This window comes from Choloepus didactylus, chromosome 9, assembly GCF_015220235.1.
Source record: "Choloepus didactylus isolate mChoDid1 chromosome 9, mChoDid1.pri, whole genome shotgun sequence".
Classification (NCBI taxonomy): domain Eukaryota; kingdom Metazoa; phylum Chordata; class Mammalia; order Pilosa; family Megalonychidae; genus Choloepus; species Choloepus didactylus.
Window position 1 is genome coordinate 66,433,751 of NC_051315.1, and position 72,089 is coordinate 66,505,839.

General features: G+C 38.4%; 3 pseudogenes; 2 read left to right on the top strand and 1 right to left on the bottom strand.

Annotated features, from left to right (window-relative positions):
* Positions 1-5,259: 5,259 nt before the first annotated feature.
* Positions 5,260-5,795, top strand: LOC119544613 (annotated as a pseudogene).
* A 19,704-nt stretch (positions 5,796-25,499) lies between these two features.
* Positions 25,500-27,568, top strand: LOC119544612 (annotated as a pseudogene).
* Positions 27,569-29,911: 2,343 nt separating this feature from the next.
* On the bottom strand, positions 29,912-43,612 carry LOC119543757 (annotated as a pseudogene).
* Between the last annotated feature and the right edge of the window lie 28,477 nt (positions 43,613-72,089).

Sequence of the window (72,089 nt, forward strand, 5' to 3'; positions counted from 1 at the left end):
TAGCAACAATAAATTACGGTAGGTATCATTTTAGAGTTGAGCACATTTTACCATAATTTGAAAAATTAGTAATCTGATTATTGTATACATGTTAGTGGTTTTTTAGTACTGTTGAGGATTCATCAAGCATCCAAGTAACAAAGCTTGAGCTGTTTGGCAAAGTGGTCAGGGGTGTATCTGGCAAGTCTGATAGACTTGGTTTGGAATCCCAGTTCTGCTTCCTGTTAGTCGTGTGACCTTGAGCAGGCGATTGCCTCATTTTCCTCATCTGTACCATACGGCATACCCTGTAGGGCTGTCATGAGGATAGATCACATAGGCAGGACATTAAGCACAAAGCCAGCCACAAGATACACTCTCCAAAGAGCAACTGATAAAGTATTTTAGGCTTAACTGACTATTATAGAAGATGAGAAAACATCTGTTCATGTGTACAGTTAAGGAACAGCTAAGAAAAACATCCTCTCATGGGCTTGACACAAGGAGGCTCCCCCTGAATTAAACAGATCATCAAAAAATAAATGCTCTGACCTTAATTGTAAAATAAGTAAAAAACATCTGTTACTCTGAGCAAGAGGATAAGTTTCTCTCTTCATATTGGGCTAAAGAAAGCAGCTTTCCATATAACCAAGTGCTTTATGATCAGTTAAAAAAAATAGGAAAGGAATGGCCAGCCCCAAATTTGCCTCGAGTTGCCAAGGTCACTGCAGCCTTTGAGGAGGAAAATATGTGGGGCGCAGAGTGGGGCCAGGTCAGGGCTATGGATTCAGGTCCAAAGAACCACGCACGGAAGACACAACTACCTCCTCCTCTCGCTTCAGGCTGTTAAGTGAGCAGAAATGTGAGAACCACTGTCATCGTAGCTTTTCACTAGCTTGTTTATTTACCCATCAAGAACCATAAGGACCTTTACTGCATTAAATGCCAAGTGTGGTGGTAATTGACATCAAACGATCCATGTCTACCAACAAGTAAAAGACTAAAGTAATAAAATAGAGAGATGAGTGTTTAATGACCTTCAACAAATTTTTATTGTGAGATCCATAACAGTTAACTATATACACTGACATCTCTGGCCTGGAGCAGTCTGTTTTCAAAGTCAGAGGAAGAGGCCCAAACCCTGTCTTGCAACAGTGGCTCATGAAAACTGGCTTGAGTGGATCAGCCTGGCATAGGCTATTCAAAATTGTGAGGCCCCTCCACTCCAACTCCATAAAATTAAAATTTCCCTACCCTTGAATACCTCTCCCTCCGTTGCCTCTCCACACCCATCCCCCCTCCTTTAACTCATTCCATAGCTAGAGAAAACACAATGGTCAGCAGATATTTTAGACTATATCTACCCAAAACCAACACATCCAGATGAAGCATAATAAATACCATCATTCAAGATGCTCATGGATTTCCATAATTCCCAACCACTGGCCTTAACTTTGTCCTATAAACACCTGGCTATCACCTGAATTGAAGGGTCATTTTGGCAGGGTTAAGAGGCAACCTCAGAAGGTCTCCTTGTATATAGATTTTTATCTGTAAACAGAACATAAATAAAGACAGGAAAAAGCAACAATCACCCCTCGGTTGAACATGATAGGTTAGGAAATCACAATGGCACAAAGGTAGAGAGATGGCATAAATGGATCAATTTTCTTTTAGGTCCACTGCTTAGTTTTCTTTAGACACCCTAGGAAGCAGTTTTGAGCACTCACCCAGGCCCTCAGATTAACAGGGATCCTAAAGCAAGGAGGCTGCTTCTCATCAGGACCAACAGCAGATCTCTGCCCTGAGACAGACCGGTTATATATTATAGTAGAAGGCTCTGAGGAAAGAGACAGCTTGTTATTAGATTTGGTGTCATCTAAGCCACACCCTAAGTACTCAATAAACATTCACTAAATTCAAGTTTGTGATGAATGCCTGGGAGGACTAAACAGAAAAAAAATGATGATGGTTTTTATTTTCTTCATGGTTTCCAAGTTATTAGATTATAATTAAAAAAAAGATTTTCAGAGTTATGAATTCAGTTGACAATAGCAGCAAGGATCGGCAGAGCGGTATCAATATAGAGCAGAAGACAAAGGTATTTCTGCCACCCCCAAATCTCCAGGGCCACTCTTATAATAACATAGGCTTAGGCATGACAAAATGACTTGTGGTTCACAAGCTCCCGTAACTCAAGGAATGATCTCTCCAAAAGCTGAATAAAACTTACTGTAGGTACTTAAGGTCATGGACATCCATTTTTTTGTCTGCCCAGAACAAAACACTTCTCTAAGAAATGCTCCTTCTGATATGTGTTTCAAAAAGGAGTGGTCTTCCCTTTTTATTAACATTGGTCTAGGGCCATTACCCAAACAAATCTGGGTCCATCATCAAGAGAATCCCTCTGGCCTTTGTATCACATCCACAAAAATAGTCGAGATGGCACTTGAACCAAATGTGGTCAATCAGAGTCCTTTCTGGGTTTTTAAATCATGATATTAGAAAGCAAGTTTTGGTAGCTCTGTGCTCTCTGGCAGTGAAATTAAAGGTGTGAGTCTAAGGTTTGTTGTCCACATGTCTCAACCATGTAAAGAGACTGTATTGACATGCAGAGAGAAGCAGAGCAGGACAAAGAATGGAGATGGAAGCGCTGGTGGCATCTAGTCTCTGGTTCCAGTTGTCTTCCTCCCTGTGATTTGATTATTTTACACAGATGCAATAGACATAACAACTCCAAGAGCATAGAGAACAGTAAAATGAAGTAAAATAATCAGGAAGAGATGGACTTTGTGCATTTATTACCTTTGTTCTTAAGGCAATTTATTTCATTTCAGGTCTATATAACTTTATTTTTTAATGATGGTTAAACAACGAGCTCGCAAAATTCCTGGAAATTTAACCATCATGTCTGGTAAGAGACAGATGATACCAGTATGGCCATGGAACCTGGTACCCTTACGTGGGTTTGTTTTTATACTAAGGTTTTAAATTTTTATGTAGTTAGGTCTATTCAAACCTTTGTGGTTTCTGTCTTTGCTATTATGTTAAGAAGATCTCTTCTTATTAGGAAGATCTGTTAAAATATTCATTTTTCTTCCAGAACTTTCATAATATTAAATTTACATGAAATCTTTAGTTTGTCTGCAATTTATGTGAGTGAAGAATCTAAACTTTTCCCCCCAAATGTTAGCCTGTTTTCTTAATGTCTTCTATTGGAATAAACCTCCTTCAACTTTACCTTTAGGATATATACTAAACTCTGATGAATGCTTGGATCTGTTCTGAGGATCTCTATTCTGGCCCATTGATTTATCTCTGTATTTTATGGACAGTATGAAACTGTTCTAATTAGTGAATCTTCAAATACATTTTGATCTCTTTAGAGCAGCTTTCCCATTACTCTTCTTTTAAATTTTTTTCTGGACTACCTTTTGTATATAGATGTAAAATGTATATTTTGTGTGTTGAATTACATAATCATTTTTCAAAGAAGACCACTGGGATTTTGATTACATTTGCATTAATTTTTTTACCTCCTCATAATATTGAGTCCTTCTCCAAAACAACAGTATTTATGTCTATCTATAATCATATCTCCATTTACTCAAGTCTTCTTTTATTTCTTGCAGTTAGGTTTTATTTTATTTAATTTAGGTCCTGCACTTTTCTTTTTATTTCTACAAATTTTCTATTATGCTGCTATTATTAGTGAAATTTTTCATTCCGTTGAACCAGAAACAACAGGGCACATTAAAAAAAAAAGGTTACTTTGTACATTTACAGCAGCCACTTTTCTGGCTCTCTTACTGATTCTAATAGTCTTTTATTTAATTCTTCTCTGCAAATAAAAATGTGTTTATCTCCAGTATTTATGCCTCCTATTTCCTTTCCTTGTCTGATTGCTTTGGCTAGGACTGCCAAACAATATTGAAGAATAATGGTAAAAGTGGGCATCTTTGCCTTGTTTCTTCTTCTCATCCTTCTTTTCCTTCTCCTTCTTCCCCTTCTTTTTGCAAATTCCTCTAGCTTTTGTAGTCAGATAGATAATTTTTATCATTTTAAAGAAGTATCTTAATAATCTATATAGTAAGATTTTTTATTAAGGTTGAATGTTGACTTTCATCAAATGCTTTTCTGCCTATAAGATTTTAAAGGGCTTTTCCCTTTATTCCATTCATAGGTTTTCTAATATTGACCTATCCTTGTATTCCTTAAGTATGTCCTACCCTTACATAGTTCATTTGATATTAAAGTTGATTGTAGCATGATGTCTTTCACAGAGCAGGTATAAAAATATTGATCAATTACTGATTAATTAATTGGAAAATGAAAATGAAAGTCACTGATACTCTCTGTCATTAGGAGGTGAAATTGCCATTAATATTTTGTCCTTCTTAGGATAATTAAGAAAACAAGGACTCAAATTAATTAGCTCCAGGAATGATAAATGCCAAGGATGAAATTCTCCTGGGACTAAGTCTCAATTCCTGGGAGAAGGTAGTTACTAGCTTCTAAGTAGATTTTTACATCCCATGACTTGATAAATGTTAATGTGAACATAAAAAGGCTACAGTCAGAAAGCTGCCTAATTCAACTGCTGCTATACTAGGCAGAAATGTTGGTTAAGTTAACATCTGAGAAACAGATCTGCTGTGGGAACCCTGAGGAGATATTCCCTATGTCTGAGAAAGTTTAACTAGGATAACAGCTTTCAAAGTGAAGATTTCCTGTGGTGCAGACCCTGTCTGCCAGACACATCTTTACAGTGTGCCAGTGTGCTTTGTTTTGCATTCTATCCAAGGTGAGTGATTTTTCTTGCTACGTCCATGCTTCAGCCATGGAACCTGAGCCCAGAAGGAGAACCACATCTCCCTTTCCCAAGCCCCCCACTTCCAAGTAGAGTCGAATTTACCCAGCCCCAACCCAATACTCTATATTCAAAATCTGTAAAGAAAGGTGTCAGCCTTGAACCTGGAAGACTATTTCCAATTTTTCAGTCTTCTCGGTAAAAACAAACAAACAAACAAAACAAAAAACCCTTCCTAACATCCAGCCTCAATTCCTCATACTCTTTTTCTTATAATTAGAATTTTAAAACTACTCTTCTTAAAATTCTCCCAAAATTGCCCCCCCTCCCCACGCCCCCCCGCTCTTGCTCCTGCCAGGAGTCCTACGTTGAAGTTGCTAGCTGACGAGGCTTCCAAGGAGGCTCGACAGGAGTCGCTGCCTGCGCCTGTCTGTGAGGATCGCATCTCAAGGGCGGGCAGGGGCTTCATCATGGGTGGCTTTTACTCACGCATTTTTTCCAGTCTGTTTGGAACCCGGGAAATGAGAATTTTAATTTGTGGATTAGATGGAGCAGAAAAAAAGCACAATTTTGTACGGGTTACAGGCTGGAGAAGACGTTACTACTATTTCTACTATTGGATTTAATGTTGGGATGGTAACATACAAAAACCTTCAATTCCAAGGCTGGGATTTAGGAGGACAGACAAGTATCAGGGCCGTACTGGCGATGTTATTATTCAAACACAGATGCAATAGACATTTGTGATGCAGACTGAATTGGCATTTCCAAATCAGAGTTAGTTGCCATGTTGGAGGAAGAAGAGCTGAGAAAAGCCATTTTAATGGTGTTTGCAAATAACCAAGACATGGAACAGGTCATGACTCACTCAGAAACGGCGAACTCACTTGGGTTACCTGCCTTGGAGGTCTGAAAATGGCAAATATTTAAAACTTCATCAACCAAAGGCACTGGCCTTGATGAGGCAATGGAATGGCTAGTTGAAACATCAAAGAGCATACAGTAATTCACCCACTTCTGCTCCTATGAAATGAAGGTTACATCACATATCCCTTTGGAAACAGTCACGTGTGATTTACACAACTAAATGTTGCAACTATCTGATTGTTGGCAAATATGGGACTGACCACAACATTTGTAATAAATATGAAAATATGAGTATTTGGTTGGAGGGGTAACTCATCTTGTTGAACCGGCTGAATATCTTTTCTGTAGAATATAAAATATTCCTTCCTTGCTTTCTTCTGTTAAGGTATATATTCTATTTGTATGGAATTCTTATTCAAATGCAGTGCTACTGAAGAATGTACTCTTGCTGGGGGAAAAAGCCCTCTTACTTTTGAATTAGTGGTTGCAGCTTTTTTGTATAAACACTAATAAATATCTTAACTCAGATTTTTCCCCCTAACATGAATTTAGTCTTTCCAAATATTAGACTTAGTACAACAGACTAGGATCCCAGTGTATGTAAAGTTTTCATTTATTCAATGATTACTTTATATTAAATTGTTCCATTTAAAAACTTTGATTACAGGAATGAATTTGAAATCATTATTTTGGTGGTTAACTTCACTGACTTATCTGTAGTTGCCATTTTACAGTAGTTCATAGTTTTCAAAAAAATTTTAACACATACTGACCTAGTTGATCTGTACAGGAAACCTGTATAGATAGGTAAATAGGACAAATTGCAACATCTTCATTTAATTGACATGGACCCATGGTTCTGAGGATTGGCTTGCCCAAAATCACATGCTGGTGAGGGGTGGAGGACAGGGCTCAAAGAGGAACCTCTGGGCTAGAAGCTTGTTCCATATAGTGCCCTATATATTCCTGAAAATGCCAACACTGGCAACATAAACAACTTAAATGAAATTGTGCTAATCGAAATAGTCACAGTACATTTGAAGTCATGTCTATAAACTTATCTGTTCAATATAGTAGAGGTGATCAATGGCATAAATAGTAAAAATAATACAATATGATTATGTTTGATGGAATTCACAATACATTAAAGAAAAACATTCACATAAAAAAAAAAGACCTACCTTAACAGGCATTGTAAAAAAAAAACAAAAAACAAATTATCCCAAAATAGTTTTCACTCTTCTTGGCAACCTCCCTCATTAAAAATGAAGCTAACTGAGAAATCTCCACACAAAATCCAATTCTCACTGCTTCCATTTCTTTAGCAAGGTTTTACTGAGCATCAACTATGTACCAAATGCTAGAGAAGATGCTTGTATTGGGGAACGGGGAGTGGAGATGAGGAAATCTTTAAAATAAAGACAGGTTTCCCACCCTTGAAAACTTGTGGGTCACCTGAGGAGAAAACACTAGAAACATAAAAATTTTCCCTAAGGGTACTTTCCATGGGTTATGATTTTAAAATGAGACTATCACACATATGGGAGAATATTACCCACAAACACACAGTACAAAGATTTTCGTGCTACTTGATGTTTATATAGATCATTTTCCAAGAAAACAGAAGTGATTTATACATGTTCCCTTAATATTTACACATACACCAAGGTCCCTGCTTCCCTTCACCACTCCATACACACATAGGGTTTTTATTGACTTCAAAGGGAGTTTGATGCACAAAGGGAAAGATCCACAGAGGCTGACATGGGACACTGCTATTAATCTCAGAACACTTCTCCGAGCTGGGGAGGCAGGAAGTGCTATTACAGCTATTTAAAGACAAAGGAACTGGATGAAGAGGTTGAGCAACTTTCTCTGAGCCAAAATGGTTCCTGAAAGTTGAATAGGGTGGTGAAATGCTTGAAGTCTGAAGATTAAGGGGATTTGAATCCCAGCCCCAACCACTAATACCAGCATGACCTCAAGCAATTTACTTAACCTCTCTGTGGCTGACTCTTCAGTAAGATGAGGATAAAAATAATACTTACAACCTAAGGTTGTTTTGAGGATTGTATGAGTCAATACATGCAAAAGATCAGAACACTGTTTATGACATTAATTATTCAATATATGTCTACAAAGTGTATATAGTGCAAATGAGCTCCCAGTCTTCCGCATAAGTATCAGATTTAGATCAGTGCCAAACCAGCAACTGAAACTTTGAAGCTAGAGGTCACCTCTAAACCATCCCACAGAATTAGAAATACCAGCACTAGGTCCAAGCTAGTTCAGTAAACCTTAGACAAAATCAAACTCCTCCTCCCCCTTGTAAAGCCTTTCTTTTCATTACCTGAGTATCCAAAACCAAAATCTGCTGCAGCTGAAATTATAAATTTCCATTGCAATATTTCTTCCTTTTTTACGGCAGGTTCACAAAGATGACATAGGGTCTGGAAGGTTCATTTTGTTCCTGTAAGATTACCTAGCTATTCCAAAGAGACATGGCATACAAGTCTTGAGGAAGGAAAGAACATCTCATTCTTATGGCCAAGCTGTAAAAACTTTTTTATACCTAAATCAAATTGTCACATCATTCTTCATTTCCATCTAGTTTCATATGCGACATGTTATTATATGGTCACGATTACAAGCTATGCTTCAAATATGCCCTCACACAAAACAAAACTGATATTAAAAACCTTGGTTTGTAAAAACGTCTCCCAATTCCAGCCAAGTAGTCATCCAAAGGGAATCTGTATCATAAATTTATTGTGACGGAATAGAAGCAAGTGTAGTTAACAATCCTAAAAGTGCAAACCCCCTTTCCTCAACCCTAGATTAGTCTGTATTAACTGGTGGCTTAAGCAAATTTATAAATTCACCCTCTATTTGAATCATTTATCTTGCTCTTTTATGTGGTTACTGACATGCACTACTGGTCCCAGCTTTCCTCTTGCAGGTTATAGATTGAACTCAACTGGTGTTGAACGCAGGTCCTTGCTCAAGGCCCATTGCATCAGACAACTTATGAATTCAGATGACTTAACTAAAGTCACTCAGATAGTTTTAGCATTAGACCTACATGTATCTTCTCCCTTAAGAACATTTTAAACAACATCATCCATTATTACTACTGGATAAAATGACTTAAGACACATACCCAATCAATAATGCATTAGACATCAGTGACATCATGTGAAGAACCCAGAAGTTATGTTGTTCATCTTTTCAATTTGTTTCAATGTAGAAGAGACCTTTTGAAATACTTGCTCAGACCACAGTGACACTCCTACTCCCCAACCCCTGCCCCTTATCTGGGAGTTGCCTAGTCCTCCAGAGCAAACCCTGTATCATCTCTCATCAAAAAAGGGAGGACACTGGCCCAATTTGGGCTAATCAGACTTTCTCTCCAGAGAATTTTGGATTGACTCAGACCCTCAGTTTGAGCTGGAAGAGATGGGAATAGAGAAGATGTGAAGAAGACTTTCTGGTCTCCCCTTGACAAGTTTGCAAATTGTATAAAAGGAACTAGAAAACTCAGGGGAACTGTACATTGTCATCCGAACCCAGGACAGCATCATCTTAAAGAGAATCATTGGTCACCCTTTACCAGACAACTGTGAGTACCTAGCCCTGACCAGATAAAGGAAGGCAATAGAGATGAGCAGCAGCTATCCTGCAGAAAACAATGGTCTGTGACTGGAAAGCTGGTGATGCCACAGGAAGGCATCCCTGAAAGTCAGCTGTCTATGTGGGACAGTTGAAAAACCAAGGCCTAGGCTGCTGGAACAGGAGGAGGATGCATCCAGCTCATGTGGGAGGATTAAGTCATTGTGCCAGTGATGTGGGGAACCTCCCTGGTTCCTTCCGTGGCACCACTTCCTGCACCCTCCAGGTATCAGCTCCTCACACTTTCCGGGCTCATGTTCATTTATAGCAAGTGGTGAGTTCATGCCCTTTAAAGGATTTCATATAAATAATCTAAAATGTTATACCTTTAAAAGGTATTTATATTTCTATAGACATTACTACTGCCATTATTCCACTAGTAGTAGAAATAATGATGATTACTGACAATCAGGAGACTTCTCCTAAGCTGTTGCAGGCCCCACCATCCCCTATAGGCTCTGCTAGATCCCTCAAGTTACTCTCTCCACCACAAAACAGACTCCCAAAGTCCTGATGAAATCTGCCTCAGTGGCCTTCTGCCTTAGATTAACTCCTTTGTTGACTGTATTCAAATGTCTCAAACCCTAAAGGGGAGATTAACAGAGTGGGATACAGGTCTGGGCGTCATTGGCTGGCGAATGAAGCTCTGGGAATGGCCATGATACCTCTGAAAAAGAGTGTAGAGTGAGAATAGGGCCAAAAACTGATTTCAGGAACATAAGATGTGAAGAATGGTGGAGAAGAGCAGGAGTCAGAGAGGAAGAGAAAGAACAAATAAAAATGTCAGTGAAGCCAAGTGGGGGAGAAGCATTTAAGAATAGGGGATGGCTACAATGCCAGAGGTAGAAGAAGGATCAAAGAGGCTGAGAATAAGCAGTGGGGCCATCAGTTAGGAGATATTGCAGCCTTGACCTAATTCTTCTCAAGGCGGCCACAGAATGACCAGGCAAGCACCAGCTGGAAGGGGTGGTCAGGGTATGCCAAGGAGAAGACAGAACCCAGCAACAGGAGGTCAGTCACCATTTGGCTAAAACTAGTCTCAAGGACCGACAGATATTGAGGTTGCCAAATTGATAAAAATTAAGTCAAACAATGTTATATAGAAAATTCTTAGAGGTCTATTCATCAGTGCCTCCTCCTCCACCAAAACGCCAGTTTAGGAACTCTATACTGTCTCAGAAGAGTGCTACAATGTCTGGGGAAATTAATGATGACAGCATATTGAGTAGAAGAAAGCAAGTTATTAGGGCTCTTTAACCAGATTTTATTCCTCTGTCTTCCACTTCTTAAAAAGAGAGGAAAATTATGAAAAAACAAAAACAAACAAACAAAAAACAACCCAAGGATTTAGTCAACAAAAAAAAATATGGGGTTTGTACAGAGTCAGCCCAACCCCCTATACCTTTTCCAGCCATACAAAACAATAAGAACTAATATTGGGGCTATAACCCTGACATAAAAGATCTATGATCACTGAAGAAATAATTACTTATGCTCATATACTTTACTTAAAAATTTTATACTCTATAAAGCACAATTCCACTTAATCTTGACAACAACCCTATGAGGAAGATATTACTTCAATTAGGGTTTGTCAATAAAATTTTAACAGAGTAATCTTCTGTTATAGATAGCCTAACAGCTAATTATATTGGCCATAATGCAGAAAGGTTTGATATTCCTAGGTATTCCAGAAATCAAAAATTAAATCACTTATGAGGAAACAGGCTTCATGTGGTCTGAGAAAACACTTTTTAGAATATTCATTCCTTTTTGTAACTATAGAGATACAAAATGGAAAAAAAAGAATAGGTTTGGGATGCTTTCTTGAATTCCTCTAGGCTATTAAATAACTGATTTAATAGAGTTTTAAGTCTATAACTTGGGTGAAAGGGTCCTATTGAAAAATATCTGTATCCATAAAATATTTCACTGCATAAATCTATCATTAGGGCTTGATCTGAAGAGGCGAGAAAAGGTATCCCTCGTTTTCACATGAAGCTAATAAAATAAATACATTAAACTGGTAAATATAGAAGCCAAAATTAAAACTCATTTCTCTTGATTTCCTTTCCTTTCTTTTAATGTTATTTTACTATATTACTTTTCTATCCACTATACTCTTTCAACTTACTAGTAAAATTAATATGTTATGCTAATATTATATGTTGATCAATGAAACTGCATATTTCAAGACTGACTCAAATGTTTTTGTATATGATTAAGGATTACAGTAGCCAGGTAGAATGCATAGCACTCTCTCATATTCTCTCTCTCTCTGTGTCTCACACACACATACACCAGTCAGCCATTCGGACTAGAACGTCTTTGTGAAAGATTGTTGATTTTTTGACTGTTGACTGACAGCTCCCTCTAGATACCCAGTCATTTCTGACTCATTCTCCTTTTCCATTGGCCAAGCCATGTTGTCAGAGGAAAGATGGCCAGCTATGAGAAAAGAAATGCTCCAGGGAAGGGCATATGTGCAAAGGGCAGCTGTTTCCCTTCTCTCTCAGGATATCCAGGTGCCATTACTAAATTTCCTGCATGTTAGGGCTTGGAAAAGTTCATTGACCTCAGGTAGGGGTGAGGGTAGGGAACACTTTTTCATTTCACACTGTCTTTCTTTACTCATAATAACCAGAGGATCACCACTCACTAAGGTGTCTTATAAACTATTCCCTTAAGATTTATAGCCATTTCTGTGCTTCAAGTCAAACATTCTTTTAAGGCCAAACAGAGTAATTTACTGGATTTGTGTCCTTAAACAATCTTCTAAATAGTTGCTCTCTAGTTCAAGGTGAATAACAGTCAGTGGCAAGCTAGTATCAAATAGTACTGATCACAATTCAATTTTATTACCTTTGAGGATTCACCCTGAGGAACAGGGCAGACTGGTCAAAAATCTATAGGCTGATCATTGTGGGTCTGTGTTGGAAAATCCTTTCCAAGTAAATACCTCCTACCAGGGGTTTTGCCTCCTCCCTTCATTGATGATCATATATATTTTTTATTTCCCAGAGATGCCAAGATGACAGTGTTGCTAATCATACCTGCAGTTATGGCTGAGAAGGGCAATGCATGTTCTTTCCAGCCTATTTGCACATAAAGTCTGGCCCCTCCATTGTGGCTGCAAATGCTTGTTTGAACCTGGCACAACATAAACTCACACTCTCCCGGACACCATGGCAAATTGCAATAAACACAATGTTAATGCAATTACATCTTCACACTCTTGATCATTTCACCTTCTATTTAAAGCCCAAATGAGATGCTGGCAGATTTTCAGGAAACTAGATAATCTGACTGGGCAGATTTCTCTCTCACAGTTGTATGAATTTTGTGTTTAGGTTTGGCATAGAGTTTTATAACACATGGATACCATTTTTCTGCCTGTGAGTTTTGGTTTGGCATAGAGTTTTATAACACATGGATACCATTTTTCTGCCTGTGAGTTTTGGTTTGGCATAGAGTTTTATAACACATGGATACCATTTTTCTGCCTGTGAGTTTTGGTTTGGCATAGAGTTTAATAACACATTGATACCACTTTTCTGCCTAATATTCTATTAAAGGACACACAAACCCTTTAATTTTACAAGAAATATATAGAATATTCCAGAATGTGCTATTGGGCACAGCCAACAGGAAAACTGTGGTAAGGTAATGGGATAGTGTGAAGAATTCTAGAATATGAAACTTAATTCCAGTGGTGCTTTTAGCTTTAGGGAACATAACAAAGGCAAACTAAGCTTGCATATGTTTCTGTTTTCCTTTCATGTCCTTAAAACCTAGAGATTATTTACACAAAGTAAAAATTTAACTTTTTGTCAAAGGTTCCTTTCTCTCATGTCTCAGTTTTCAAATCTGAAGCACTTCAGCCTTCAGCCCTTCTCAAAGCCAAACTCTGAATTCAGCAAACAAGAGCTTGCCAAATAAATGTGTATGCTGTCTTAGTATCCAGATTCCAAGGGAAAATCAAAGGTGAGGAACAGGAAATGAAGTGCAAATAGAATTGTAATGTCTCTGTTTTTGGTGTGAAAGAGGAACCAAGTCATTACTGGGGGGTGCAAAGGTTTATGCTAATATAATGACTAGGTAAACTTTATTAAAACTACCTTTCAGATTCCAAAAGAATGTTACTGCATTAAGGTAGCTAGCTCCCTTCATGTTCATCCTGTTGTATTGCTGGTTGCTATGGCAATATTCTCCTAGGTATTTGTAAGGTCACAAAAGGAAGAGCTAACCCTCTTACTCCTGGAATAACTAATGTGGTTCTGTTGCTTCCTTGATGTAAATGGTCTCAAGTGACAGCAAACTGTACACATAGTCAATTACAACTGCTCAAAGGAAATGATTTGTTGTAACAGCCGCTGTTCAACCTCTGTGACATCAATGTTTCTATGGAAACAGTTGCCTATTGCACTGCTTTGAATTGAGTATTGATCAAACTAGGGCCAACACTATTTCAGAGACTTGCTACTTCACTATGTGGCAATTTACGATAGGAACTCATAACATCACTGTATATTTCAAGCCCCAAGGAACCAATTTAGCAGACAGTTACAGTAGAATATTAACAGAGGTCAATAATGGAAGTCTGATTATGGTCCTAGGACAATTATTCAATGCTTTTGTTGTCTGCCCTTTCAACATTCTAGCAGCTATTACAGTATTCAAATAATATATTCACGCCTGAAGAAAGTGCTATGTTCATTCTTCTTCTATTTTAAACTTTATTTTTCATTGTTATGTTATCTATCAATAAAATTATTTGGCTGTATTAACCAAACTGTGACCCCTCAGAAGTAAATAACTATTGATCAAGGAGTAAAGATCTACTGGTGCACACACTGTTTTCCATTATTGATCTTATTGGCCCAGGTGATAAGATGGTTCTTCCAAACAACTAAAGATACAAAAGCAAATAACAGCATAGGTCTAATTTCCATAGAACATAGTTAGGGTTCAATCCCCCATCTCTGTTGAAAATTGGATTCTCCAACCTCAGTTGAAGGGGTGGTGAAAATGAAAAGAATGCCAAGCAGAATCCTTCTATAAGCCCTTCATTCTATATAATATTCATTGTCCATGGGTGTTTTATTCAATCTTCCTTGGAAGCAACATACATAACAGTCTAGCCTAATCCTCTCCTTTTACAGATGAGGAAGCAAGGATCCAAAAAGGTGAAGTGGCTTGTCTTCACAAACTAAAGGTGAAGTGGTGTCTCTTATAAAATAAATGTTTTCCCTATAAATAAATATGTGAAAATGTTATGCTGGAAAAACTTCATGATTTACAAATTTGTCACTCATCTGAATGAAAATGCATGCCAATTATCTCTATTAGATTGACTTGTCAAAAAAAACCTTAGTCAGTCAATTCTATAAAATTATTTTTCTTCCTCTCCCAAATACGAAACAGAATTTAAGGCAGAGTCAACCAGTTCATTGCTGTGACATTGACTACAGCTCAGCCATTTTGTACAGTGAAAATTAATTTTTTGCAGCTGAAGTTATAAAACTTCACTAAGCACTTGAATAAAATGGCTACATGCCAAAGAAATGGAGGTCTCTATGAATGAAATCTGTTTCAATACATGGATAGGAGCACTAACTTTTTATTACCATAATTGAAAAATTATGGCTTGGGGAATGATTCTTGTCAGGTAATAACAAATTCATCCACCTGCTTGAAAGAAGCTCCTCCTAATATAAGGAAAAAAAGATATTCTGCTAGCTTAGCTATTGATTTTTAAAATCTTATCTAGATAGCTTAAAAATAACAGTCAGTTAAAAAATCATTGTGGGTAAAGTCCAAAATAGTACTTAAATCAGTCTGGATCTCACCAGACTGTTTTTTTAAAAATAACTAAGACTTTAAGTTAGTCTTCTTGATGATAAATACTGTCTTTGTTAGGAGGTGAACTTTCCTTGTTCATATAGCAGATATTTATTGAGCACCCACTAAATGCAAAGTACCATTCGGAAAAGTGGGAATACAGAGGTCAACAAGACAAGCAGCTGGTCCTGGTAGAACTGATATTCTAGTAATGGTAGGAGTCATTTGCTGTGTGGAATGGAAAGTTCAAGAAAGAGGTGGTCTCTGATCCCACACTTAGACCTTCTCCCCTGGTTACTTTTACTATGTTTTACAACCAGTGTTGCTTATTTATATATTCATATTCTGCTTTGTTGCTATAAGGATTTAAAGCACCTTACAAAAATACGGAAGGCAACAAATTGTGGCAGATCCAAACTAAAAATAGGAAACATTGACTAAAGCCAAAAATGAATGCAGTAAGTAAGAGGTATGCCAGAAGATCCAATATACCCACTATAAGTACACCAGTAAACCATAACTTTGGTTCAGAGCTTCCTAGGAGTCACTGCAAAAAGGAAACATGATCTGCTACACAATTCAGTGCCTGGGAGCTTAAAAGAAAGCAACACAAAAAAGAGGTGTGCAGAAGAAGCACAATGGACTCTGGTATTGAGACCAGAAAGAATTCTTCCCAGGTCCTGAGAACAAGACTGTGATAATGTGCTGATCAACATTTCCTTAAAACTCTGCCTGTAAATGCACCAGTGTGTTTCACCAGGCTAGAACTGTAAGGTTTTTCAAATTAAGTCCATGACCACACATTAAAGTACAATTTAATAAACAGAATTCTACAGGAAAACCAACCAATGCCTTTCCTGAAATATTTGCTTTCTCTCAACTATAGATATTGAGGACCCAAATCAAAAATAAAACTACCTCACTAAACCACATATACAACACCTAACTTGGAATAATGCAGACTCCTAACTTACTTTTTAAGATCACAAATTTACACCCACATTAATAGATGAATTGGCTTACTCTCAAATCTATCTCTGTCTGTATTTGTCTGTATCTATCTGTCTATCTATATCTATCTGTATAAATACATATACATGTATGTATATAGACAGAGAGTAAAGAGAGAGAGTTTTTATCTCTATAAATGGGGTAATGTGGAAGGGCTTTTACCAAAATGACAACTCTGATTGTAGACTACAGACCTCAAACTTTTTTGGTTTTGGCCATTCCTAGCTATCCAACTAGGTCATCTGTACTTAAAAACAAACAAACAAACAAAAAAGGTAAAGGGGGAGAAAGAATATGATGAGGTTATTGTGGATCTGGCTAATCCAAAGGTGGTATCAAGTTATTTAAAAACATATTAAATAGGAAGGGGTTAGGACACATTCATGCTATACCCCCATTGGGACCATCAAAAGGCCCTAAACTGAACTCATGTTGCTCAATCCATAGCTAGAATCAGATAAAAAGAAGGGCTCAACAAAATCCCACAACAAACTTCTGTGTTTTCCAACAAATGACCCTGTAGAGTAGTGAAGGTCCTACCAGAGTTAGTAGAGGTACAGCCATTAAAGCCCACTTGCTGCTTGTGTCCAGCATTAGCCTGAGAGGCCAAGCTTGCAAATTTTCAGAAGGTGTTCTAGTTTGCTAATGCTGCTGGAATGCAAAACACCAAAAATGGATTGGCTTCTATAAAAGGGGGTTTATTTGGCTACACAGTTACAGTCTTAAGGCCATAAAATGTCCAAGGTAACACATCAACAATCAGGTACCTTCACTGGAGGATGGCCAATGGCGTCTGGAAAACCTCTGTTAGCTGGGAAGGCACGTGGCTGGCATCTGCTCCAGAGTTCTGTTTTCAAAATGGCTTTCTCCCAGGACGTTCCCCTCTAGGCTTCAGCTCCTTTCCAAACATGTCACTCTCAGTTGCTCTTGGGGCATTTGTCTTCTCTTAGCTTTTCTGGAGCAAAAGTCTGCTTTCAAAAGCCATCTCCAAAGTGTCTCTCTAAATTGCAGTTCCTCTCTCAGCTCCTGTGCATTCTTCAAAGCATTCCTCTTGCTGTAGCAAGTTTGCTCCTTCTGTCTGAGTTTATATAGTGCTCCAGTAAACTAATCAAGGACAATGCTGAATGGGTGGGTCCATACTTCCATGGGAACTATCCAGTTAGAGTCATCACCCACAGTTGGGTGGGGTGCATCTCCATGGAAACACTCAAACAATTACAATCTAATCAACACTGATACATCTGCCCACACAAGATTACTTCAAAGATTATGGTGTTTTGGAAGACATAATACATTCAAACCAGCACAAAAGGGAACCAACTTGCTTATAAATTTAGCTTATAAATTTTTAAGTCTATAGTCAGGAGGAATTCCAGGGTCAAAGCAGCTTAATAGCTACAAAGTTCAAGCTGGTTAAATAGGGAGGAGAGAGTTTTTTAGATGCTAACAGAAACTGGGCTTCACTAACCTCATTCCCCAAACCATATACACCTCAAGTAATTATGTTCCAGAATCTTCTCTCATTGTTGGACCAACCAACCAAACGTAGTCCCACCCTGAGTCCCTCCCCAACCAATGGATATATACCTGAAGTTTTCATAATAATTTTTAAGTTTGATAAGATTTGGAGTGACCTCTTCCAATTTGCTTTCACAGCAAACTAACCTTGTCAAGTTTGCTTCTTCATTTTGTCCAAAAATACACTTTACCAAGACAAGTCTCCCATTTGCCAAAACATAACATGGATGTCAATGAGTTTTAACTGATTCACAATCCATTCATGAATAATGCCAGGGACAGTGGGGTTATGTCCAGAAGATCCACAGAAAACAAAATATCCACTACAGAATCTATAAGCCTTCAGGCCCATTTTACACTTTTTAGCTCCCATTCCAACATGAGGAGACAAAGGCCAAGGGTTAAAATTAGAGTGTTTATCATCTGTAGAGTAACAATGCCTACTCTCTTTTTCTGCTTCCTTATGGTATGGTGCTGGCCAAGACCAAGATTCCTCTAGGAGACAATCAGTATAATCTAACTTTTCAAGAAAAAATATAGAACCAAATAACAAATGTTTTCTTTTAGCTAGCTAGGTAATAAACAAAGTCAAGATGGGCCTGGGCTTCATTCTATATGTCCATATCAGTCAAACAAAAGACTTAAATACAATCCCTTTCCAGAAGATAAGTACCCTCTTTTAGGATGAGTTGTAACTACTCATCTTAAACTATTTCTGTGTATCTAATTAACTCTTAGCAGTACTAAGGTACCATGCTTCATATCAATCATTTTACCTCTTTTAGAACTGTACATTTTTTCACTATTCTGAAATTAACTGCTCTATAGATAAAAGGAAGATGGGTTAAGTGTCTTCACAAGTCATATATGTGAAAACAGAACACACTATTACATAAGAACAAAAAGCCCATTTCAGAGGCCACCATGAAAACTCCTTATGGTCATTGTGTTCAGCCCCTTCTGTTTTGCCTGTATTCCTTCTTTCTCCCAGTGAAGCAAACAGTTTTAGAAAGTTGGTCTTAGGACAACTTGGGCCTCTACACACTCTAATGTGTAAAGAAAGCTTATGCCACTGTATACAATGTCCCAGACTCACCACCAGGAAAAGGATGTGGCTCATAGTGAGCCAGGGCTGGGGTGGTAGAAAAGTAGAGCAGCTAAGTTAGCAGCTACCTTCCAAATGGTCAGACAGTGGTTTGTTAGAATCATGAGGAGTGTTTAAAAATCCTGATGCCCAGGTCACACCCCAGACTTACTAGATCAGATTCTCTAGATATGGACCCATACATTGGTAGTCTTTAAAAGCTCCTCAGGTGATTCCAAAGTGCAGCCAAAATTGAGAATGATAAAGAAATGTGCCCACCTGGAAGTGCACATAATTTCTACTTCTAAATAGAATATGGATATTCTACTTCTAAATAGAATATGGATATTCTTCATTCTTGGGGTTCAACCTTTCTTACTGGGACCAGAGCAAGTGTAAAGAGCATTCCCTTAATAAGGGAAATATAAAGACTTTAAAGGATACAGTAAGTGCCAATTGTGCCAAATATTTTACTAGTCATGGGTATGGCACAGCTTTTTCAAAAGAAGCCATAATCTAATGGGGAAAGTGATATTTCTGAACTTGATTATTGTTGAATTTATAAGACATGGACCCTGGAAACTAGCTGGGACCTCCTTGGCACCAGGCCTGCAATACAAATAGTGCCACCTAATGGATATCATCAAATCTCACAAACTAAAGCATTTCATTAGGCCTGAAGGACTGGATATTTTTAAAGATCAGGTTGCTTAGATACTTCCAGGGAAGATGGCAGAATAGGGCGCTCCAGGACTCAGTCCTTCCACCAGAACAACTATTAAATAGATAAGAACTATCTGAAATAACTCTTTTGAAACCCCAGAGGCTAGAAGGAAACTGTGTAACATCCAGTAAAGAGCTGGAGGAAGAGTGGTAAATTACAATAAAGAACTGTAAATTACACTCACTATGGTGGCTACTGGCACTCATCCCCCACCTTCAAAGCAGGCTGCCGCAGGGTCCAGTCCCTGGCTAGCTTGCTGGTAAGAGAAAAAGACATAAAAATCCTCTTCCCCAAGACAAAAGCCAAGCACAATCATGGCTTTTGGTTGGCAAATTCAGATCAATAGGTCCCAGTTCTGAGGGCAGCTATTGTTTCAACCTACCCTGGACAAAGGCACATTATTTGTTACAACTCTTCCTAGACAGGGGTGGAGGCAGTGGAGATTTAAAGACAGAGCACTTCCTCAGGGCTATTGGGGACAGTAAGCTGAAGGGCTGCATTTGCTGGGCAGGCCAGAAGAGCTCAGCTTTGGGGAGCTATCAGAAAAGATTTTGGTCCTCTTTCTGATCCATCCCCAGGGCACTTTGGAGCCAGTCTGTGCCTCCTTCATGGGTGTTTGGTCCTATGTTGGCTAGGAAAGACCAACTTGGGGAAGTCCTGTCCACTGTGACCTTCCTCTCAGAATTTGCCCTCCAGGCAAAAGAACCTGAGACAACAAAAGGAATGTAAAAACTACAGAGGCAGAAAATCTGGGACAAAGTCCTGCTGGCTTCAAACACCTGAGAGAGGGAAGTCTGTCTCCTGGAAAGCAGAGGGGATAACCAAACTCCTGCAAACACATAAACTTAAAAACAACAAACAAGCAAAAGCCCAGGACCAGACAGTGGCATAGAAAGAAAGAGAAAACCCTGTACACTGCATTTGCCTTGGGCACACCTTCCTGATAGGAGGGCTGACACTCAAGAAAATCTCTGTCTTATCATCAGATACCCCAGGGAGTAAATTCCAAAGTAAACATTTTAAAATATTAAAATGTACAGCATGTGGCAAAAGAGTACAAGACAAACAAAGAAACAGGAAATGATGGCCCATCCAAAGGAAGAGGATAAAGACACAGAAAGCACCAACAAAGAAGACAAGAAAGTGAACATACAGAACACAAAGCCTTTTTAAAAAATGATCTTAAAAACGCTCAAAGAGATGAAGGAAAGAAAGAACCAAAGGATATAAGGGAAAAAATGAGCAATATGAGAAATTAGGTAAACAAATAGAAATTTTAGAAAGGAACCCAACAGACCTACTAGAGTTGAAGACCACAATCACTGAAATGAAAACTGCCCAGGTGGATTTCAAGAGCAGACTGGAGCAGACAAAAGAAAGAATCAGTGAACTTGAAATGAGTCAGGCTGAGGAATACAAAGAAAAAAGAATTATTAAAAGTGAAAATAGCCTAAGACAGCTATAAGACACCATCAAGCCCACCAATATATACATTATAGGAGTCCCAAAGGAGAAGAAAGAGAGAAAGGGGCAGAAGGAATAGTCAAAGAAATTATGACAGAGAACTTCCCAAACTTAGCAAAAGAAGTGAATATGCACATCCAAGAAGCTCAGAGAACACCAAACAGGATAAACAGGAAGAAAAATATACTCCATCATATATTGATTGTGCTAACAAATGCAAAGGACAAGGAGAGAGTTCTGGAAGCTGCAAGAGAAAAGCAACATGTTACATACAACGAAGTCTCAATTAGACTGAGTGCAGATTCCTCATCAGAAACCATGGAGGCAAGAAGTCAGTGGGTTGAAATACTTAAAGGACAGAAGGTAAACAATTGCCAGCCAAGAATTTTATATCTGACAAGACTCTATTTCAAAAATGAGGAAGAGATTAAGACATTCTCAGATAAACAAAAGCTGAGGGAGTTCATCACCACTAGACCTGCCCTACAAGCAATGCTAAAGGGAGTTCTTCAGATTATAAGGAAAGGTCTCTAGACAGTGGTTCAAAGCAGCATAAAGAAATGAAGACCTGTAGTAAACAGAACTATTTGGGGAATTATAAATGCCAGTATTATTGTATTGTATTGTTTGGTATGTAACTCCACTTCTTACTTCCTACACATGCTAAAATGCAAATGCACAAAAAGTAATGATAAACTTAGTTTTTGGATACACAGTGTACAAAGATGTGTGTTCATAAGTACAAAAAAAATGGTGGGGATGGGGGAAAGAGGAAAAGTATATATGCATGCTATTGAAATTAAGTTAGTATCAAGCTAAATATAATAGCTATGTTTTCAGGATGTTAAATTTTAACATAACCACAAGGAAAACAGATGAAAAATATATCCAGATAGAAATGAGAAGGCACTCAACATGTTACAACACAAAAAAGCAAACAAATATAAAAGTAGACTTTAATGGAAGTGAGGGACAAAAAAGGTATAAGACTTACAAAGGCTAAGTAGCAAAATGGCAGAAGAAAGTTCTAGATTATCAGTAGTGATTTTAAATGTAAATGGATTAAACATTCCATTTGAAAGGCAGAAGCTGGCAGAATAGATTTTAAAAAAAAAAAAAGCATGACCCAACTGTATGCTGCCTGCAAGAGATTCACCTTAAAGTCAAAGATACAAGTAGGCTGAGGGTGAAAGGAAGAAAAATATATATACCATATAAATAGGAACAAAAAGAGAGCTGGGTAGCTATATTAATGTTGGATAAAACAGACGTTAAGTCAGAAACAGTTGAGGGACAGAGATGGTCATTATATACTGATAAAGAGGACAATTCAATAGGAAGATGTAACAATTACAAATATATATGCACCTAACAGCAGAGCCCCAAAATAAATGAAGCAAATACTGACAGATTTGAGGGGAGAAATTGATGGTTCTACATTAACAGTAGGAGACTTCAACACACCATTCTCAGTAATGGATAGAACATCTAGTCAGAAGATCAGTAAGGAAGTTCAGGACTTGAATGATATACTAAACCAACTAGACCTAACGGACATATATAGAACATGGCACCCAATGAAAACAGAATACACATTCTTCTCAAGTGTACATGGATCATTCTCCAGGATAGACAATATGGTGGGTCACAAAACAAGTCTCAATAAATTCAAACATATCAAAAGCATACAATGTATATTCTCTGATCACAACAGAATAAAGGTAGAAATCAATAACAGAGGGAGAAATGGAAAATTCACAAATATTCAGAAATTAAACAACATACTCTTAAACAACCAGTCGGTTAAAAAGGAAATCAGAAGTGAAATTAGGAAATAGGTGAATGAAAATGAAAATGAAAATGCAATATACCAAAACTTATGGGATGCAGTGAAGGCAGTGCTGAGAGGGAAATTATAGCTCTAAAGACATTAAAAAAGAAGAAAGACTTCAAATCAGAGATCTAAACTCAAAACTGGAAGAACTAGCAAAAGAAGAGCAAATGAAACCCAAAGAGAGAAGGAGGAAGGAAATAACAAAGATTAGAGTGGAGATAAATGAAATAAAAAACAAAACAAAACAAAAATAATAGAATCAACAAAACCAAGTTAGTTCTTTGAAAGGCTCAATAAAATTGACAAACTTTTAGCACTCTGATGAAGAAAAAAAGAGAGAGGATACATATAACAAAAATCAGAAATGAAAAGGGGGTCATTACTACCAACCCTGTTGAAATAAAAAGGACAATAAGAGGATACTATGAACAACTATATGCCAATAATTTAGATGACCTAGATCAAATGGACAAATTCTAAGAAACACACATACTACCTACACTGACTCAAGAAGAAATAGAAGCTCTCAACCAACCAATTACTAAGAAACTGTAATCAAAACCCTCCCAACAAATACAAGTCCAGGACAAAAGGCTTTATAGGAGAATTCTACCAAACATTCCAAAAGACTTAACTCCAATTCTGCTTAAACTCTTCCAAAAAATTGAAGAGGAAGAAATACTCCCTAACTCATTCCATGAGGCTAACATCATCCTAATAACAAATCTGGACAAAGATAGCACAAGAAAAGAAAACTATAGACCAATATCTCTTTTGAATATAGATGCAAAAACCCTAAACAAAATACTAGCAAACAGAACCCAACAGCATATTAAAAAAATTATACACCATGATCAAATGGAATTTATCCCTGGTATGCAAGGTTGGTTCAACATAGGAAAGTCAATTAATGTAATACACCACATTACTAGGATGAAGGAAAAAAACACATGATCATTTCAGTTAATGCAGAAAAGGCATTTGACAAAATACAGCACTACTTCTTGAAAAACACTTAGAACACTAGGAATAGAAGAGAACTTTCTCAATATGATAAAGGGCATATATGAAAAGCCCACAGCTAACATCCTACTTAATGATGAAAGACTGAAAGCTTTCCCCCTAATATCAGGAACAAGACGAGGATGTCCACTGTTACCATTGCTATTCAACATTGTACTGGAAGTTCTTGCCAGAGCAATTAGGCAATAAAAATAAATACAAGGTGTGCCAGTTTGAAACTGTTATGGACCCCAGAAGAGCCATGATCTTTTAATTCAATCTTCTTGGGTGCAACCTTTTGTTTCCATAGGGATGTGATTCACCCAACTGTGGGTGAGACCTTTGATTAAATTATTTCCATGTAGATGTGACCCTGTTCAATCCAGATGGATTGTAATTAGATTACTGGAGTCCTTTAAGGGAGCTCACAGAAACAAGAAGCTGAGAGAGACATTTTGGAGAGAAGGTAAGATACATAATCCAGTGCTTTCCCTAAGAGAAGTTAAGAGCCAACACAAGCCCAGATGCTTGGAGACATTTGGAGATGGTAAGTTAAGAGATGAAGCCCTGAGTTTGCCCCAGAGAAGCTAAGAGAGGACTCCCAGATGCTTAGAGAGAAACTCCCCAGGAGAACCAAGCAAAGAGAGACAGAAGCCCAAAGGTATTGTGGAGAAAGCCATCTTGAAATGCAACCCAGGAGTAAAGGACAAGCAGGCACCAGCCACGTGCCTCCCCAGCTGACAGAGGTGTTCCAGACACCACTGGCCTTTATTCAGTGAAGGTACCCTCTTGTTGATGCCTTGGTTTGGGCACTTTTATGGCCTTAGAACTGTAAATTTGTATTGTAACTTAATAAACCCCCTTTATAAAAGCCAATCCATTCCTGGTATTTTGTATAATGGCAGCTTTAGCAAACCGGAACACAAGGCATCCAAATTGGAAAGGAAGAAGTAAAACTTTCCCTATTTGGACTTGCTATGATCCTATATACAGAAAATCCTGAAAAATCCATAACAAAGCTCCTAGAGCCAATAATTGAGTTCTGCAAAGTGGTGCTGTACAAGATCAACACCTAAAAGTCAACAGTGTTTCTATACATAAGCAATGAACAATCAGAGAAAAACTTAAGAAAAAAAATTCTATTTGCAAAAGCAACTAAAAGAATCAAATATCTGGAATAAATCTAACCAAGGATGTACACAGAAAACTACAAAACATTCCTAAAAGAAATGAAAGAAGACCTAAATAAATGAAATGACATTCTGTGTTCATGGATTGGAAGACTAAATACTGTTAAGATGTCAGTATTACCCAGAACAATTTATAGATTAAAAGCATTTCCAATCAAAATTCCAACAATTTTCTTTGCAGAAATAGAGAATCCAATCATCAAATTTACATGGAAGGACAGGGTGCCTCAAATAGCTAAAGACACCTTGAAAAAGAAGAATGAAGTCGGAGGACTCACACTTTCCAATTTTAAAACTTAACACAGGGTGGAGGGCGGCCCGCGGGCAGCGAGAAGCTGGGCCGCGCGGCCCTCAGGGCGCCGAGCATGCGAGCCGAGCGCCCCCCGGCCCCGCCACTGCCGCTGCTGCTGCCGGCTCCGCAGCGCCCAGTGTCCAGTTGCCCTGGCCCGGGGCCGCTCCAGCCGAGGGGCCAGCGAGGGAGCAGCCAGCCGGACGGTGGCGGCAGCATGAAAGTGACCGTGTGTTTCCGAAGGACCCGGGTGGTCGTGCCGTGCAGAGACGGCAACATGAACGTTTTCAACCTCATCCAGCAAGCGGTGACATGCTACAGGAAAGCCATCGCCAAAGATCCAAACTACTGGATTCAGGGGCATCGTTTGGAACACGGAGATGGAGGAATTCTGGATCCTGATGACATTCTATGCAATGTAGCAGATGATACAGACAGACTGGTAGCAGTGTTTGATGAGCAAGAGCCACACTACGGAGGTGATGGCACCAGTGCCATCTCCACAGGCACCCAGAGTCCAGAGATATTTGTTAGTGAGCTTGGCACCAACATTTCAGCCTTTCAACTTTACCAAGCAACAAGTGAAACTGAGGTCACACCTTCTGTCCTTCGTGCAAATATGCTTCTTCATGTCCGACGAAGCAGTGACGCAGCTTTAATTGGCATCTCAGCTTCTGTCAGTGATAAATAATTTTTCCTCTGGAGAGCCTTCACGGAAAAGCCCCACACTCTGGTCCACAACAGCTGGCTTCCTCAAGCAACACTCCACTGGCAGCCCCAAAGCCTGAGATCAGAAGAAAGATGAAAACTACAGAACCCTCCCACGGAGGCCAATTTCAGAGGGACAGTGCTCGCTCATCCCTGAGCGCCAGTCATCCAATGGTGGACAAGTGGCTGGAGAAGCAAGAACAGGATGAGGACGGCACAGAAGAAGACAACAGCCATGTTGAACCAGTTTGACATGCTGACACTGGCTTAGAGAATATACCCAACTTTTCTCTGGAAACCCTGGGGTTATTAGTAAAATGATTGGAGAAAGGTGGTAAAGCTGAACAAGAAAACCTTTTTCATAAGAATGATTGCATTGTCAGGAGTAATGATGGTGACCTTCAAAACAGAAGATTTGAACAAGCACAACACATGTTTTGTCAAGCCATGCGAACACCCATAATTTGGTTCCACGTGGTTCCGGCAGCAAATAAAGAGCAGTATGAACAACGATCCCAGAGCAAGAAGAACAGTTACTACCCCAGCTGCTTCAGCCCTGACAGCCAGCACCTGGACAGCAGGAGCAACCAGCGCCGGACACCCGGCACTGCAGCGGGCACCCTGGCGGAGCAGCCCGCCGGATCAGCGGACTCCCATCCATGACTATCTCACAGCGCCCACCCCCCCAGAAAGCTACCGTCTGCCCTGGCCCCAGCCCTGAAGAATGTATTTAACACAAACATGAGCAGTGGTTATAACACCAAAAAGACAGGCAAGCGGATTAATATCCAGCTAAAGAAAGGTACAGAAGGTTTGGGATTTAGCATCACTTCCCCAGATGTAACAATAGGTGGTTCAGCTCCAATTTATGTCAAAAACATCCTCCCAAGAAGGGCTGCCATTCAAGATGGCAGGCTTAAGGCAGGGGATAGACTTGGAGAGGTAAATGGAGTAGATTTAGCAAGCAAATCCCAATCCCTGCTGAGAAGCACAAAGATGGAAGGAACCAGCCTTCCACCCGAGGGAACTGAATGCAGAGCCAAGCCAGATGAAGATTCCAAAAGAAACGAAAGCAGATGAGGATATTGTTCTCACACCAGATGGCACCAGGGAATTTCTGATGTTTGAAGTTCCACTTAATGATTCAGGATCAGCTGGTCTTGGTATCGGTGTCAAAGGTCAAAAGAGAACTATGCGGATTTGGGAATCTTTGTTAAGTCCATCATTAACGGAGGAGCAGCCTCTAAAGATGGAAGGCTTCGGGAGAATGATCAACTGACAGCAGTAAATGGAGAGTCCCTGTTGGGCAGGACAAACCAAGATGCCATGGAAACACTAAGAAGGTCTATGTCTACTGAAGGAAACAAACGAGGAATGATCCAGCTTATTGTAGTGAGGTGAATAAGCAAATGCAATGAGCTAAAGTTACCTGGGAGCCCCGTTGGACCTGAGCTGCCCATCGACACAGTGTTTGATGACAGGGAACAAAGAATTTCCCATTCCCTCTACAGTGGGATCGAGGGGCTTGATGACTCACCCATAAGAACTGCTGCACTCAGCAGGATAATGGGAACATAGGACTTGCCATACTGAATCAGACCATTGATCCACCAGATCCTGTAACCTATATCCTGCCTCCAATCCTTGATGCTTCAGAGGAAGGTGAAAACCTAAAACTAAAAACCACACAGACAAAACAACCCTAAAATCCACCTAGTGGCCTTTTGAAATGTTGAATATATGGGTTGAGGATTCCTTCACTTTCGTAATAGACTACTGCCCTGGATTTGTTAGCCAGGGGGGTCAGTAGTCCTCTTTAAGTTTGAGTTATAGTTGATGTGGTTTCTCCTTCTCTCTGCTAGAGATGTAATGAACTTTTAAAGCTCCAGATGCTTCCTCCACAGCAATAACTTGCCTCCCAGTTATGCGCTTTGTGGTGTGCTGTGTGTGCTGTTTCCTTTGGGCTAGGGGTGATAGACCAATTACTATTTGATATGGATCAAAGTGATGTCCAATGACTTGGATATTTTAAGACAATTTTTTATGTACTGTGTTGGAAACTAGGGATCCCTGATAGTGTTGAGAAATTTACATGTTTAATTTGACTCATTTTGCTTTTTGCAAATTTGGGGTTTCCTCAGTCTTTTTCAGTCCCTGTTCCAGTATCATGGACTCTAAGAGACAAATGTTGTTTATGAAGTTAGTTCTCACTTAAAATTAGATATCCTATAAATGTTTTTAACTTGCAACAGAAAATACCAAAACAGGGTAACAATTAATTATAAGGTATTAGAGCATCAAATTACCACTAGCCTAAATGCATAGCAGTTGTATTTATTGATTTCCACAGTATTTGGATGCAGGGCAATTTCTCAGATAGATGTTGTTTGGATAATGGTTGTCTTCTGTACTTTTAGAATGACTCCTGTATAGACAGTGGTGGAGGTGCTGGTATTTACCTCATGGTCTGCTATGATTAACAGAGAACTTTGTATTGAAATTCCCGCTGAATAAGTTAAGAACTGATTACTTTTATGCAAACAGAGAGAATTTTCACATGGAGTATGCCTTACATAGGACTCTACACCAAAAGGAACTCTGAGGCTTTCTAACCCACTTCTATGGGAACACATCCCAGAAGAGAGAAGCTTCTAAAAAACAGATTGAAAAGGGAGGAGATATTAGAATTGGAAGGATATTGTCACCCCAACTTTCCCACTTAACAGATAAAGGAACTAAGGCCCAGATCCCATGATGATTTTGTTTTATTTGTTTTATTTAGTTTGAGGCTATTTCCTATTTCTAAAAATAGCCCTTGAGAGGCGGGGCAAGATGGTGGAGTGGTGAGGAGCAGAGTTTTGTCTCTCCCCTAGAGCAGCTGGCAATTATCCAAGAACTATATGAAACAGTGTTTTCGGGGTCTCCAGTAACCAGTCACACATTGGACACAAGTTTGGAATTGGAGGAAAAGCTGAGATCGCAGCGAACATTGTAAGTTCCCCAGACCAGGGGTCTGGCGCCCCTCCCCACCCAGGCCTCACAGACTGTCTTGCTGCCGGCTCCCTGAAAGGGGGGGAAAAAAAACCCAAAAAACAGCAATCTGCTGAGGGCAAGAAGGGAGGCTCAACCCAGCCTCAACTGCAGAATTAATTAACAAAGTAATTAACTAACTTTGGGAGCTGGGGTGCTAAAGAAGGGCTGGGCTCCAAGAAGTGGGGGCACGTAAAAGCGGGCACCCATTCCCAGACTCTAAAAAAGCCATTTTTTTTTTCCCTTACATTTTGTCCCTTCTGGCTTCTCACTGATCCCTTATCTTTTTACATTTCAATAGCCCCCGGCAGGGGTGGAACTGAAGCGGTTGGAGAGTAATTATCAGACAATAGCCCAAAGCATATCTTTAAATGCTCTATTCTGACACTGACAAAACTTCCAGCCTGGGGAAAGACTTTTAAAAGAGACTCCTTTTTTTTTTTTTTTTCCTTTTTTCTTTTTCTTGATTTCTTTTCTACTTTTTTTTTTTATTTTATTTTTAAATCTAAAAGTAATATATGTGGTTATTTTCAATCGGAGGGCCCAGGTTGAGGGACTAGGCTGGGCTTGAGGGGAGACAGAGTACCCACAGTGTCTTTGAATTCCGTATTCACTACTGAAGGCCTCCAGCCCCCGTCTTTAATTGGCAACTCAGGCTGACCAAGGAATCTACCTGGAGAGGCCCCAAAGAGGAGAGAGGAGAAGGGAATAGTGCCCCTGAGAGACAACTGGAGTTCTGAGGATTGGGAGAGTGGAGGGAGGCCCAGCTCAACTGGTAGTCCTCCTTCTGGGAATTCAGACCCCAGGGGCTGGAATTCAGATTCCAGCTTCAGTCAGCCACGCCCCTGACAGGATCAGAGTCACCAGGAGAACTAAAGGCTCCATACCTCCTTACACTGGTGGGGGAGCCGCGGGCTGGCCAACACCACCTGCTGGACAGGAGAGGAAAAGCACCAATTCTAAAGGCCTCATAGGAGGGTCTCATTCTCAGGAAAACTCCATATCTTCCCAATGAGACCTGGGCCTCACTAGACTGGGAAAATCTGACTAGGGTCGACCATATCTGAGGAGACCCAATCACAAAAAGGTTACAGAGAGGCAGAGCAAGAAACAGAAAAAACAAGAGGGGAAAAATTCTGATCAACTAAATAGAACCTAAGTTAGAGGTCTAGAATAAGTTGAACTGAATAACAGAGGCCAGAAAACAAAGCCAACCAACAAGAAAACCACTAGGTAAAAGACAGAAAACAAGCTCCAAAATAAACTAATCAAGAGAATCAGATGCCTAGACAACTTAAGATAACAAGCCATACCAGGAAACACGAAAACATGGACCAGCCAAAGGAACAAACTAATAGCTCAGCTGAGACACAGGAGTGGAGGCAACTAATGCTAAATAAATTTGATGAAATGAAGGAAGATATAGCAAAAGAGCTGAAGGATATAAAGAAGACACTGGCTGACCATAAAGAAGAATTCATAAACTTAAAAAAACAAATGGCAGAACTCATGGGAATGAAGGCCACAATGGAGGAGATGAAAAACACAATGGAGGGACACAACAGTAGATTTGAACAGGCAGAAGAAAGGATCAGTGAACTGGAAGACAGGTCATTCGAATTCATACACACAAAAGAACAGATGGTGAAAAAAACGGAAAAATATGAGCAGGGTCTTAGGGAGCTGAGTGACAACATGAAATGCACAAATATATGTGTTATGGGTATCCCAGAAGGAGAAGAGAGGGAAAAAGGGACAGAAAGAGTAATAGAAGACATATTCACTGAAACTTTCCCAACTCTTATAAAAGACAGAAAATTAGAGATTCAAGAAGTACAACGTACCCCAAATAGAATAGATCCCAATAGACCTACTCCAAGACACTTACTGGTCAGATTGTCCAATGTCAAAGACAAAGAGAGGATTCTGAAAGCAGCAAGAGAAAAGCAATCCATCACATACAAGGGAAAGTCAATAAGACTATGTACAGATTTCTCTGCAGAAACCATGGAGGCAAGAAGACAGTGGCATGATATATTTAAGATACTGAAAGAGAAAAACTGCCAACCAAGAATTCTATATCCAGCAAAACTTTCCTTCAAAATGAGGGAGAGATTAAAACATTTTCAGACAAATAGACACTGAGAGAGTTTGTGAATAAGAGACCGGCACTACAAGAAATACTAAAGGGAGTGCTACAGGCTGATAGGAAAAGACAGGAGAGAGAGAGTTGGAGAAGAGTGCAGAAATGAAGATTATCAGGAAAGGTAAAAGGAGAGGAAAAAATAAGATATGACATATAAATTCCAAAAAACAAAATGGTAGTAGAAAGTACTGCCCTTACAGTAATAACACTAAACATAAATGGATTAAACTCCCCAATAAAAAGACACAGACTGGCAGAATGGATTAAAAAACAGGACCCATCTATATGCTGTCTACAAGAAACTCACTTTAGACACAAGGACAAACATAGACTGAAAGTGAAAGGTTGGAAAAAGATATTTCATGCAAACAACAACCAGAAAAAAGTAGGAGTAGCTATATTAATATCAGACAAGTTAGACTTCAAAAGCGAAACAATTAAAAGAGACAAAGAAGGACACTATATATTAATAAAAGGGTCAATTCATCAAGAAAACATAACAGTCATAAATATTTATGCACCAAACCAGAATGCCCCAAAATTCATGAGGCAAACACTGCGATCACTGAAAGGAGAAATAGATACCTCTACAATAATAGTTGGAGACTTCAATACACCACTCTCATCAATGGATAGAACATCTAGACAGAGGATCACTAAAGAAACAGAGATGTTGAATTGTGTGATAAATGAACTAGACCTGACAGACATTTATAGAACACTACATCCAACAACAGCAGGATACACTTTTTCTCAAGTGCTCATGGAACATTCTCTAGGATAGACCACATGTGGGGTCACAAAGCAAGTCTCAACAAATTTAAAAATATTGATATTATACAAAACACTTTCTCAGACCACAATGGAATGAAGTTGGAAATAAATAAAAGGCAGAAGGTCATAAAATTCACAAACATATGGAGGCTAAACAACACCCTCTTAGAAAACCAGTGGGTAAAGGAAGAAATTACAAGAGAAATTAGTAAATACCTCGAGGCAAATGACAATGAAAACACAACTTATCAAAATTTATGGGATGCAGCAAAGGCGGTGCTGAGAGGGAAATTTATTGCCCTAAATGCCTATATTAAAAGAGAAGAGAGAGCAAAAATTGAAGAGCTAACTGCTCACCTGGAGGAATTAGAGAAAGAACAGCAAACTAACCCCAAAGCAAGCAGAAGGGAAGAAATAACAAAGATTAGAGCAGAAATAAATGCAATTGAGAACAGGAAAACAATAGAGAGAATCAACAAAACCAGAAGTTGGTTCTTTGAGAAAATCAATAAAATCGATGGACCACTGGCTAGGCTAACAAAAAAAAAAGAGAGAGCAGATGCAAATAAATGCAATCAGAAATGGGAAAGGAAATATAACTACCGATCCTGCAGAAATTAAGGAGATAATGAGAAGATACTATGAGCAACTATATGCTAATAAACTAGACAACGTAGATGAAATGGACAACTTCCTAGAAAAGCATAAACAACCAACATTAACTCAAGAAGAAATAGATGACCTCAACAAACCAATCACAAGTAAAGAGATTGAGTCAGTCATCAAAAAGCTCCCAAAAAACAAAAGCCCAGGACCAGATGGTTTCACATGTGAATTCTACCAAGCATTCAAGAACGAATTAGTACCAATCCTGCTCAATCTCTTCAAAAAAATTGAAGAAGAGGGAAAGCTACCTAACTCTTTCTATGAAGCCATCATCACCCTAATACCAAAACCAGGCAAAGATACTACAAAAAAAGAAAATTATAGACCAATTTCTTTAATGAATATAGACGCAAAAGTCCTCAACAAAATACTCGCAAATCGAATCCAGCAGCACATTAAAAGAATTATACACCACGACCAGGTGGGATTTATTCCAGGTATGCAAGGCTGGTTCAACACAAGAAAATCAATTAATGTAATACACCACATCAATAAATCAAAGCAGAAGAACCACATGATCATCTCGATTGATGCAGAAAAGACATTTGACAAAATTCAACATCCTTTCCTGATGAAAACACTTCAAAGGATAGGAATAGAAGGGAACTTTTTCAATATGATAAAGGCAATATATGAAAAACCCACAGCTAACATCACACTCAATGGGGAGAGACTGAAAGCTTTTCCTCTAAGATCAGGAACAAGACAGGGATGCCCACTATCACCATTGCTATTCAACATTGTGCTGGAAGTTCTAGCTAGAGCAATTAGGCAAGAAAAAGAAATAAAAGGCATCCAAATTGGAGAGGAAGAAGTAAAACTTTCACTATTTGCAGATGACATGATTCTATATGTAGGAAATCCAGAAAAATCTACAGCAAAGCTACTAGAACTAGTCAATGAATACAGCAAAGTAGCAGGCTACAAGATCAACACGCAAAAATCTGTAGTGTTCCTATACACAAGTAATGTGCAACAAGAGGAGGAAATCAAGAAAAAAAATCCCATTTACAATAGCAACCAAAAGAATCAAGTATTTAGGAATAAACTTAACCAAGGACACAAAAGACCTTTACATAGAAAACTATAAGAAACTGCTAAAAAAAATTGAACAAGACCTGAAAAAATGGAAGAACATACCATGTTCATGGATTGGAAGACTAAATATAGTTAAGATGGCAATTTTACCTAAACTGATTTACAGATTCAATGCAATACCAATTCAAATCCCAACAACTTACTTTACAGAAATAGAAAAACCAATAACTAAATTTCTTTGGAAGGGTAAGTTGCCCCGAATATCCAAAAATGTCTTGAGAAAGAGGAGTGAAGTGGGAGGTCTCACACTACCTGACTTTGAAGCATATTACAAAGCTACAGTGCTCAAAACAGCATGGTACTGGCATAAGGACAGATATACTGATCAATGGAATCGAATTGAGTGTTCAGAAGTAGACCCTCACATCTATGGACAACTGATCTTTGATAAGGCAGTGAAGCCGAAGCAACTGGGAAAAAGCAGCCTGTTCAATAAATGGTGTTTGGAGAACTGGATATCCATTTCCAAAAGAATGAAAGAGGATGTCCATCTCACACCTTATACCAAAATTAACTCAAAGTGGATCAAAGACCTAAACATTAGCACCAAGACCATAAAACTCTTAGAAGAAAATGTAGGGCAATATCTTAAAGATCTTGTGAAAGGAGGTGGTTTCTTAGACCTCACACCCAAGGCACGAGCAACCAAAGAACAAATAGACAAATGGGATCTCCTCAAAATTAAACACTTTTGTACATCAAAGGACTTTGTCAGAAAAGTAAAAAGGCAACCTACACAATGGGAGATGATATTTGGAAACCACATATCAGATAAGGGTTTAATATCCCGAATATATAAAGGAATCCTGCATCTCAATAACAGAAAGACAAACAATCCAATTAAAAAATGGGCAAAAGACATGAACAGACATTTTTCTGAAGAGGAAATACAAATGGCTCAAAAGCATATGAAAAAATGCTCAACTTCACTGGCTATTAAGGAAATGCAAATCAAAACCACAATGAGATATCATCTCACACCTACCAGAATGGCCATTATCCAAAAAACAGAAAATGGCAAGTGCTGGAGAGGATGTGGAGAAAGAGGCACACTTATTCATTGTTGGTGGGAATGTAGAATGGTGCAACCACTCTGGAAGACAGTACGGAGGTTCCTCAGGAAGCTAAATATAGATTTGCCATATGACCCAGCTATTCCATTGCTGGCTATATACTCAGAGGAACTGAAACTAAAGACACAAGCAGACATTTCTAAACCAATGTTTATTGCAGCATTATTCACAATTGCCAAGAGATGGAAACAGCCCAAATGTCCATCAAAGGACGAGTGGATAAACAAACTGTGGTATATACACATGATGGAATATTATGCAGCTGTAAGACAGAACAAAGACATGGATCATGTAATAATGTGGATGAACCTTGAGGACATTATGTTGAGTGAAGTTAGCCAGAAACAAAAGGACAGATTCTGTATGGTCTCACTAATATGAACGGACATTAATGAACAAACTTTGGGAGTTAAAAGCTGACAACACAGGCGACCAGGAGATAGAAAGAGGGCAGAGATCAGCCATTTGATGCTGAAGGACTACAGAATGTTTAGGATTGATTGCAAAGATCCAGAAATAGATAGCATAATACTGTGTGATGGTAGCACGGTATTGTAAGTACACTGAACAAAGATGTCTGTGAGTAAAGCTGAAAGAGGTGGGATAGGAGAATGTATGACACCAGAGGTAAAGATAGATGATAAAGACTGGGACTGTATAACGTGGCAAAAACTGGAGTGGCCAATGACTGTTACTAAATATACAAATATAAAAATGTTTTTGCATGTGGGAAAGCAAATGAATGTCAACCATGTAGAAATTTCAAAAAGGGATGGTATTCAGGAAAAAACATAGTCAAAGCAAACTGGAGTTTATGGTCAACAGTAACATTGTAGTATACCTCCATTAAATGTAACAAAGGCAATACGCCAATGCTAAATGTATATGAGAAGGGGATATAGGGGAGTAATATGGGATTCTTGGTAGTGGTGTTATTTGCTGTCCTTAGTAGTATATTGTATTGTATGACATGTTATTTTTCTTTTTATCATTTTTTCTTATTGCTAAAAAAAAAAAACAATTTTTCTTGTAGTAATCAGTATGTTCAAATGCTGATTGTGGTGATAAATGTACAACTTTATGATGATACCATGAACAACTGATTGTACACTGTGGATAAATGTATGGTATGGGAATATAACTCTATAAAATTGTAGGAAAATATATATATAGGAGTAAAAGTGTTGGAGAAAACATGGTGAGAGGGATGATGCTTCACCAATATGGACTAACTACAATGTGTAAACTCAGAATTGAATCTTAGAACATAGCCTAACGTGGACACAATAATTGTAATAGTCCCTAGATTGTAAGCTCTTACAGCAGTTAACTCTATCCCTGAATTGTAAGGCCTATCTCTAAACTTTGAGATGCTGATCCCCTAGCGTACGTTGTCACAAACATTGGGACTGGCGGTTTGATGTGCTGAGCCCTCGGGCATGGGACTTGCCCTTATGAAGCTCATTACCACAAAGGAGAGTCTAAAGTTGTATGTAATGGTGCCTAAGAGTCTCCCCGAGTACCTCTTTGTTGCTCAGATGCGGCCCTCTCTCTCTCTAACTGAGCCATCTCTACAAGTGAACTCGCTGCCCTCCCCCCTACGTGGGACCCAACTCCCAGGGGTGTAAATCTCCCTGGCAACGCAGAGTATGACTCCCGGGGATGAATGTGGACCCGGCATCGTGGGACTGAGAGTATCTTCTTGACCAAAAGGGGGATGCAAAATGAGACGAAATAGTTTCAGTGGCTGAGAGATTTCAAATGGAGTCGAGAGGTCACTCTGGTGGACATTCTTATGCACTATATAGATAACATCTCTTAGGCTTTAATGTATTGGAATAGCTAGAAGTAAATACCTGAAACTACCAAACTCCAACCCAGCAGTCTGGACTCCTGAAGACAATTATATAATAATGTAGATTACAAGGGGTGACAGTGTGATTGTGAAGACCTTGTGGATCACACCCCCTTTATCTAGTGCATGGATGAGTGGAGGAATGGGGATAAAAACTAAAGGACAAATGGGGTGGGATGGGGAGATGATTTGGGTGTTTTTTTTCACTTTTATTTTTTATTCTTGTTCTGGTTCTTTCTGATGTAAGGAAAATGTTCAGAGATAGATAGTGGTGACGAACACATAACTATGTTATCATACTGTGGACAGTGGACTGTATATCATGGATGACTGTATGGTGTGTGAATGTATTTCAATAAAACTGAATTTAATAAAAAAAAAAAAATAAATGAAGGAGCAGGATTTGGAGAATCAAAGTTAGGATTAGGAATCAGGCAACAGGGTTCCGTCTCTGTTGATAACAGCTTTGTGTCCTTGAGCAACTAACTTACTTTACCTCTAAGGTCTGTTTCCTTATTTGTAAACTGAAATCAAATTCATCGAAACTGTCTGTGATTCAGTAACAGAAGTTAGCTTTAGTGATTTTTGTTTTCCTCTTAATACTTTTACATATTTTTCAAACTTTTATAATGAGCTGTATTACTTACATATCCAGATGATTAATTTAAACTTTCTGTGGTTTAATTCTTTTGACCATTAGAAGACTTTCTTGTATAAGTTTATGCCACCTCAATCTTTGAAAAGGGCTAACTGCAAATTTTCTTCAAGGACACTGATCCAGAAAATACTAATTAAATTATACTTAAAAAAAAAAAAATAGCCCTCTCTGGGGAATGCTGATATCACACTATAAGTGTTAGTGACATCAGTTCTTAATTAACATCAGTTTTTAAGAATCCACATCTTTAGGCAAAAGGCCTTAGACAGTCTCTAGAACATACTCCATCCTGACAACCCCTGTCATCTAAATATCAAAGAAATTAATCCTTGAAAGGAACCTTAGAAACCAGGTACTCCAGCCTACTTATCTTGTCCTCAGGGAATAATGGACAAAAGAAATTAAGTGACTTGACTGAAGCCACACACAGCTTCTTTGGCCTCTGAACCAAAATTAGGATGTACGTTTTCTGAGTTGACAGTCCTATATGACCCAAACCCGAGCAGTCCCCTTAGCTTTCAGTGGAGTTGGTCATAGTTGTTGACTCAAAGAAAGATTTCTCCAACCGTCATCTGTCCTGGCTGACTCTCCACTACCACTGATTTTAGAAGGGTAGTCCTGGATATTCATCAAAATGTAATTCATTGTGAATCTATATAAGATTTCTTCTTACATAAAAAATATTTTCCAAATTTTGGAACTAACTAATAATAATAATGATAATAATTGGAGTAGCTAATGAAACCAACATGTTTACTTCATCAAATACATCACAAGTGGACATTTGGGAGCATGGGAACTTAAATTTTTTTCAAAGTTTTTTAAATGAAGAGTTTTTCTGTTTAAAGCAAAAGCATGATCTCTTGTATCCATTTTAAATTTTAATATTGATAATGCTGTCTTCATACTTTTGTGGTGAGTTTAATAACAATATGTTCAGGATATTTTTCATCTTGTTAGATATTCAATATAGATAAATGGGACATTAATGTTTATTCAGCATGAGTCACATCACTGGCAAATTTTTCGTCATTTCATCTGTTTCTAGAGTCATGTATGGTGTTACATTCTATGTAATTTTACCAATGAATAAATGTTTAGTAAACATTCAGAAAAAAACCAACCAAACAAACAAAAAAATCAAAAACAAAACTTAACACAAAGCCACAATAATCAAAACAGCATTGTACTGGCACATATCAAACAGTAGAATAGAATTGAGAGCTCAGAAATCAACCCTCACATTATGGCCAACTGATTTTTGACATGGTGGCAAAGACCACTCAATTAGAAAAGAATAGTCTTTCCAAAAAATAGTGCTAAGAAAACTTGATCTCCATTTACATAAAACAGAAGGAAGACCCCTACCTCATACCATAAACAAAATCAACTCAAAATGGATCAAGACCTTAATATAAGAACTAAAACTATGAAACTCCTTTAAATAACAAACATAGGGAAGCATCTTCAGGACCTTGTGATAGGCAACAGTTTATTAGACTTTACACCCAAAGCACAAAGACAACAACAAAAAAATAGATAAATGGGACCTCATCAAAATAAAAAAACTTTTGCATCTCAAAGAACTTTATCATGAAAGTAAAATGATAACATACACAATGGGAGAAAATAATTGGAAACCATGTATCTGATAAGGGATTAATATCCAGAAGATATAATGAAATCCTTCAACTTAACAACAAAAAGATAAGTAACCCAATTTAAAAATGGGCAAAAGACTTGAAAGAGATCTCTCCAAAAAAAGATACAAATGGCCAGAAAGCACACAAAAAGATGCTGAACTTCATTAGCCATCAGGGAAATGCAAATTGAAACCACAATGAGATACAATCTCACACTCATTAGAGTAGCTGCTATTAAAAACAAAAACAGAAAATAACAAGTGTTGGAAAGGATGTGGAGAAATAGGAACACTGATGGCTTGCTGATGGCAACATAAAATTGTGCAGCCATTCTGGAAGACAGTCTGTCTGTTCCTCAGAAAGCTAAGCATAGAACTACCATATGACCTGGCAATTCCACTACTAGGTGTACACCCAAAAGAATTAAAAGCAGGGATTCGAACAGATATTTGCACCCTGAAGTTCACAGCAGCATTATACACAATTGCCAAAAGATGGAAGCAACCCAAGTGTCCATCAACCAATGAATGATTAAATAAAATGTGGTATATGCATACAATGGGATATTATTTGGTCATTAAAAAAATGAAGTTACAATACAGGTGACAACGTGGATGAACCCTGAAGATACCATGTTGCGTGAAATAAACCAGACACAAAAGGACAAATATTGTATGATCTCACTGTTTTGAAAAAATTAAAATAAGCAAACTCATAGAGTCAGAATCTAGAATATAGGTTTTCAGGAGACATGGTGGGGATGGGGAATGGGAAGTTAAGGCTTAAAATGTACAGAGTTCTTGTTTGGAATGATGGAAATGTTTTCATAATGGATGGTGGTGACGGTAGCATAACATTGTGGATGCAATTAACAGCGCTGAAATACATATCTGAATGTGATTAAAAGGGAAAATGTTAGATTGTATATATGGTAAAAGAATAAAATTTTTTTAAAAAATCCATGGAACTACAGTGCACGAACAATGGGCCCTAAGTTAAACTGTGTACTTTAATTATTAGTACAGTTGTAAAAATGTGCTACATCAATTGTAACAAATGATCCACACCAGTGCAGGGTGTTGGTAGTGATGTGGTGTGTGGAAATCCTGTATTTTATGCATGATTGTTTTGTTAACCCACAGCTTCTCTAAATAATAATAATAAAAAAAGACCAAGTTGTTTAATCTTTGTCCCTTTTCAAAAACTTCTTTATTAAAACATTACTATAAATATTTATTGACTATATTTGCCTATTAAGCATAATAAATGAAAAAAATTTGAAGCAAGCTATAAAAAAAATTAAATACCTTGGGAAGATTATTGATTGCTTGCTAACTGGTGTTCATTACATTATTTAAATTCTCCTTAACTTCTTCTAGCGGGTACTACTCTGATTTTAGAAACAATAATCTTAGAACTCACAGAATTTCATAACCAGAAGGAGGCTTAGAGATTATTTGGTTCAGCCTTCTTACCTGTGGCTCTGCAGCTCCAGGCCCTGCCCCTCTGATATTCGGGGCAGCAGTTTTGCCATAGCTTTTGGTACCACTACAGATTAATGCTCAGTACAAGAAGGGAAATGTTTCCTCCTCTTTTGTACTATGAGAGTGGAGTCCAAATTTGGGTTGTTTAGGCCACAAAATCGTTCAAGAATTTAGTGAAATTGTTCTTTTGGTTTACTGTTTTCCTCCCAGGTATATACTCATTTCCAAGGATGGGTTCAGGTAAGAACTGTCACGCTATACCTGGAACTTCTGGCAGTTTTTAACCTATGGACCTTATTGATAAATCCACGTCCTCATGTTCAACTTCTCCTCATGGTGAACTACCCCTCAGGGGCTCTGCACTCTTCTTTGTGATTTGAAATCATTGAGTTGCTCCAATCATAACAAATTGGTATGAGCCAATCCCAGTCACTGATGCTTTTTTAGTGAGTTTCCCAGAAAGTTAATAGTTCATACTGTTAGACACCCAACATAGAAGGAAGAAGTAAGATACAATGTGACATGGCCCCATCATTAGCTAAACGTCATTTTGGGCTTTTCAAATAGTAAGGTTTGGATAAGTCCATCCATATATGAACTACCATTAGCGAAACAGAACTGGATCTCAGGTCCTAAGACTTCTATGCAGTGCTCTCTCCACTACAGCCAGCTAGTTATTGCTACACTCAATCTAATAATGGTTCAGAAAAGCCCCCCTCTGAGTCAAAAGGCTTTGGACTTTGTCAAGACTTCTTAGAAGCTCAGTGCTTCTGTCAGCTGCGGCAACAAAGGGACTGAAAGACCGGCTTCAAAGTATTTCTATTCTTTTGGTATGTTTCTCAATAGATGAAGCTCTAGGAAGCATTCTGGATATCTGGAGAGAGGAGCACTTTGGTTGTCACAATGATTGAGCAGGGAGGGCCTACTTACATTTAGTTGGCAGTGGCCAGGGCTAGACATCCTACAAATCCAGAGACAGCCCTACTGAACAAAGAAGTTTGCCACTTCCTGAACGACTTTTAAATGGCCCACTGGACAGTCCTGTGAGTAAAAATAACCTACATGAAATCATTTGAGCCTAGAACCTAATTTCATTTTAAGCAAAATCACAAATTACTTTTTGCATGATTTAAATATACACTGAATTTTTTAGAAATGCAACTGCTGAGAAAATTGAAGGGAAATTGTACTTTGTTTCATTTGGAATTTGACTAAAAAAAAGTCATCATTACTTTTTTAGATGTTTATCTTTTTTTAATTAAAAAAAGATTTAATCAGAAAAGTCTGGTTAAATTCAATATTAACTCAAGCGCTCAAAAACCTTTTAGAAAAACCAACATGTTCAAAGAAGAGAAAAGCAAGCAGCAACTGACAATTCCTTGGTGGAAAAATTAGTTGCATAATTAAAATGCCCTCATGATTATCAAGCCCAACTCTATCACTTTTGTTTTTCAAAAATAGGTTTCAAAATACATAGAAACCATACAGATACTCTTTAGCAGTAAAAAAAATTTAACAATGAAGTTTAAAGATATAGCAAAAGCCAAATATGACAATGCACATGAATAATTTATAACCTAAGCCTTTTCAATCCCAGAAAACTAACATGGGGAGATCTCACTGAATGGTAACATACATAAAACGAGAGCTAATAATAAATAGAATCCTAAACATTTTCCCAACAACTAAGCCAAAAACGGCAGCTTAGGAATACTATTAGGACATAGCTTTTCTTCTTTCTTACCCAATTGTTTTATTTAGATAAATCTGGCTATCAAATAATACATGTATAAATCTGGGTAATTTTTTTCTTAGTCAATTACTATCAATTACTATCATTTCTTCCTGTTTACCATTCCCTTAATTTTCTCTGGCAACATTTTTCCTTTGGTTTGACCAGTTGAACTCAACAGGTTTGGAATGTAAAGTGCATATCAACTCTTTTTGTAGTAGCACTTGGGAAATGCAATCCTGGAAAAGGCTGATTGTAACTGCAATGGCCTGTTGGGGCTGACAAAGTTAAGCATACATTCACAATGTGACAATGCCATGGCTTCTCTTGGGTCCCATGGCCCAGGAGGATACTGCATGCTCCTGGGTGAGAACTGTGTGTGCAAACATCCACCCATTTAAATTTTCAATAAATACAATGCACCAATTTAAACCATTTCAGTGGAATAAAAAAAAATTGAATTTCTATTGGCCTATTTTGTTTCTTGGACTGGCTTGGAAGGCTGTTCATAAAACAGAAGATAAATATTTTATTGGTTGCTACTCCAAGTTCTTTAGACTTTAGCACTTCCCATTCCTCAACCCTCAGCAGTTTTTTTGTTTGTTTTTTGTTTGTTTTTGCTTTTGTTTTGGTTTTTGTTTTTTGCAGCAATAATGGTATTCTTCATTAACAGTTTTGGAATGCCTGCAGCGGATGCCACAATATCTGCAAGAATTGTTCTTTGGGAGTGTACCGATGAGACATTGTTAACAGTGGCATCACCTCCAGGACATTCATGTGCCCCATCTGCGTGTAGCAACATTGCAATGTGCGTTCCAATATTCTGATCTTCCAGCCACAACCACATTCTTCCCTAGCGTCGTCGGGTTCACTTGATTAGTTTCCACACATTCCATGGAGTAGCAGGAAGCACGGAATACTGATCCAAACACATTTGCCCTACCTTAATTACATGAAAGTTGTCAACATCCTTGTCTGGAGAAACAGCACTGCAGATCTTTCTCTCATCAGTGTGCTCTGGAAGAGGCAGCTGAACAAGGAGGCCATCTACACTGTCATCATTATTTAGCTTATTGATCAAATTCAACAATTCTTCCTCTGAAATCGAAGCTGGTTTCAAAATTGTTTCACTAATGATTTCCAAGTCCGCGGCTGCCCCGGTATTTTTGAGGACCTAGGAGTAACTGGCCGGGTTCTCACCAACAGAACCACGCTCAGGCGCACCGCCTCTTGCCCAAGGCCACTCTTTCTTCCATCTCCTGCCACACTTGCTGCTTGATTTGCTGGGCAAGTTTCTTTCCAGAAGTGATAACAGCTTCATTTCGCATTGCGGAGCGATGGGAGCGGTGATGGCGGAGGCGGCAGCTCTCCACGGGCCGGGGCAGCCGAGCAGCCAGCGTGGATGAAAGACAGTTAGGTAGCCATGGCTGGTGCCGGTGCCCGTGCTGGGCGATGTTTATCATTTTGAATGTCACCAAAGACAATGTCATTCATAGTATTTGAGCCACCAATATACCACACCCATGTAGTCTGCATTCATAGCATCTGCAATTTCATTACATTTTATCCAAGCATTTGCAGTTTGAAAATACTGCATACTATTTTATTATACTTTTCTTTTATGTCTCTTTATGCTACAGCTAAGGCATTATGTTTATTTTTTAAATTATGTATGTAGGTGTGTTAGAAATTATATTTCAGGACAGCAAAGGAAGTACTATACAATATTGGTTTTAAAAAGGAGGTGGAGTGTTTATCTGCTAGGACATGAGCCTTCCACTGCTTGCTAACTCTAATACTCAACCCTCTATCTGCAAAGTGGCACAGCCACCTGATACAACTTAGAGTCTTTTTAAAAAAATTCTTTTTTCTTTTTCTCTTGCTGGAAAAATAAAAAAGACACACTCGGGGAACTAAGATGGCGGCTAGCTGAGACAGGGTGAAAAAAACACCTCCGTGAAAAACACTAGCTAAAAACCAGAAAGTGACCTAGAATACCGGTTACAGCAATGCACCTACTGGATGAGGGTTCCTAGCTCCAGAGGGGCAGTATACTTGGTGAAACCGGGAGTCGGCATTCTGAACCGAGTGAGTAAGCTGGCTGGAAGACCGGTAGCCACGCGGCGGGCTGGGGAAACCAGGGTTCAGCGTATGGAGACCAGCTGGCTGTTTAAAAAAAAAAAAAAAAAAAAGGAGCGGCTCCAGTAGCAATTGTGGGAACCACGCAGTAAAACACAGAAAGAGGGGGCTGGGCTGGCCTCTTGCTGTCTGGCTGGGAAGATAGCCTGCTGCAGATACCACTGGGTTTGGGGGAACGGAGGGGAGAGCCGGAAGCAGAAAGAAACCCTGTGGCTAGCAGCTAGCCCCCAGAGAGCTGGATAAACTCCTGCCCGGGGCCATGCCCACAGCTCAAAGCCCTGCCAGTTGTCCCGGAGCTGGGAAGGAGGAACGGTGTGAGGAGGAGGGGGCTGAGATGCCCTGCTCTGCCATTTTTGCTTCGGGCTGGGAGTGCGCCACCACACGGCCAGTGGCGCGGGGCTTCCCTTGTGGGACGGCACGCACTGATGACGCAGCACAGCCTTCCCTTGGCTGAGCTACTGGAGGAGCGCGGCTGGGAGGGGGGATCCGCTCAGAGAACCCAGGGACGCTATGCCAAGTCCCGTAGTTTATGGATCAGCGAGAGAGAGAGGCTGGGGCTGAACTGAAATGAAGGCTTAGACTTTTGCGGCGGCCTTGAATCTCCGGGATCCTGGGGGATTTGAACATTAGAACTGCCCTTCCTCCCTGGCTACCCATACATATGCCCCACATTCAGGGCAGACAGCTCCAGCAACACACCCAAACTGAGTACTCCAACTGAACCCACAAGAATCATTTCCCCACACAAAGCGGAAAAAAGGTTGAGAACTGACTCGAGGGATATAGGTGACTCACAGACGCCATCTGCTGGTTAGTTAGAGAAAGTGTACGTCACCAAACTGTGTTCCTGAAAAATTAGATCGATATCCCTTTTTCTTTACAACTTGAAAGAGCCCTATCAAGCAAAACAAATGCCAAGAGGCCAAAAACAACAGAAAATCTTAATGCATATGATAAAACCAGAAGATATGGAGAATCCAACTCCAAACACACAAACCAAAATATCGGAAGATACAGTATACCTCACAAAATTAATCAAAGATCTACAATCGAGGAAGGAAAACATGGCAAAGGATTTAAAGGACATCAAGAAGACCATGGCCCAGGATATAAGTGACATAAAGAAGACCCTCGAAGAGCATAAAGAAGACGTTGCAAGAGTAAATAAAAAAATAGAAGATCTTATGGAAATAAAAGAAACTGTTGGCCAAATTAAAAAGATTCTGGATATTCACAATACAAGACTAGAGGAAGCCGAACAACATCTCAGTGTCCTAGAAGCCCACAGAACAGAAAATGAAAGAACAAAAGAAAGAATGGAGAAAAAATAAAAAAAATTGTAATGGACCTCAGGGATACGATAGATAAAATAAAACATCCAAACTTAAGACTCATTGGTGTCCCAGAAGGGGAAGAGAAGGGTAAAGGTCTAGAAAGAGTATTCAAAGAAATTGTTGGGGAAAACTTCCCAAACCTTCTACACAATATAAATACACAAAGCATAAATGCCCAGCAAACTCCAAATAGAATAAATCCAAATAAACCCACTCCAAGACATATTCTGATCAGACTGTCGAATACTGAAGAGAAGGAGCAAGTTCTGAAAGCAGAAAGAGAAAAGCAATTCACCACATACAAAGGAAACAACATAAGATTAAGTAGTGACTACTCAGCAGCAACCATGGAGGCGAGAAGGCAGTGGCATGACATATTTAAAACTCTGAGAGAGAAAAATTTCCAACCAACAATACTTTATCCAGCAAAACTCTCCTTCAAATTTGAGGGAGAGCTTAAATTTTTCACAGACAAACAAATGCTGAGAGACTTTGCCAATGAAAGACCTACCCTACTTCAGATTCTGAGGGGAGCCCTGCTGGAGGAGAGACAGGGAAAGGAGAAAGAGATATAGAGAATTTCAACAGACATATATAGTACCTTACATCCCAAATCACCAGGACACTCACTTTTCTGTAGTGATCACAGATCTTTCTCGAGAAGGGACCATAAGCTGGGACATAAAACAAGCCTCAAGAAATTTAAAAAAAAAAAACATTGAATATACTCAAAGCACATTCTCCAACCACAATGGAATACAAATAGAAGTCAATAATTTTTGAACTGCAATTCCACTGGTCACTTCCTACATGATATAAAATACACAAACTCTAAGGACAAATCAGTGGTTTTGAACTCAATGTAAAATATGTAATTTTAGACAACTATATAAAGGTGGGGGAATGAAGAAGTATAGGAACATAGTTTATGTGTCCTACTGAAGTGAAGGCAGTATCAAAGAAAAACAAGATTGATATGGATTTAAGAGGTTAATTTTAAGCCCCACAGTAAACACAAAGAAATTATCAGAGAATATAACCATAGAGATGAAAAGTAGAGTTTGGGTTAAGAGAAATGGGGGAAGGGGCAATGGGGAGTTAAGAAATGAGTGTAGGGTTGCTGTTTAAGGTGAAGGGAAATTTCTAGTAATGGATGGTGGGAAAGAGCATTACAACATTCTAAACGTGATTAATCCCACTAATGAAAGGCTAGGGAGGGAGTGGAATGGGAAGATTTAGGCTGTATATATGTTTCCACAACTGGAAAAAAAAAAAAACAAAAGTCAGTCTAACTAGATGACAATTGAATACTAAGGATGAACTTGGATGGGACAGGAGGATAGAAGACAGGTGGCTCAAAGGGACACAGTTGAGACATAAGGAAAAGGAAATATAGAATGTAAGCTTTTTATCATTGTTGAATCTATTGTACTTCTTAGCTGCGCTTAATGGGATTGCATGAAAGAATGTTCTTGTTCATGGGAAGTGTATACGTGAATTATAGTGAATGCTCAAGGATGTGTGCAGCTAACTCTCATACATTCAGATGACAGAGCAATAGATGATGGATGATAGGGAAGGAGGGAGGGAAAGAAATAGCAATGTGACAGCAAGTTAAAGTTGGTGGATTGAGCTACCGGGGGAGGGGGGGTCAGGGTATGATGGAATTCTATGTATAGGGCTAGTATTGTTTTTGCAACTGTTCATATAACTTTGAACTTATTTCAAAATAAAAAAAAAAGTAAAAAAAAAAAAAGATACACTCATGCTATTAGAGATTCAATGATTTTTTTTTTTTTTTGCCAGAATGCATGACTTAATTTCCAATCAGAATACAATAACTGGGTGACTAAACTACTTTTTTTTTCTCTCTTGCTAATTAGGTTTTTTCCCCCTTTATTAGAGAAGTTGTGGGTTTACAGAACAGTTATGCATAAAATACAGGTTTCCCATATACCACCCTATTAACACCTTGCATTAAGGTGGAACATTTGTTACAATTGATGTAGCACATTTTTATAATTGTTCTATTAAATATAGTCCATGGTTTAACTTAGGGTTCACTATTTGCATAACGTCACTTCATGGGTTTTTTTTTATATATATATTTTTACTCTGCTACCATATATACAATCTAACATTTCACCTTTTATTTCAGTGCTGACATATATTTCAGTGCTGTTAATTTTGTTCACAATGTTGTGCTATCATCACCAGCATCCAATACCAAAACATTTCCATCATTTCAAATAGGTACTCTGCATATTTTAAGCCTTAACTTCCCATTCCCTATCCCCACCCCGTTCCCTGATAACCTATATCTAAACTCCCACTTCTGAACTCCTAATCTCTGTTCTTTTCTCAATAATGTGGGCTGTGTGGTAACAAGTTAAAGAGCATTGGACAAGCTTCGAGAGGCCTGAGTTCAAGTTCTACCTCTACTGCTTACTAGTTACCCGACCTCTGTCTTGTTTTAGCAAGTAACCTATCAAAGTCTCTTCATTTATTAAGCAGATTATAAATTCATACACTCCCTTCCTACGTGAGGATTCAATACATAAAGTGCCTTCTGGACTGCAAAACATTAAATTTGAAAGGACATTTTATTGAAGCTTTTTTTTTTAATATGGTCTGCCTAAATCTTAGAACACTTGGCTATATTTTGGGTTTTCAGAATTCTTAGACTATATTTTGAAGAGAACTGCTTTAAACAGACTAGTACACAGAGGAACCGCTTAGGTAGGTAAGAGGAGTCCATGTACCAATGTGGGAAACCTATGGACATTAGAGTCTGACAGTTTTCCACCTCATTCCCACCCCATGTGAGAGTGGGCTGGGTACTTGGCCATCTGAGCTTGTGAACTGAAGCGAAGAATCCTTGTGATAATTAGTAATGAATGACACGTGAGGGCATTTGGCACCCAGCAGGTGCTCAATAAATGAAAGCTCTTACTATTTTACAGAGAAAGGAAACAATAAACTGGATAGAACTTTATAAATCCTGTCTACAACATCATTCACTGTGCAGGGAGTTTTGAAGTAAGGGGTTTAGTTACTAGAGTGCTGAAAGTTACCTCCAGGAGCCTACCTCAACGAGGTTTACCCACAAGGTAGAGGAGATCAGCTACATTAGTTAGTGGTAAAAGTTAGAACAGGATTGTCACCAAGGTCCTCTGATCACTGTAGTTTTTGTGCTTGTGTTTTCACCACAGCCACCTGAAAAGCACCCTGTAAGGCAGCAAACACTCCCAAAACATAGCATCCTTACATAACTCCAGCACTAGAGGGTAAGTTCAGAGGGATAATACTTGTCAACTTCTGGAAGCTGAAGTATTACCTGGAAAAGACCATCTAGAGAAATCTTAAATAGGGAATCTCTCTCTCCCAGGTCTTGGGAAAAGTCATTCTAAATAAGTGCTAACTTTTAGTCCCAATTCAGAAAGCAGGGAGGCCCCACCACAAGATAGGTAGCTGTTGTGTCCTCTCCCAAGTCTTTCAGAGACCCCAGCCCATCTATTACCAAAATCTGGGCCATACTAAGGTCCTCAAAAACCTAATCTTCTCCTAGACAAGGCTTGAAGGATCTCTGAATGCCAAGAACCCAGCTGGTTTGGATTAGCCAAGGTTTGGGGAAGTAGGGGGGAAAAAGATGGGAGAGCACAGGAAAAAAATTATTAGTTGGCCTAGGGAAAGAGAGTTTAAACCAAATGTCACTGTATGTGGCCTCTTTCAGCTTGCTGTAATATGGATTTCCATTCCCATAGTTGGTCTTCTGGACTCCAGAACCATCTTAGAATTCAAGCATGCAGGTCATAGACAAGAGGGCAGGTAGTATGCACCTTAGGTCATACACTCCCCTAGCCTGAAAGTTTGAAAAAAAATCACGTATATAACCACTGGCATAGCTAGAATTATCTGAAACCAGTTCTATTTCCCCTTTTCTCAAGTACCTCCTCCACACTTTAAAGTTGCAACTCCTTTGAGAAGACTACTATAAGGATGTACCCCAGAAATCTCAATGAATTTAAACAATAAGGATATACTGTAAATTCTAACTGATTAACTAATTAACTAAAGGAGTAATATGCATACAGCAGAATAGTTCGTTAAGTACAAAAATTTCAACAGAAATTTGAACTAACTCTTCAAACTTTTCAATAGGACACCTAATATTGCGTGGCCATTCAATGTCATGATTCTCTCCCAACATCTCTTCCCACCCTCTAATTGTTCCCATTAGCGAGCCACCATGACAACTCTTAAACTTTGAACTGAGTAAGAGGAGGGTGGTATATATATACCCCACATTTGCTTTTTCCAGACTTCTGAAACAGTGACTTGAAAGATCTTTATGATTTTTCTCAGGAAACTGATGCAGTTATTGGATTGGGGCCAGGAATATGCCTTCTCCAAAAGATTCAATTTATGCTGAAAGTGTCTCAGGAAATAAAGGCCTTAAGAACATACCATTGCAAGGTTGTTTTTTTTCTGCCTTAGCTACAGGTGTGTAAACCATGGATTTTTTATGTTATGGATCTTCCTAGCCTCTGACTATACTGCATACCATCTCATCATCATTCTAATAGATATGAGAATAGTGCTGTCTCCTGTAACTCACAGATCCTTCATGAACGAAGAAACAGAGTCTCGGGGAGTAAAAATGACCTACTCTAGTGCCCATGATCAACCTTCTCAGAGTTGGTCTTGTTCCTTCACCTGGGAGAATTAGAAGAGCTGAACTGATTGGGCAAGGGCTGAAGTGCTAGGAGGAGGATAGGCGCAGAGAAGAGGTAATGAGGGACCAGGTTGGTACCCTAGGGGTAGATCAGGGGATTGTCTCAAGTGCTGATGATGCAGAGAAGGGAGCCTGTGGCCTTGTTTTCCTTTCATAACAGTTCATCCACAGAAATTCATTACTTCCTACATGTCATTCTGAAATTCAGTTCATCAGAGACATTTGGCCATACATGTACCATGAGGGATTTCTTCTTCAAGGTTGACATCACACCCATTCAGGTGAGAAACAGGAAATCACCAAAGCAGAAGTCACTTGTTGGTGGGTTTCTCATACACCACCATCTTCCCTTTGGATCATCATTCTGAGAGGTGGATGTGAACACCTGTGCCAGTTTGGCTATATTATGTCCCCCAGAAAAAGCCATATTCTTTGATGTAGCCTTGTGGGGCCAGACGTATTAGTGGTGATTAGGTTGGAACCTTTGTATCAGGTTGTTTCCATGGAGATGTGACCCACCCAACTGCAGGTGATAACTCTGATTAGACATTTTCCATGAAGGTGTGGCCCTGCCCATTCAGCGTGGGCCTCAATTAAATTACTGGCGTACCTTAAAAGGAGCCACACAGGCCCAGAAGCAAGCAGCAGCTGAGGGACACATTTTGAAGATGGCTGTTGGAAGCTGACACTGACATTTTGGAGAATGCCATTTTGAAACGCTATCTAGGAGCAAGCAGACACCAGCCACATTCCTTCCTCGCTAACAGAGGTTTTTGGACGCCACTGGCCATCCTTCAGTGAAGGTACCCTATTGTTGATGTCTCACCTTGGACACTTTATGGCCTTAAGACTGTAACTTTGTAACCAAATAAACTCCCTTTATAAAAACCAATCCATTTCTGGTGTTTAGGAAACCAGAACAACACCCTATGTCCCAAACCCTTAGCCTACTCTGCTTTTCCTTTTCTCTGCTCTGGATCACTTCATTAAGAAAACAACATACAACTCAGAAGTCCATTGCTGGATTTCTCTTATTTACTTGGCTGTCAAACACATAAGTACAGATTCAGGGATGGTACTATAAACCTCTATTTTTAAATACAAAAATAAAACTTGATATTTCCAAAGGCCAAAAAGAAATGCACTGGGTCTGGCTTAGCTATTCCCATGAGTTCTCTCCAGAAGTCAGAGGTAAGGAGAGCTGATTTTCCCAGCATGGACGCAGCATACACCTTTATTACTGAAAGAGGATGTTCTTATTTGCAGTGCATTATACCCATAAATTCCATCCACTCAGCAAGTCAAATTATTGCTGGCCTCCAAAATACATTAAGTTTGGGCTTAAATCAGTCACTTTTGAAGATATACTGCAACCCACTTCCTAGCTGTATTTGTAATATATTCACCCTGCAAATGTTCTTTAAAATGCATTGTTTGTGGAGTTGTCTTACTTCAGTCAGCCATGTGATGATATAAAGAATATAAGCTCTAATTTGTAGTTTCTGTCTGTGTGTGATTGTTCATGATCCCTACCAAAAGAGCTAACGGCTGCCAAAATGCTCTCATGCTATAAAGAGAAAAAGCTCTCTGAATCAGAATCAAATTAGAATTAGTGATATAGCTGTAAACAACAGTGGGAAAATATCGGGCCTGAGCAGTTTATGTCAGAATTTGGTGGAAGCAGATAGGATGTTCCAGATAATGTTAAGAAGGGGAAAGCCAAGGAATTATTTTGGGTGCTTAATGGTATATGGCAAGATTAAACTATGTTTAATGGTAATGCTTAAAATATCTTTCTCATATCTAGTCTGTTTCACAAAGTATTACAAATTTGTGTTCTTCATCAGTTGACAATCAGTTGACAATTTGAACATGATGAACTGATTCAGAGAGTTAGTGCAGAAGCTAGATTGATCATAATTTTAAGTGGCTAAGAAAGGGAAATATAGGGAAATAGAACTAGACTTCCATCATCCCCTTGGGAAAGAAGGCCCATTTTCTCTGAACTTCCCTTTGTCAAGCTGCTCTCTGTGTGATGGGAAGATGTGTGTGGTGGGGGGAGGGATGTGTGTGGGGCCCCTACCAGATGCTCAGCTTTTCTCTGAGCTAAGTAAGGAAACTTAGGCCTGGGAAGCCTGAGAGAAGCAGGACACTCAGACAGTTTTGCGTGTGTCACTATTGTTTATATCCACCTTAATTCAAAAGACTGTATGATTTTTAAAGCTAAAATCTGCTTACATACCATCAAAAAAGAAGGTACCACAAGCATACTGCACATTAAAGGCACTGTCTTTAAAACAATATGATATGGATTGTTCTTTAAATTTCTCAGAAATAAGCACATTTATTTTTCCTTTTTTTTCCCCTTACAAAGACACTTTCCCACCTATGTATACAAGTGCACTATAATAAATATCTGGCAAATATTAAGACTTCCCATAACTCACATATTTCCCATAAGTCACATGCTAGGGCCAACTGATACCTATAATATTCCATTCTGATAATCATAATGTTTCTGCATAGATTTGAGGACTGAAACATTTAATCTTAGGATACTACAATATTAATAACAACTGCCATCTTTGAACACTTACATGCCAAGAACCTTGCTGAGCACTTTACATTTATTATCTCTTTTATACTTCTATCAACAGTAAGAGAGATATTATTCCAATCCAGGGATTGGAGAGGTTAAGTAGCTGACTAGATGACAGACCTAGTAAGTAGCAGAGCTCGGATTTAACCTTGGGTCTTACTCACTCTTCCACAGTTTCTTTAATCATAATGCAGTATGCCTATCACATGGTTACTATAAACTGGGGACCAGAGGGTTGCTGGAGCTGTCTTGTTTCAACTTGCAATAGCTGGCGTTAAATTTTCAGGCAACTTGTGAGCTGGTTGTTGTCATGTTGGTAGCCCTTGGTGGATTATTTACACCACAGCAATCAGCAAACACTACTAATCAGGGCTTTTTTTTTTCCCAAGAGAGAGATGGGGGGAGGGTAAAAATATTTAATAACATACACAACGAAGAACATTTCTAAGTATCATAGGATTATATGGCCCCTTTTTTCCCGTCCACGCTGTTTGCCCTCCAAACATATAATATGACAGAGTTAGCAATAAAGCAGGACAAATACATGGCCTTGGAGAATGCTGCCAGCCTCCAGCCCAGGTGTGGACTGCCCCACACAGTCTCAATTTCAATGCCCAGCCTGGCTTGGTTCCACCCATTCTCTTCAACCACTTACTTCACTCACATTACTTGTGAACCCCAAGGTGACTGGCAGAGCAAATCAGGACATTTGATACAGTTGTTTTGATGAAAAAATCTGTAAGCCAAATTCCGATCTCATGACTCAAAACTAATAACTTCAGTCTCAGGCACTGATTAGTTCTTTCTCAGTTCTAATTCTTTCTGTCAGGTGAATACAATGTAAATCCAAAAGTAAGATATATTCTGAACACAGAGGGTATCCCTTTATATCCACAACCTGATCTCCACTGGGGAGGTTCATGCTCAGTATTTTTTATTATTATGTAATTAACATTTATTGAGTGTTAATAGTGAGCTTATAGATAACAGACACCATTACACATACCTGGTTTCTTGGCAGATTGTAGGAACAAAATGTTTTTGATATCTTGGACGGCACAAAGCTCACTATAATTCCCCAATGAAGTCAGTCGCTCCTAATTTCCTGAACATCTGTGCATCAAATTCATTAAATGGCTAATGAATCCAGACATATAAGGTTCATAAAAATATTTATATGTGACATTAACAAAATGGCACTCCTGCTTTCTTCCTCTACGTGATACCCTGAAGACAATCAAGTTTTTGTCGCTGGCTAGAACAGCACCTTCATGTTCCTTCAATGGGAAAGAGGGATGGAGGAACCAAGGCTCACAGTGGACAGTGAATATAGGATGAAGAACAGGGGAATAGAAGTCAGGGGTGCAGGCCAAGTTAGAAGATGTCCACATTCCAAAAACTCTCAGCAAGCCCGTTATGAAGTTCACTCAGGTTAGAGGGTTGAGCAGGGTGTGATCAGTGAGGCAGCACACATGCCCCCAGTGCCCACACCAGTGCCATCCAGCCAGGTGGAGGTTCTCAGGCCAAGCCCACCCTTACAAAAATTAATAATTCCAGTGTTCTATTTTCCAGAAGTTCAAGCATTCTTAGAGACAACTAAAGAGACACTAGCTGCCATGGACTCTCAAATAAGAGTCAAAACACCAGGGTTCTCTAACTGACATTTCTTGACCAGGTAACGTTGGACCTGATATTGGAATTTTCTGCTGCCTCAGGTTTCCTCATCCCCATGCACAAAGTGAGTGGGGTGTGGTTGGATTTCCAGCCCCTTCCAACTCTAACAGGTTCTAAGCATTTTCTAATGAGTTGTAATGCAGGAGACTGGGGACTAGTATTTGCCATAGAACTTTAGTCCAAAGCTTGAAAACACTTGCACATTTCTATGTTAGCACAATGTAGGAAAGGGCTTCATCAGAGGCCTAGCAGGGGAATCCTCCAACTTCATATCCTTTCTCTGGGACACCTCTTTCCCTTTCCCACTGGAAGTTAAGGTTGCAAAACATGGGCAAGTTTAATCAGAAAAAGAAAAACAGGAGTCTCAAACATCTTTCCCTGGTTTGCAGAGAAGCAGTGGGTTGCCTATGTGGGGAGACTGGGTAACACATTGCCTAATGAGGGGCCCCTACAATCCCTGAATAGAGAGATAGGACAGACTAAAGGGCTTTATCTTTTTGCAGTGATGAACCAGGCCCATCCACTGCAAAAAGAGTTCAAGAGAAGACTTCCAAATTGCATTTGCTTCTGCTAATCAAAAGTATGCCCATTCTAACTTGCAGTTTATTCTGTTAGGTACCGGACCCTTGAAATGTGCTTGTTAGTTATCTTTTCATCTCAAATTATGAAATGGTGAAAACTAAGGGACTTTCATTCAGAAGGATTCAGAAAGTCCCAGTGAGGTGCATTTGCAGGTTTGTGACTTGCTCTCACCATTCTACCCCTCCCTGACCCTCTTCATCGGCCCTTCCCAATGGAGCTCTATCTGCACTCTCCAGACTTCATCCTTGTAACTGCCACAGCTTAAAATAATAGTTTCACCCTTCTCTAAATTCTTGTAGTATTTATTTCCCAATGCAATTCATTTTACAGATACTTTCCGCTATCAAAGAAGTATTCAAATAAATAATTATCACTGTTTTCTATATGTGCACAATTTATTTCTTCTATTTGATTACAAACTCCTTGAGAGTGAGTGATGTGTCATTCACCCAGGAGCACCCTGTAAAACCCAGGTGAGTTGCCCAGAGTAGATGATCTGAGTAGGACCTCATTTTCTTCATCTGTAGAATGGCGATATTGATAGTGCCTATTCTATAGTGCAATTGTGAGGAGAAAATGAAATTGTTAGGAGTACATTATGCCAGATTCAATAATTGTTAGAGTGCACATTTCATGATTACTATTTATTAATATTATTTTAGGGCAGAGGAAAACACATAGTTGTAGAAGTTAGAAAATCTGGTCCCACTGCAACTAATTTGTAGCTCTGTGACTTTAAGAAAGCCAATTAAATTCTCTGAACCTCAAATTCTTCAACCATAAAATCATAAATGCAATACTCCCTTTCAACTTTATGTTTCTGTGAAGGTCAAATAAGTAATACTTTTAAGGTACTATACAAATATATCATTTATCTTGTGCTTAGTAAATATCATTCAATTTGAGAATTACTGTCCTTATCACACAATCAACTTATTTTCTCCCCTTTGTGGCTGAAAGGGCACCATTCATGACTCTTATGGTCTTGGAAGGGGAAAATGACAGTCCTCTGGATCCTCTGAATTTCCAACTAGTTTATGTTCACGTGATTCATAGTATCTTGGCCTCCTACTGTCATATTACTGGTTTCTCACCGTTTACTTTAAAGGATATTTCTGTAACACCAAAGCAACCAAATTAAAAATGTTGACTAGCCAACTATGTTTTGTTTAAAACAAGTAAAACATAATTTTAAACAATCAAATATCCTACAATGATCAGTCAAATCTATGAATAGGAAGGAATCATAACAGAGTCCGAAAGTACAAGATCTCTGGAGTGCTTCCCCTGGGGACAGAACCCTACTCCAACATAGGCACAGAGGCCTCTGTCCAAGCATAGAATGGGGCTCCATACCTGTGCCTTGGCAAGGCCATTGGCTTTAATGAAAAGCTAAATGCACAACAAACTACACTGCAAAATTTGAGTTCCTGTCTTCTTATGGACTAAAACTTACACCTCCACCAGAAAAACATAAATACAATCATTCCCACGTTTTCGATCTCATGTTACCAAGTATTGTAATGCCAGAGATGCTCTAAGGTATATCACCAACATACCAAATATTCATACATTCAGCAAACAATGAATGACACAATGTAACTGGTATTATTTAGACAACTCACCTTAGTATCTGTGGAGAGGTGTACATTTTCTGTTGCATAGGCATAGCTTACAATGCTTCCATTAATGGTACTTTTCTATTTTTAAGGAAAAGCATTATTCAAGTAATAGCACATGATTGAAATACTTAGAATTCAGTGTTTTCATTCCTTCTTTAAGAAAATAAAAACAAAAAATTATTTGGAAAAAGTATTTGATATTCTGATATACCCACACTCATTGCTCCAGCAAAATAGATGTATAAAGCATTTTCATCTACAGGACAACCCAATAAAAAGGTAAAGTATGGTTGAATATACAGCCTCTATGGTTTTTCTTGAAATTACTCCACTTTTATAGATTCAGCTGACAACAGCTGTAAAAAAAAAAAAAAAAGAAAATGTAAAAGAAGAGAGATTAAATGTGGGATTTATCTACGAGCCCCAGTACATTAAACCCTTAACACATTTGAAACATGACAATAACCAAGATCCTCACCATCAGGATCTTGAAGCAAATTTTATTAATGGTGACATGTATTTCCACTTTCAAGATTTGAATGTTTGTGTTTTGAAATTCTTTTTACATATTTGCTCACACAATTACAGCAATTTGTCAGTTGAACCATTAAAACAAAAGCATTTGAAATTTGGGTTGCAGGACTACACATACTGACATTATGTGCAACAAATAGAATCCTTTCGTTGGCCTCCTCTCTCAGCTTTGTACAAAGTTGGAACTTAGGTGGTGCGACTGGGCTCGAAATGGCAGCAATAGTCTCTCCTGTGAAATAGGCAAGATGCCCAGTTCTAAAGCCTCTGCCCGTGAAACACATAGTACCTGTGCATCAAAGTGAGGGACAGATTATGAATCTGCAAGCTGCTAGGGCACAACACAGCTATTCCTCCATCTGTTATCTGTTACTGACTCCAAAATGAGGCACCAGCTGACATGCTGGTCTTCTGTAAAAGGTGGAAGGAAAGGATAAGTCCACCCCAGCATACACCATTTTTGTAAGGATTGAGTAGTTAATCATCTACAGTGATCTTGATGAGTAATACTTGAGATTGCGGGGTACAGCAAAGGAGTGAACAAAATGAATGTATTAAGTAGACACGAGAGGATGGATGTAAAATAAGGCCTAAATACAGGCTTGGGAAAAAGAGGAAGAAGGGAGTAAGAAAGAAGAAATGTCATGGGCCCCAAAGGGCAGTGGGAGAGGAGGAGGTAAAGAAGTAAAAGGCAAACACAATTCCCAAAACTATCTTCTCTCTTCATTCCATGAGTCATCTTCTAGCTCTTCACTTACTTATGTCTCACATATACCACATGAGTTAGTAGATAAAATGAAACTGATAATTAATTTTTAAAGTAAAAAGGTCTAAAGGAGATCCAGTTTAAATTGGCATCTGGTTAACAGCCCTGATTTAGTCTCTTCCACTAAAATACCTATGAAGACATGCACACACACACACACACACACACACACACACACACACTCACTAAATAAAAGACAAACATTTACATCACCAACAACAAAGATTGACAGTCAACTTCTTAACATTAACTTTAAGGTCTAGGAACCTGGATTTTTAAAGGCAATTAGTGACCCACCTGTGCTTGCCACCAGACTCAGAGAAAACCCACCTCTCCGAAGTTAGAAAGACCCGTGATGCCTTCCTCATTGGCTGTTACCTGACTCATTAAATCAGACAGCTATCCTTCTACTATATTAGTGCTTCTTTTTTAAGGGGGAGTGTTATTTTTTTCTCCACATCCAACCCCTCATACTTCTTCATAAAAACAGCCACGGCAGCTACTTAGAAAGGAGCTGGTCAGCAAGAGGGATCAGGTACAATCAGGAAGGAAATCTCATGAAGTAAGCATAAGAGAAAAGAGAACCCCCCTCCCAAAAAAGAAAAAAAGCCCTGACAGCAATATATACTGAATTATGGCTTTTGTATCAGAAAGAAAGGCAGTGAGGGTAGGGCAAGAGCTAATTCTGGGTCAACACTAAAGCAGATAGAACACCAGAAATTGAGCTAGTGTTTCCAGACATCCACTTGCCCTCCAGATACAGCTCTATAAAGGGAACTGAACCAGTATTCAAGTGGACAGAAAATAAGACCAGTTGGAAACACCGGGTCTGAATGGATCTCCTTTGTTAAGAGTACTAACCAGAAGAATAACTAACAAATGCCTTTTGGTAAATGAAGTAGAAATAGGGATAGAGAATACCATCTTAAAAGACACAGGGGGCACAAACCTCTAAAAATTATTTATTACAGGAATTGAAATAAAGTTTTAGAAAATTCTTTAAATCTTCAGCAGAATTCAAGAAGTAATGGCACCCATGAAATAATAGCAGATATCTATAACAAGAGTACTGGTTAGGAGAAAAAAACAGCAAGGTGAGATGGCAAGGGAAATGTCAGATAGAAAAGGATGAAAGTAAAGCCAATAGGCAATGAGAGAATTAAAATCTACATTTGAAGCCAAGTGAAACAGAAATGACACTGTAGATAGCCAAGTTAGTAAAGTAGGAGACCAACATGAGAAACTCATCTGGTATGACCAAGGAAAGAACAAAGATGAAAATGATGAGCAAGAAGGTAATACATATAGAAGACCTAAGAACTGTACGTGTTTCTTAGGAAGAAATGAAAGAGATGGCACATAAGTTGTATTAAAGAGAAAATTTTAAAATAACTTTTTTAACCTAAAAAAATGTTAGAGTATACAGATCAAGAGTATGCAGATCTAATAAGGACAGAACTGAAACTGTGGGACTGTAATCCATAACAATTTTTGAAATTACCTAAATGACTGCTTGCTGAGCTGTACATTGAGAGATACCTTTCTGTGTGTATGCTATATTTTGCAATAGTGGAAATGGCTGAAGTTGTAAAAAAAAAAAAAAAAAGAATGCAGATCAACATTCCAGGTAAAATGAATATATTAAGACATATCTAAAGGTATTATAAGAACTTTAAAGTTCAGAGATAAATAAAAGTAACTAAAAGAGTAAATAAAAGCAAGTAAGCATAGGGGTAAAATGTTACCTTCATAAAAAAAAAAAAAAGAATAGACAACAACAACAAAAAATCAAACAGGCCTTCGATTTCTCCTTTGCAATAGTATATGCAATAAAGACAAAGAAGTAAATTGCAAATCTACAGAATTTTGAAGAAAAATTCTACCCAGAATGTTATGCCCAAATTGTCTTTTTTTTTTTTTACAAAACAAATCATACATTTGATTGTTCACAGTACTATTACATAGTTGTACATTCATCACCAAAATCAATCCCTGACACCTTCATTGCCACACACACAAAAATAACAATAATAATAATTAAAGTGAAAAAGAGCAATTAAAGTGAAAAAGAACACTGGGTGCCTTTGTCTGTTTGTTTGTTTCCTTCCCCCATTTTTTCTACTCATCCATCCATAAACTAGACAAACGGGAGTGTGGTCCTTATGGCTTTCCCGATCTCATTGTCACCCCTCATAAGCTACATTTTTATACAATCATCTTCAAGATTCATGGGTTCTGGGTTGTAGTTTGATAGTTTCATGTATCTACCGCCAGCTACCCCAATTCATTAGAACCTAAAGAGGGTTGTCTATATTGTGCGGAAGAGTGCCCACCAGAGTGACCTCTCAGCTCCTTTTGGAATCTCTCTGTGACTGAAGCTTATTTCATTTCCTTTCATTTCCCCCTTTTGGTCAAGAGGATGTTCTCCATTCCACGATGCCGGGTCTACATTCCTCCCCAGGAGTCATATTTCACGTTGCCAGGGAGATTCACTCCCCTGGGTGTCTGATCCCACGTAGTGGGGAGGGCAGTGATTTCACCTTTCAAGTTGGCTTAGCAAGAGAGAGAGGGCCACATCTGAGCAACAAAGAGGCATTCGGGAGGAGGCTCTTAGGCACAATTATAGGGAGGCCTAGCCTCTCCTTTGCAGCAACAGTCTTCCCAAGGGCAAATCCTGTGGTAGAGGGCTCAACCCATCAAACCACCAGTCCCCTATGTCTGTGAGCACATTAGCAACCATCGAAGTGAGGCAGGCCAATACCCCTGCATTCTCCACCAGCTCCTCAAAGGGGCTATGCATATCTTTTTCCTTGTTTTTTTTTTTAAACTTTTTTTTTAAATCAACTGTATAAAAAATAAAAAAAAATTTTTTTAAATTTAAAAAAACATACAATAACAGAACATTTCAAAGAGACCATAACATGGCAGTAAGAAAAAGACAACTAACCTAAGGTAACTACTTTACTTCCAACATGTTCCTACTCTATCCCAAGAAAGTAACCTAATACAGCAACATTTCTGTGAACTTGCTCCTACTATACCCATCTGAAATTAACAGACCATAGTCATTCCTAGGCATTCCCAGAACGTTAAATTTACCCACGGTAGCTTATCTGTTCTTATTGGATTATCGTTCCCCCTTCCTTAATTGCTGTCTATTGCTAGTTCCCCTACATTCTACATTATAAACCATTTGTTTTACATTTTTCAAAGTTCACATTAGTGGTAGCATATAATATTTCTCTTTTTGTGCCTGGCTTATTTCGCTCAGCATTATGTCTTCAAGGTTCATCCATGTTGTCATATGTTTCATGACATCGTTCCTTCTTACTGCTGTGTAGTATTCCATCGTGTGTATATACCACATTTTATTTATCCTCTCATCTGTTGAAGGACATTTGGGTTGTTTCCATCTCTTGGCAATTGTGAATAATGCTTCTATGAACATTGGCATGCAGATATCTGTTTGTGTCACTGCTTTCCAATCTTCCGGGTATATACGGAGAAGTGCAATTGCTAGATTGAAGTGTAACTCTGTATCTAGTTTTCTAAGGAACTGCCAGACTGACTTCCAGAGTGGCTGAACCATTATACAGTCCCACCAACAATGAATAAGAGTTCCAATTTCTCCACGTCCCCTCCAGCATTTGTAGCTTCCTGTCTGTTTAATGGCAGCCATTCTAATTGGTGTTAGATGGTATCTCATTGTGGTCTTAATTTGCATCTCTCTAATAGCTAGTGAAGCTGAACTATTTTTCATGTGTTTCTTGGCCATTTGTATTTCCTCTTCAGAGAACTGTCTTTTCATATCTTTTGCCCATTTTATAATTGGGCTGTCTGTACTATCATCAAGTCGTAGGATTTCTTTATATATGCAAGATATCAGTCTTTTGTCAGATACATGGTTTCCAAAAATTTTTTCCCATTGAGTTGGCTGCCTCTTTAACTTTTTGAGAAATTCCTTTGAGGTACAGAAACTTCTAAGCTTGAGAAGTTTCCATTTATCTATTTTTTCTTTTGTTGCTTGTGCTTTGGGTGTAAAGTCTAGGAAGTAGCCGCCTAATACAAGGTCTTGAAGATGTTTCCTACATTATCTTCTAGGAGTTTTATGGTACTTTCTTTTATATTGAGATCTTTGATCCATTTTGAGTTAATTTTTGTGTAGGGTGTGAGGTAAGGGTCCTCTTTCATTCTTTTGGATATGGATATCCAACTCTCCCAGCCCCATTTGTTGAAAAGACCATTATGACCCAGTTCAGTGACTTTGGGGGCCTTATCAAAGATCAGTAGGCCATAGATCTGGGGGTTTATCTCCGAATTCTCAATTTGATTCCATTGATCAATATGTCTATCTTTGTGCCAGTACCATGCTGTTTTGACAACTGTGGCTTTATAATAAGCTTGAAAGTCAGGAAGTGTTAAGTCCTGCCACTTTGTTTTTCTTTTTTAGAGTGTCTTTAGCAATTCGAGGCATCTTCCCTTTCCAAATAAATTTGATTACTAGCTTTTCCAAGTCTGCAAAGTAGGTTGTTGGAATTTTGATTGGGATTGCATTGAATCTGTAGATGAGTTTGGGTAGAATTGACATCTTAATGACACTTAGCCTTCCTATCCATGAACGTGGAATATTTTTCCCCCTTTTAAGGTCCCCTTCTATTTCTTTTAGTAGAGTTATGTAGTTTTCTTTGTATAGGTCTTTTACATCTTTGGTTAAGTTTATTCCTAGGTACTTGATTTTTTTAGTTGCTATTGAAAATGGTATCTTTTCCTTGAGTGTCTCTTCAGTTTGTTCATTTCTAGCATATAGAAAATTACTGACTTATGTGCATTAATCTTGTATCCCACTACTTTGCTAAATTTGTTTATTAGCTCTAGTAGCTGTATCGTTGATTTTTTGGGGTTTTCCAGATATAAGATCATATCATCTGCAAACAATGACAGTTTTACTTTTTCCTTTCCAATCTGGATGCCTTTTATTTCTTTGTCTTGCTGGATTGCCCTGGCTAGCACTTCCAGCACAGTGTTGAATAACAGTGGTGATAGTGGGCATCCTTGTATTCTTCCTGATCTTAGAGGGAAGGCTTTCAGTCTCTCACCATTGAGTACTATGCTGGCTGTGGGTTTTTCATATATGCTCTTTATCATATTGAGAAAGTTTCCTTCAATTCCTACTTTTTGAAGTGTTTTTTATCAAAAAGGGATGTTGGATTTTGTCGAATGTTTTTCAGCTTCTATTGAGATGATCATTTGATTTTTCCCTTTTGATTTGTTAATGTGTTGTAATACACTGATTGATTTTCTTAAGTTGAACCATCCTTGCATGCCTGGAATGAACCCCACTTGGTCATGGTGTATGATTTTGAATGTGTGTTTGGATTCAATTTGCAAGTATTTTGTTGAGGATTTTTGTATCTATATTCATTAGGGAGATTGGCTGGTAGTTTTCTTTTTTTGTAGCATCTTTGCCTGGTTTCGGTATTAGATTGATGTTAGCTTCCTAAAATGAGTTAGGTAGTGTTCCATTTTCTTCAATGTTTTGAAAGAGTTTGAGTAAGATTGGTGTCAGTTCTTTCTGGAAAGTTTGGTAGAATTCCCCTGTGAAGCCATCTGGCCCTGGGCATTTATTTGTGGGAAGCTTTTTGACGACTGATTGGATCTCTTTGCTTGTGATTGGTTAGTTGAGGTCTTCTTTTTCTTCTCTGGTCAGTCTAGGTTGTTCATATGTTTCCAGGAAATTGTCCATTTCCTCTACATTATCCAGTTTGTTGCCATACAGTTGTTCATAGTATCCTCTCATAATTTTTTTAATTTCTTCAGGATCTGCAGTAATGTAACCTTTCTCATTCATTATTTTGTTTATCTGGGTCTTCTCTCTTTTTGATTTTGTCAGTCTAACTAGGGGCTTGTCTATCCTGTTGATCTTCTCAAGGAACCAATTTTTGGTGTTCTTTATCCTCTCTCTATTTTTTTTTTCTCTCTGTCATTTATTTCTGCTTTAATCCTTGTTATTTCTTTTCTTCTAGTTGGTTTAGGATTGGTTTGCTGTTCATTTTCTAGCTTCTTCAGTTAATCCATTAGTTCTTTGATTTTGGCTGTTTCTTCCTTTTTAATATATGCATTTAGTGCTATAAATTTCCCCCTCAGTACCGCTTTTGCTGCATCCCATAGGTTTTGGTATGTTGTGTTCTCATTTTCATTCATCTGTATATATTTAGCAATTTCTCTTGCTATTTCTTCTTTAACCCACTGATTGTTTAGGAGCGTGTTGTTTAACATCCAGGTATTTGTGAATTTTCTAAGTCTCTGATGGTTATTGACTTCTAATTGTATTCCATTGTGGTCAGAGAATGTGCTTTGAATAATTTCAATTTTTTAAAATTTATTGAGGCTTGTTTTATGTCCCAGCATATGATCTATTCTGGAGAAAGTTCTGTGAGCACTAGAGAAGTATGTGTATACTGGTGATTTGGGATGTAATGTTCTATATATGTCTGTTAAATCCAATTCATTTATCAGATTGTTTATGTTTTCAGTTTCCTTATTGGTCTTCCGTCTGGTTGATCTAACTACAGGACAGAGTGATGTGTTGAAGTCTCCCACAATTATTGTGCAAACATCAATTCCTTCCTTTAGTTTTGCCAGTGTTTCTCTCATGTATTTTGTGTCACCTTGATTGGGTGCATAAACATTTATGATTGTTATTTCTTCTTGTTGAATTGCCCCTTTTATTAGTATTTAGTGGCCTTCTTTGTCTCTCATAACATCCCTGCATTTAAAGTCTATTTTATCTGAGATTAATATTGTTACACCTACTTTCTTTTGGCTGTAGCTTGCATGAAATATTTTTTCCATCCTTTCACTTTCAATTTCTTTGTGTCCCTGTGTCTACAATGAGTCTCTTGTATACATCATATTGACGGTTCATTTTTTTTTGATCCATTCTGCAATCTGTATCTTTTAATTGGGGAGTTTAATCCATTTACATTCAATGTTATAACTGTGAAGGCATTTCTTGAATCAGCCATCTTATCCTTTGGTGTATGTTTGTCATATATATTTTTTCCCTCGCTCTATTAATATCCTTTATTGTACCCATACTGAATCTCTTTAGTACTGAACCTTTCTCCATGTCTCTCTCTCCTTTCCTTGTTTCTCTGTCTGTAGGGCTCCCTTTAGTATCTCCAGTAGGGCAGGTCTCTTGTTAGCAAATTCTCTCAGCATTTGTTTGTCTGTGAAAATTTTAAGCTCTCCCTCAAATTTGAAGGAGACCTTTGCTGGATAAAGAATTCTTGGTTGGAAATTTTTCGCACTCAGAATTTTAAATATGTCATGCCACTGCCTTCTCGCCTCCATGGTGGCTGCTGAGTAGTCACTAGTTAGTCTTAAGCTGTTTCTTTTGTATGTGGTGAATTGCTTTTCTCTTGCTGCTCTCAGAACTTGCTCCTTCTGTTCTGTATTTGACAGTGTGATCAGAATATGTCTCGGAGTGGGTTTATTTGGATTTATTCTGTTTGGAGTTTGCTGGGCATTTATGATTTGTGTATTTATGGTGTTTAGAAGATTTGGGAAGTTTTCCCCAACAATTTCTTTGAATACTCTTCCTAGACCTTTATCCTTCTTTTCCCTTGTGGAACCCCAATGAGTATTATATTTGGATGTTTTGTATTATCTATCATATCCCTGAGGTCCATTTCGATTTTTTCAATTTTTTTCCCCATTCTTTCTTTTGTGCTTTCATTTTCTGTTCTGTCATCTTCCAGGTCACTGATTCAGTTGTTCAACTTCCTCTAGTCTTGTACTATGAGTATCCAGAGTCTTTTTAATTTGCCCAACAGTTTCTTTGATTTCCATAAGATGATCTATTTTTTTATTTAGTCTTGCAATGTCTTCTTTATGTTCTTCTAGAGTCTTCTTGATGTACTTTATATCCTGTGCCATGCTCTTCTTCATGTCCTTTATATCCAGTGCCATGGTCTCGTCATTCATCTTTAGTTCTTTGATTAATTGCTCCAGGTACTGTGTCTCCTCTGATCTTTTGATTTGGGTGCTTGGGCTTGGGTTATCCATATCGTCTGGTTTTTTCATATGTTTTAAAATTTCTGTTGTTTCTGGCCTCTTGGCATTTGCTTAACTTGATAGGGTTCTTTTAGGATTTGTAGACTGATAGAAATCCTTATCTCTAATTTGTCAGATCTACAGCTTCATTGAGTACACTTTCCCTAACTAACCAGCAGGTGGCATCCACGAGCCACCTGTTCCCCTCATGCCAGCTCTCCCCCGCTTTGTCTTTGTGGTGAGTGGGGGATTAAGTCTTGTGGGGTCCAATTGGTGTACCAAGCTTGCATGTGTAGTTGGTGCTGCCCGCCCTGTATATGGGGCGTGTGTCTGGGCGGTCAGGGAGTGGGGCGGCTCTAACAATCAAATCTCTCTGGTGTTCCTGGAGTTTTAAAGCTGCTGCAATAGTCTAATCCTTCAGTTCAGTCCTGCTACAGTTTGTCTCTGCCACTGACCCACAAGTCCTTGGTATGGGCGTATGGCCCCTGAGACTTGCGAGTGGGTCCCTCTTCCAGGCCATGCACTCCTAGGTCCTCTGTTGAGGGGTGACTGTGCTATACATAGGTGAGTACCATCCCCCCAGGGCGGTTCTGGGCTCCTGGGCTGTGTAGGGAGGCTCCCAGTCTGCTGAAATAATGGCTGAATGGTGAGTGTTAATTCACACTGCTCCACTTTCCCCACTCTGGGACAACCAGCTGAGGGTGCAGGGAAGGCTAATGTCCATGCCCGATTTTGTGGTGTGTGCATGTTATTGGAAGCACTTCCGTCACACTCAGTTGTCTGGGGCAGCTCTGGGCTACAGGGCCTGCGATGGGCAGGAGTGTTCCCTGTCCACCAGGATGATGGCTGTGAGAAGACGCCCCCCTTTTCTTGGGAAGTTGTGGTGTTTAGTGAATTTTCTCAGCCACTGGATTATTGCCTTTTGTCTCAGAGCTCTCTTAGTTCTGCTCTTGTCTTGACTTGCCCAAATTGCAAGTCTATGAAGCTTTCTGTATTGGGCTTCTTAGAGCAATTGTTTTAGAAAAAGAAAAAAAGATTAAAAAAAAAAAAAACAAAAACAAAGGCCCTCCTCGCAGATCTAATGGGTTATTGAAATGCTAAGAGACAAAGCCATTAGGGCCATTAAGGAAAGGTCCAGGGGGCAGAGAGATCAGTTTTTCTTCAGGATTTGCATATGAGCCTCAGGGCCTGAGCTCTGCCCTTCCCCTTTCTATGTTCACCAGAACTCCAAAAAGGCTCTGCTTTTATTTTTGGGTTTTTCTTGCTGTTTTTGCTATCCCTATCTCCTCTCTGCTGGGCTGGCTGCTCCCAGATTCTCTGGTGTCTGATCTCAGTCTATCTATGATTGGAGTTTGGATCAGTAGAATGAGTTTCTGATAAGAGCCGCCACTGCAGTTCTCCCTTCTCGTTCCCAGCGCTGATGGCCCCTCCTTCCACAGGACTGAGCCTGGCAGGTAGGGGTGCAGGTCCCCTGGCCACAAAAACTTACAGATTTCACTGATCTCAGCAGTTCCACGTGTTCACGAGTGTTGCATGAAGTATGCCCAAAGTCAAACTGCTCTGTGGTGTCCAGTCCAAGCAGTTCCTGGCTTTCTACCTACTTCTCTGGAGGAGTGACTAAAACTTACACCTCACCAATCCACCATCTTGCCCCGCCTAAATTGTCTTTTACGTGCAAAAATAACAGGCTACTTTTTCAGTTATGAAAGTGCTTAGAAAAATAATTGTTGCAAAATTTGTTAATAACAGAAAAGCAAATGTCAAAAGTATCTATGAAAGGAAAAATATATTACATTAAAAAATAATAGCAATAATATGTGTCTCGAATCCAGGATAATACTAACAAAGATAGGAAAGCAGTAAGGGGAAGAGAATAAAAGTACACTAACTTTCTCATCATATATAAGGAATTAAAAGTTATGGATTCATTCTTGATTATGAAAATTTGAGGAATATAAATTAAAGAATGTTTTTTAAAGTTTAAAGGTAATGAACAGAAAAAATTTAAATAAAGATTACCTTTTAAGAATACCTAATGGAGAATATAGAAGTAAATAAAACATACTGCATAGAGCAAACAAACAAAAGATAAGGAAACAGCAAGAGGGCAGAAAGAAGATAAAACATATGAATTATGCAAAAAAATGTAACTGGTTTAAACAAGCCCTTTCAAGGACCAACACACTCAAATGAGATTCAGAAATAAAATCCAAACATATGCTACTTTCAAGGTACCCACCAAAAATAAAATGACTTAGACAGGTAAAAAGTATAAGAATGGATAAATATATGTGTCTGGTAAAGACAAGCAAAGGAAAAGCTGACAAATCAGCAGTTAAGCCAAAAAGCAATAAATAGGCCAAAGGTATAATTTTATATTGATAAAAAGGTGTATCTCAAAATGAATAATTGTAAACATTTTTGTGCACCAAATAACACAGCAAGATTTAGTAAGCAATGCTCATATTTAGATGACAAAAATGACAATTCCTCAAAGCAGAAATTTTAAATGCCACATATTACCAAGAACAATGCAATCAAACCAAAAACTATTTTCACATGTCTAAACAAACAAATTAAGAAATAAGCATAACCAGTAACTTGGAACTTTTAAAAACCCTCCCCATCCCCAAACTAAATTAAAAAGGAAATTAAATCCTCAATTACACACTAGGTTTTAAAGAACATAACTAAAAAATTACCTGTCTAAGAACACTAATAAAAGTTGTGGGGTGCTACCAAAATTTCAAACAGAGGTGAATTCATATCTTTTAATGGATTATCAAATCAAGTATAAAAATAAATAGGTTAAAGATTCATCTCAAGAAGTTAGAAAAAAATAAGGAAACAGGTGGAAAAATGGTGATGATGGCAATGATGACAATGATGATGATGTCAGTGATGATTATGATGATGTTTGAGCACATGCCATGGGCCCAGACTGAACCACATACCTTAAATAATCATCTTGTATAATCCCCACATTACTCCTGTGAGCTGAGTACTATTCACTATATTTTACAAATAAAGAAATCAAGATTCTGAAACACTAAGTAATTTGCCCAAGTTCACACAATTAGTAAATGATAAAGTCAGGATTTAATCCAGGTTTGTCTGGTTCCAAAGTCTCTGCCCTTAATCACCACAATTATAGCATGAGGAAACAGAAAACAGTCCAAATGATAAATAGAAACAAACCTGGCTCTTTGGAAAAACTAGACAAACACCTGGCAAATTATTATATAAAGAAAGCAGAGATCACTGGAAACTTAACAAGTTATTCTTTGTGTTAATTAATTTGTAAATCTTGATGAAATGGATTATTTCATAATAAAATACAAATGATCAATTTAGTCAAGAAGAAACCAATCACCTGAATAGATAAATAACTGGCAAAATTGGATAAAGTTATCAAAGTCTTTAGGCTCAGATGGATGTACCAGTGAAATTTTTTTAAGTTTTCAAACAACAAAAATAATCTGTCAAATTAAGATGTAGAACCAAAATGAACAAACCACAAAATTATATCAGGACACAAAGAAAAATTTGAATAAATGTTCCTAAATAGGAACTCAATTTTTAAAAGATGTAAAAAAACATTCCTCTAAAATTAATTTGAGGGTTTGATACAATCTTCACAGTGATAATTTTTGAATTTGGCAAAATGTTTCTAAAGTTAAATGGAACATAAAAGAGGACTTACCATCACATTTTTGGGGAAAAAGAAAACATGAGCGTTCCGGTTTGCTAATGCAGTTTTGCAAAACACCAGAAATGGATTGGCTTTTATAAAGGGGGTTTATTTGGTTACAAAGTTAGTCTTAAGGCCATAAAGTGTCGAAGGTAAGGCATCAGCAACAGGGTCCCTTCACTGGAGAATGGCCAATGGCATCTGAAAACCTCTGTTAGCTGGCAGGCTGGCGTCTGCTTGCTCCCAGGTTCAGTTTCAAAATGGCATTCTCCAAAATGTCAGTGTCAGCTTCCAAAGGCCATCTTCAAAATGTGTCCCTCAGCTGCAGCTAGCTATGAGCTCCTTCTGTCTGAGCTTTTAGAGGGCTCCAGTGAACTAATCAAGGCCCACACTGAATGGGAGGGGCCACACCTCAATGGAAACATTCAATCAGAGGTAACACCCTAAACAAAGGTGTCACTCACAGTTGGGTGGGTCACATCTCCATGGAAACAACCTAATCCCAATATCCCACGAGATTGGATTAAAAGATCATGGCTTTTTCTTGGGGGACATAATACATCCAAACTGGCACAATGAGTAATAAAGGGGTACTTGGGTGATTAAAACATACTATAAAATTTTAGTAATTAAACTTTCTAGAACTATTTCAAAATTCAGCAGGCAAATCAAAGGAATAGAACAAATAGCCCAGAAACTCACCTGGTATATAAAGAAAATTATTATGTGATCAAGATGCCATCACAATCAGTGGGGAAAGAATAATACAGTCAATGCAGTGGGAGAACATGTGGACAGGGAGTTAGACAGGAACTAGATCCTTCCCCCACACCACACACACACACATACAGTTTTAAAATGTAAATGTAAAATTAAAAAATTAAATCATCAAAAAAACTTTTCAAATAAATAACTATAATAATCTAAGGATTGGGTAAGATTTTCTAGGCATAAATATAATGGAAAATATCAAAAAAATTAAAAAGGCAATAGTTAACAAACTTTATATAAATATATATATATATATTTTTTAGATGCTAGGGTATTAGAATAGCTAGAAGGAAATAACTGAAATGGTGGAACCGTAACCTATAATATTCTTTGAAATTTGCTCTACAGCTATTCATTGAATTGTGCTGAGTTTTCACCTCTCTGTATATAACACATATTTCACAATAAGGAAAGAATTGAAACTGTAACCCATAACAATTTTTGAAATTACCTATAAAACTTCCTGTTGAGCTGTACATCAAAAGTTAACACCTTTCCTGTATATATTTTATATTTTACAAAATGGAAATAACTGAAATTGTGGAACTGTAACCCATAACATTCTTTGAAATCTGCTAACTACTTGTTTAATCATACTTTGAAGTTATCACCGTTATGTATATATGTTAACATTCACAATTTTAAAAATGCATTAAAAAATCAATAGGTTCGACTACATAAAAATTTAAACTTCTCTGTTTCAAAAAGCACTATAAATAAAATATTAAACTCAAACAACAAACTGGTAAAAAAAAATTTTTTCATGTGACAGACACTATGCCAAAATACTTTGTGTATAATGAACTCACAGGGTTGGATAACAACATAATAGATTTCTGTCATTCAGCTGGCCACATCCAACAGCCCTCCCTTTTGGAGGGTTCATGGCGTGAAGCCATGTGATCTAAACAGCCAACTGGATGCTCCCACCTGAGTCTTTGCCTCTTTGAGGGTGTGACGGAGAATCCTGGAATCTGTTAGAGATTCACAGATGCTGTGGTAGAGTCAAGAGGTCAGTAGAGTCTTTGTCTAGCCCTCATGGTGCTAGCTATAATGTCTTAAACTGACTTCCTGTGGGAAGATGTTGGCTGCGCTTTGCCTCCCTTGGCTCTTGCCCAGGCCTGGTTCTGAGTCTTCCCCTCAATTCTATGAGATACGCAACTACGCTCACAACCCTCACAAGCAATTCTTTTCCACTGAAGTTAACCAGAGTCAGTTACCATTGTTTGCAATCAAGAACCCTGACTAGCATACTTGTACAGAAAAATAGTCAAAAGTTATAAAATGGAAATTCACAGATAAAGAAATACAAATTGTTAAATATTTTTAAATTGTTCAATCTCACTATATCAAATAAATTATTTCTAGCAAGTTAAAGCAACAATTTGGGGATTAGATTAACCATGGTTCTTTATTAATGATAATGTTTTGAGTTAGTATA